Below are 72089 nucleotides of genomic sequence, written 5' to 3' on the forward strand. Positions count from 1 at the left end.
TCTGTTAAAGTTATTTTGGAAATTAAAGAAAGTTATATATCAAAGAAAATTATTGTCTTCTCCTTCCTCAACTCCTTCAATCTTAGTCCCATGATTATAATTCAAACAATTTCATAAAATTCATTTTAAGAAACATTTATTAAACAATTGTTACTTGGAGCTTGAATAAATATAAATATAGTACTTCATTTAAGTATATTTTTTAAATAAAGTCTGCATCTGATAAAAATAATATCAATTTGAATAGGCTAAACAAAAAAACAAGTTAAAGTGGGAAAAAAGGAATCCTATAGGCTAGGATTCCTAGATATAGCAAGTTTCAATAATAAAAACCCATGTAGTCTAAAGCCACATGGATAGAAAAGGATAATACCCTTTAGAATCCTCCTTCTCATATTCTCCAGGCTAGATTATTTCTCTTCCTGCAGACCAAACTTTTTTGAATGGGAGACAGCACTGCTTTGACACTGGTAAGATTTGTCTTTACAGTTTCAGTGCTATCAGGGAAGGAATTGATTGACTTATGTATGATCAGGTATCTGTAAAATTTAAGTCAAGGGAAGTTAAATCAAGAAAAATAGCATCGCTCCTACAGTGAAACTATGGCTAACAGTTGAAAGGAACAATTCCTCTGAATCACAAAGTGATGTTTTCATGATGAGTTGAAAGTTTAACAGTCCAAATAAAAATGCATTGTAAATATGGTCTTATATTTGAAAAATTTGCAAATTCAATTAAATCAACAATTGGGGATGACTTCCTTGTAAAGAGCTTTAAATTCCAGATATAATTGTTAATACATATTTTCAAGGTACTAGTCTCATTCTTTGCATCATATCAACACAAGTAGCAGATGTGTTCTTGAGCTATGTGACATAATAAATTGACCTTTTAGATGCTTTTGGAAGTTTCAAAAATAATAATTTTATAAAAATAACAATAATAATCAAAATAGATATCATGGGGGATAAAAAAAATCTGCCAGTCCAAAAATATGTCTTTGTATAAAGGTGGATTTAATGGGAAGGGATCTGAAAGCTGAATAAGGGTTGTTTTTGAAAAAGACATTTATTTGTAAGATTCCCTTTGTAAGGGTGTCTCTTTCATTACAAGGAAGAACAAATCTTTTTATCTTGAGAAAGTGTGTACCTTAAATTTGTGTACCTTTACTTGCTGTGCTTTTCCTGGCAAACTTGTTAACTAATCTCGCATTTATACCCACGAAGTTCTCTCTTGGCTGAGTTATTCAAGATGGTACCTAAGCCACATGTGTGAGTTATTCAGTCATGCTGGGTCTCTCCTCTTAATACAAGGGTTATGTATGTTATCATTAAACTTCTTATGAAGTTTCCCCTTATCATTCTGATATTTGATTATTTGTCAACCAAGAAGAATCCAGAAGTATAGGGAATATTTTAATTTAAACCTTGACACTATCATTTACAACTGCTTTTTAGTTTGAATCCAAGTGTATCACTTACTAGCTGTGTAACCTGGGAGTAGATGAACATCTCTTATCCCTATGTTTCTTATTTATAAAATAAATGTAAGTCTAGTGTCTCCTGAATAGTCAATATGGGGAAATTAAACAGAATAACAGAGTTATTAGGCTAAAATATAATGTGTGTGCTTTATATACTCAGAATAAATGTAGCTCTAGTGACTATGATGTAGATGCTGATGATCTAATATACACACACATATATGTCTCCTTAATTTTTTTATTTTCTTTTTAGCACAAATTGAAAAAAAATTAAAATATCTTTAGGATTTTTTTTTTCCTTTTAATTTGTGTAACTTAGTGTATGCCTGAGTGTATCCAAGTGTTCATAAAGCTATCACTAGTTGTTTGGGATTGGTCTTCCCCAGAGGTTCATATACGCATTTCTCAAGGTGTCCAGAGTAGGCTTCTTGTCTCCGATACTAATAGTGATTGACTCCCTAATGGGCTTATTATAATTTCCACTAATTGTGAATCAATAGGAAGCATTTCATGTGTATCTAAAACAAATGGACAGGTGCAAAAAATTATAATACAAGGCCCATGTCTTCAGAAAGATATTCCCCAAACATCAAAATTTGAGAACATTGTGTTAAACCATCTAGCTCAGAATATAACTACACAAAGAAAGAATTTGAGTATAGAGAAATTACTTAAATTTAAATTAAATAAAGTTGAACACTTTATCATTGGTTAGGTGAGAACTCACTATGTAGAAAGAAGAAAATAATATATTTAAAATAGTCTAAGTGAGAGTGAATATACATGAGGGTTTCAGGGAAGAATCAGCAAGGAAACTATAATTAGTTTCACTCAAACTTAAGCAATGGGAGTGAACTGACATATTGTGGGAAATCAACAAAGGTTGTTGAAAAACATTAGGTATATAAAGTGTTAAAATCAGCAGAAAAGTTTTTAATCAATCTTAGGTAATGGTAGAAACAGATTTCTTAATACAATTGCTGAAATTGATATATTAGTATTGAGTACTAATATGATTGCTAAGAATCTAAACATAAATCGGTGAAAAAAGCTATTTAGGTCTGAAAATATAAACCAAGGTCTGATATAAAAGAAGGTATTATGTTGCCATTCTGTATATTCTTATCAACCATTATCCTGCTAATATATTGTAATTAAAAAGTGAGATTGAATTGATCCCTGTGTGTTATTCACACAAATCTTTGTAATACAAAGATTTCTCCTGCCAAATGTGACTGACCTTTATTTCCAGAACGATTTATTCCCCAAGGTTTGGTATTCATTTCTGTTTGTCATCCTGATTAACAACATAGATGAAACTCTGAAAACGTGTTGTATAATTTGCTATTACAAAAATAGAAATTCCCAATCTGCTTCACGAAAATACCATGGTGCATTTTAATTTTCTAAACCAAACATTTTATACAAGGACTAGCGATTTCAATTGTGAAAGTCCAGACTTCATCTTTTGAATATGTGAACAGATATAAGGAAATCCAGGATGCAAGGACATTAGAAATATGAATAAATAAAATGGAGAAATCTATGTAGAATTTAAAGTTAGAGATTTCATAAATTGGGTGACTTGATAAAATCATCTTATCCTAAATATGTAAGCTAAACTTTACATATTTACCTATCTTCTTTAATAGATACTAAAACTGAGACATACTAGTTCTTTTTTTTTTAAAGATTTATTTACTTAGGCAAGAACCTGGGTACAGGCCAGATGCACGGGAGGGTGAGCGGATTCACCAGAGCAGAGCCGGGAAGAGGCAGACAGGTGAAATACACTGCTGAGGAGAGCAGCGGGCAAGACAGGAGAGGTCTGCTGCGCCAAGTGGGATTCTCGCGCCACCGGCCGGGATCGAACTGGAGCTGCAGAGGCTGCGGACAGCTTCACAGCACTCCGCTCAAACACCTGCCCCACCAGGGGAGGCCCTGAGACATACTGGTTCTAATGATTTGCTTCTTTTATTTGTAAATGTGAAGACCACATGCTTGATTCAATTATTCATTCAATAAACATTCATATTTACCTTAAAACTCCAGCAGTATATTATAAGGCATTGAAGTTAAATATCTAAATAAGACATGTGCTTGGCATTACTTAAACTTTAGTAGGTAATATGAACCAGCAAAGATACAATCATTATATAATGGTCACATCTAATTTAGGTATAAACCAAGATATTAGGACACTGAAGAGGGACACCAGGGGGCCTCCCTGGTGGTACAAGGGGTTAAGCACAGCTCTATGAAACTATCCACAGCCCCTGCAGCACCAAGTTCGATTCCCAGCCAGCACAGGGAGGTGACCCATATGGCACAGCAGATGTCTCCTGTCTCGCCCACTGCTCCCCTCAGCAGCATATTTCAGTCAGTCTGCCTGGTCTGCTCCCCATTCTGTCTCTGGTGAATCTTCTCATTCCCCCACATCTCTGACCTGTACCGCAGTTTGTGTATGCATAAATAAATAAATAAATCTTAGAAGAAATAAAGAAGTTCATGATACCCTGAGCTAATAGGGAAGAAAGTTTTATTTCAGTTATACTATATATTATTTTAAAAGCTATTTGTTACCCATTGTAAACATCCTCTGGAGGCTTCAAAAAATTGAATCAAGCAGTATTACTACTTCCATTAAAAAGTAGCATCTAATTTGTTGATAAAGTTAAGGCTCAAGGTGGAGTAGAGAATAACATGTGTACTTATTTATTAGATGAATAGAAACTAAAATAAAATTGTTACCGACTTTTGCCTTCCAAATAATTATGTACAAAGACTAACCTTGTAAACAATTTTACCACTTATGCTTATCGACGAACTGAACCAAAAGTAGTGAGAAACTCTCTGGATCAGATGTTTCTATTTAGCATCTCTTTTAAGAGCTACTGTTCATGTACTCAGTTCAGATGTGCCAATCACAAGTACATCTGTCCTATTTTATGTTGAAGTCAATGAGAAAAAATCTCAAAATATAAAGAAGAGCTGGGAAGCTGAACACAGCAATTTTTGTTCCTTACTTTTATTAGCTTGACCTTATAATGTAGGTTTACTAAAATAATTATCGTTTGTTAATTATGTACAAGTGAGTTATTATGGATCTATTTATTTAAGTTTAAGGGGTGAATAGCTTTTTTTATAATTACTTAGTCTTAAAACATATGTTTTAAATAAGGGCATCTAACATAGCATGTCTTATGATAGTGTTGTTTTTAACTGCAGTCATTAACTAAATAGCAATTATGAGAAACATATTCAATGAATTAAAATCATTGCTTCCCTATGCCTATCAACAATGGTGGTTTAAGCTCATGTAACATTTTCTTTTTGGAAAACAGTAGGGTGTATTCATACTACCTTTCCTATTCTATTACATCTCTAATAAATCTCATTTCAGACAATCTTTCCCACCACAAATCAAAATTGAATAAATGGGCAAACCTGAGGGGATGTCATTTGGAGACAGACAAACCCATTGCCTGAAACTAGACCTTGGTCCTGTTTATAGCAGACATGTCAATTCTATTTCATGACATTTCTAATTGTTTTCATTACCACAAGAGTCCAAACTCTGCAAGGGCAGAGTCTAACATTTGATTTTTTGTGTATTTTTTTTTTCTCACAGAGCTTAGAACCATGCTTCAGAGAGTAATCACTCATTTTACATTCGTTGAAATGTTGCATGGATGACCCTAATACCATACCTATCACTTAGACACCTCATCCTAGATAACCATTTGTGGGAAATATGGCCAGGACATGACAGACAGTCATCATTGTCAGACTGGCCCCAGCTAAATAAGTAAAGCTGGGAAGAAGATAGGATGATTGAAATGGGTGTACCTTTTTGAAAAGGTACAATAAAGCAGGACTCCTGCTAATTACTGTCTCTTTCTATCTGTGTGCATATCTACATGCATGACAATATCTATTCTCATTATATTCAAATAACCGTAACATAAAATTGTATGTATGATCAAACCAAAAATAAGAAAAGTTGTCATTTGCCAAAGGACACAAAGCATGTCAGATTACAAAACAAAGTTTATCAGATTAAGATTTTAATATTTAGAGAAAAATAAAAGGAATTTTTTGTTTTTTTTCTTTATTTTTTATTTAAATAAAAAAGGATATTTTTGGAACTTATAGACAATAATTTGAAAAAGACTGCAGCGGTTTAAAGTAGAATAAGGTACATAAGTTGTATACTTTAAGTTATGATTTGAAACTGCGTTGTTAAATAAATAGTGCAGGATAAAGGCAAGAGAAGTCTGGTGAGCAGAATTCTACATGGCCCCATAACCTTTGTTTCTTGTTATTATTTATGTGCTTACCTCGTTACATGTCTACCTTTCCACTAGTAACTAAAGCTACTAATAAATTCTCGTTAAAGTAGGGACATTGACTGGGTAAGTTTAATCTATTTACATGAGCCCCTTGAAAGCAAAGTTTTCTCTGCAATTTGCCACAAAAGGGCAAGTCAGTAGATACACAAAGTATGAGGAGGATTCAACATCTTTTTGCTGGTTTGAAGATAAAGAGATACATGTGAGAAGTAATGCGGATGAGTTTCTAGAAGCTAAGAGTTACCTATAATTGACAGGGACTAACAAAACCAACAACTTTAAGGAATTGATTTCTACCCAATGCATGAATGAGATTTGAAAGCGCCTTCTTCCCCAATCCTGCAGAGAAGAATCTACTTTGACCAGCACCGTACTTTCCATCTTTTATTAGTATCAGTAGAAAAAAAGGTAACCCTGACTCTCAACACTGCATTAATAAATCAATATTGTTTTCAGCCATACTTTTATGGTTATTAGTGACAGCAGCAATAAAAAAGAAATCAGAAAACAAAATGCAAAGACAATTACAGGCAATTAATGTGATCATAGTCAAATGTGATAATAGTTTGAAAATGAAATATGGCAGTGGCACTAAAAAGTGGAAATGGTTGGGATATATTCTGGAAATAAAAATAAAAATAAATTATTGATGAATTGGGTAAATGGGATGAAGAAAAGAATCAAGGAAAACTCAATGGGGGTTTGTTAACTGAATAAATTGGGAATAGTGTATTTTGCATTGTTTAGTGCAATTTAAGATGTCTGTTACTATTAAGTAGCAATATGAAGCAATTAACCAAATCCTTTACTCTGTAACCCAGTGATGATGTCTGGTTAGAGCTCTAAATTTATTGTGATCAATTTATAAAGAATATTTAAAATTCTGGAATGAATGTTACTTACTAAGGGAAATAAAGAGAAAAGGAATTGGCAAGTCCTAGGCCTGTTTCATCCAATATTCCAATATCTTAAGGTTTGGTGGAGAAAGCAGAATCATTAGTTTTCATGAGTATAGACAGGAAGTTTTAAGAAAGGCAAATAAGATAAAATGTAGTGCCATGTAATTGGACAGCAAAGAATGTTTCAAGATGTAGACAGTTGTAAATGAGAACAGAAGATTAATTATCCATCCTATCTGGATGTAAAGACATTTAAGAACAATTTCAATAGAGTGATAGGTATTGAAGATAATTTGAAGTAGGGTTTAGGTTGAATAATTGCAGACTACTTGGTAAGAGTATACTTAGGCAATTTGGGAAGGGCGGTATATATTAGTAAATGAGACTTAGGAGAGTTTTTGGGATGTCAATTTCCTATGCTGAAACTGACAATATTTTTGAGCCATTATTTTTAAAATTATCTGGAATATGAAGCTTCCCTATGTAACTATAGGGAGCATTGGAATAAACAGTTATAGGTATGAAGTTCTCTATTGCTATTTATCCTGTGCAAATCACTGGGTTTATCTGAGTTTCAGTTTACTCAAATATAGAGAATAACACCAAATTCAAAATGTTGTTCTGGAATTAAAGAGATTATTGCAAAGCACAGCATGCAGACACTCAATGAAGTGAACGTTTCATGTAGGTGTGCAACAATACCATTTCATCAAAAAATCAAATCAATAGAATTCTTAGTGTAGCTAAAGGTATTTTTTCTTGTATAAAATATCAGGGAAAAGTATTAACAATTAAAAACTTGTTTCTGACATTGAAATCATATGCCCTCTTAGAATAATGCATACAAATTCAGACGGGACTTAAGGTAGATAAATTTCCTAACTTATTTCAAAATTCTGAGAAAGAATTTTTTAAATTTTAAAAATGTGCACATTTTAAAGGCAATGTGAGAATGACAAAGGACAACATAGGAATGACAGGTGATCATGAAGAAATTTTCTTTAGCACTAGAAACATTGGTTTAGCTACATATTCTCCTCCACATGTATTGCCTTTGACAAAATTTACAAATGAAAATGTTTCAGAGTATTTAGGAACACTGAGAAATGGTTAATACACTGTAGAAGAAACATATCTTCTGAAAGAGCAGAACCATGGTAAGACATAAATATGTTTCATTGAATCTTAAAAAGAAACTTCTAATAGCCTAGAAATTATATTTCAATATCTACAGATAAAGCACTTACAGAGTGCATTAAAATTTTAATTTAACCTCTACCCAGGACCTTTGAATATCCTTTTATTCAGAAGTAGGTTGGGGGATAAATAAAGAGGAAAATTTGTGACATTAATTTTGAATTAGAAGACAGACACACAGTTTCTTTCCTGAATCTCACCACCATGTTTATCTATATACATCCATTTAGCTTGTACTGATTTGCCACTGTACAAACCCCATATGAAATGGTCCTGATTTCACAATTCTGAGCAAGAAATTTCATTAAATACTTCCACTGTACTGACAGACCAAATAGGAAACCATCTTCTAAATGTATCAAGTGAGATTTGAAATTGAATACATTATTTATAGCTAACTTAAAAGAAAATTCAACAATATTTCTTTTAAAAACTGGTCTTGGGCTTCCCCTTGGGCTGCCAGCAGCCTCTGCAGTGCCTGTTCGTTCCCCGGCCGCTGGCGAGGGTCCCACAAAAAAAAAAAAAAAAAAGAAAAGAAAAGAAAAACTGGTCTTAATATACTTATTTGAAACATATAACATTTGTCCTCCAACACTGTATAATATCCCTGCTTCTTATATGATATAAATGAACATTTAAAATATAATGGATTCCTCAGAAATCTAGATTTCAATATAAAGTTAATGGGTACATGTAACTTTCAAGCCAAGTGCCAGAGACCTTGAGGTTTCTGTTGAAACTTGACCCTCCTCACAGTGCAATGTTGATTGAGTAGCTAAATTTTAAATGTGACAAGAAATAAAAGTTTCAAAAATTGAAAGATCTACATAATATTACACTTGTATATATAGAACTATCCCAGTCTTCATTTCAGAAGCTCATTGTCAAACCCTTCTTGAATTTCTTAGCTCAGAGAGAATACTTGAAGTAGTAGGAAAAAAGTAAGTCAAAAATCTTTAGACAGACCAAAATCTGTTTCCAAGTGATAATTGGGAAAACTGAAAAATGGAAAGAAAACTAAATAAATATTCTAGTTTTTGAAATCTCTATAAAATTTATGAAACAAGGAATTTTTCTATCAACCCCTCTGATTATTTGAAATTAAAACCACCCCAATCTGTGAAATTCAACCTGACCACAGTCCTAGCACCTAAATTGTTCATCAAAATGAGGCCAGACAACTGGATGAACAGGCAATCACTCTCAAGTCCATTTGGGTTTACTTTAAAATGAATGTGTATCCAGTAGTTCATTCCTTCTAAGTTCTACGATAATATAGAGAGAATTTTCACTTGGTTTTATCATTAGAGAAAATTACTTATGTCTCAGTTTAAATCTCATTACCTTATAAAAAAAATACCCAAGGACCAAAGGAAAGAATTACATGTATTCATTCAACAAACCATTATCAATCAAATATTTGCCATGTTCCCAACTCAGTGCTACTAGTTGAGAGACACAAAGGAGGAAAAGATTGTTTATAGCAATCATTGTTTTCCCTATCAGTTTATAAAAATATAAATTTTAAGATTATTTATTTCTATATTCCCCAGCATGAAGAGTAGCTATTAAATGGCATAAATGCTTATGGTTTTCCTTTCTGTACAGATGCCTTTAACTGTGGCAACATACATTTGAAGAGGTGTGAACCTATATCCCTAAACCACATATGATTTTGTAAAACAGTAGTACCTCAATTAAAAAAATATTATTTAAAATAGGAACTAATCTCTTCAAAGTTTTACATTGCTATCATGTCCATAGATCTTGGACCCCCCCCCATAACACAGGCTATGAAAAAATATGAAATAATATATGGAAGGTTTTTTTTTCTCATACTTTATAAATCTATAAGATATTCAGAGACAAGTGGCATTTATAAATGGAAACCATTTATAAACTTACACTTATTTTGTCCCTTTATTTACATTTTTAAGATTTTTCAGAAGAAGCTAGAACTAATGCGTGCCATACTCACATATGAGTAAATGTAAATGGCTTTATTATAAAAAGAAAGCAGATGCTTTCACTATTTCTTAAATATGTTCTTAGTGTTTGTGGTATTAGGTTTGTTTTTGAGGACTATATTCTTCTTAAAGAATTGCAGCTTTTAAAAATACCATTTCTTTAATGTCTAAGAGAACTGGATAAACTGAGAAATCCTAAGAGAAATGCATTATCATCATTTTAAAATCAATTTTAAGTGTAAGGCTACCCAAAGTTAGAGATGCTACAATGTGGATTAGCAATCACAATCCCACTCTGCAGATATAGTATAATACCAAACTTATATTTTATGAATTAGAATATTGAGAAAATTTTACGTCTTGCATCAAATTTTCAAAACAAAAAAAATAAAGACAGACAGATTTTTCATATGCCCACATGCAACTCTACCAGATTTTAATATTTTGCTACAATGTATTCATGTTTTTAATGACAGAATATTAGGTATTAAACAAGTCTATTCAATGCTACTCTAAAACCTATGGTTATACCTATGTAAGTTTGGAATTCATCAAATATGTATGTTCATATATTTTCTTTTTTTTTTTTTTAAAGATTTATTTATTTATTTATTTATACAAGAACTGGGTACAGTCAGAAGCACGGGAGGGAGAGAGAATTCACCAGAGCCAGAGCGGGGAGCAGAGCAGGCAGAAGGACCGAAGTACACTGCTGAGGGGAGCAGCGGGTGGCAGGAGAGGTCTGCGGGCCATTTGGGACCCTCACCCGGTGACCAGGGATCGAACCGGCGCTGCAGAGGCTGCGGGCAGCTTTGCAACCAGCACTCAACCGCTGCGCCACCAGGGAGGCCCGAGGTGGATTTGTTTTAGTTTATCTGAATATGTCTGTTCATTCCTGCACATGCCCATGTATATGTTTACGCTATCGAACTTTATTTCTAAACATTTTATTTAAAATTTTTACATATGAGTTCCTCAGTGAAACTTGTATCAAATTCTTTGCTGTTCTTGTCTGGTTTTGTTATTGAGTTTATACTAGCCTCATAAACTTAAACTGAATAGCTTTACTTTTTATAAAATTTATTGTCTGAAATTGTATAAAATCAGGAACATCTGTTCCTTGAGGTAAAGTCATCTGAGTTGAGTGTGTCTATTATAAGTAAAAAAGCTTATGATTATAGAATCATTTTCACTCACATTCTTTTTAGTTATATTCAGCTTTGTGGTTATTATCATTATAGCTTTTTGATTTTTTTAATAAAATATTCTATTAATTTAATAATATTTTCATAATCATTGACAGAAAATTATCAAAACAATATCCTGATTTGTTAGAAACTCTACTGTATCTAAATTTATATCCCCCTTTTTTTCTAATCTATCTGCAGCTATCCCTTTCTGATTGGTCCCTGCTTTAATGAATATACTGATATTTTCTTTCCAATATTCTTGTATTTCATTATTTTTTATCCTAGTCATCATTATTTCCAGGTGTCTACTATAAAGTTAAAATACTTGGCTTCTCTTTATTTTGTTATTTCATAGTTTTAAAAAAATTCACCTAACGTTATGAATTTTCCATTAACTAGTAAAATAGCTGGTTTTCACAAATTTTGACGTATTACACTTGTTTTGTAATCATTTATATATATTTGCAATTGTCATTGTAGTTTACCAACATCAAGACCTTTAGTATACTCTATGTCTCGAAACATTGCTTGCTGTTCTTACTTTTTTTTAATGTCACTGCATTGAAGCATAATTATAAGAATTATTGATATATTGATTTTTTTTTCAGTGAAAATAAATTAACATCATGTTTTTGGTAAAATGTTCTCCATTTTGGAGAGCAGGGTCCTATATAAATAGTCACTAATCTTAAACATGTGACAGTTTCTATTAAAATTTTCTTCATATCACAGTGAATACTTTGCCTGATTGTCATCAATTTCTGCTGGGTATGTACTAAAAAAAGTTACCTGTATACATCTGTATAGGTGTGACCTATACATCTAAATCATATCCAGTGTTATAAAACGTTACCTCAAAAAAAATTATACAATATCTAAAATAAATAGTCTCAGTTAAAAAAAATCTTCCTTTAAATTAAGGATTCATTAGTTGCATCTTGAGGCTTTTTGCCTCATGCTTCATATATTTAAGGCTGCTGTATAAAGTGATTATATATTCATGACTTATGCATCTCTTTAAAGAGATTTGTGGGGTTTTACTTTTAATATTATATAGTGCCAAGTGTCAGGCAGATTAATCTCTCACCATAAATTACAATTTATCTGATATTAATATAGGTTTGTTTGTTATTTGTGGGTCTGCTAGATTTAAGTGGCCTGTTTGGCCACCATTTTGTTAAGTGAAGTCTGCCTTCCAATACAAGGTCAGATCAAAATGGACAAGCAGTTATATGACCCAAAGAATGTAATATGCCAGACCTTACAAGGCTCCTTTCCATTTAAGCAAGAGCAGGACTCTTGGTCACCCTGGGATAATGGACATACAACATGAGGTATGATCTGCATTCCCCGAGGGCCATTGACTGATGTGCACCCGTTTGTCCCAGAGACTTGTTAGTGGAACGCCTTGTTAATAAGATTTGAAGCATAGCTGGGGACCTGGGGGGTGGTTTCAATTACAATACTTGGTCATCAAGCAGATAAAAAATATCTGGTTAGCAGACTCCCGTCCACCCGGAAGCTCTAGATTTCATAAGCACATTTCAGTTTGACCCAACTCTTTTTCTTTGTCCTCCTACCCCAAGTAATTGATGCTGTATGATTATTCTATCAATAAAAAGTCCAGCATCTTGATTGTTAAGCAGCATCCTGCATTGTGTAGCCTGCTCCACGACTCCTGTTTCTTTATCAGTGTGGTGTTACTGACACAACAGTTATTTTTTTTAACCAATATTTGTATGGTAATCCTCTGTTCCTACCTCTCTTATCTTTATATATTGTGTTTTATGTGTGCCTCATGCATAGAATCTGGTGATTTTCTATTGCTGGAATTGTTTTAATCCAATCTGACAATATTTTAGTATGAAACTATAATCTTTTATATTTCAGGTGATTTTATGCATAATGTATAATACATACAGATAACATGCATATACTATTATACATCATTTTACTTTGTATATATTCCATTTTATTCGCTTTCTCTCTCCACCTACCTGACTTTAAAATATGTTGTATTGTATTTTTGATAGTCTTAATAGCTTCTCTTTGTCAATGATAATTTCTAAATTTACTGTACAATATAAGGCTGTAAACTTTCAAATTTACTAGAAAATTCATGGCTGTGAATCTGTCTTTACCCTTTTTCTTTCTCAGACTTTTCATCTATGAATGGCTGTCTTTAATTTTGCATATATTCAGCTCTTTTCTGTACAAATACTGTAACTATGTTTAATCTTAATTGAAAAAGCCAGGTCTTTTTGTTATCTAAAAAATGTCTATCATTCTGAATTTTGGAGTGATAACATCAATTCCTTTCCTGAAATTCAGTGTTTTTCTCTTCATTGTATTCAGACTAGCTTATTCCATTGACTATGTTATTTCTCTGTACTTGAATATATTATGTATATTAGTATGGGTTTAAGTTTATCATTTTTTATTAACAGAGTGAATTTATGTTCTAGGCATTGATCCCATAGGCTGATTTGTTCATATTAGATTCACTTATAAAATTGGAAATTTGGTTTCAAATTGTGCTACTGATTGTATTGCAGGCCCTGTGATGTGGGTATTGGGATACTTGGATCAAGTTTTTGTCATCAGACTGAACATTTATTTTTTCTTCCTGTTCTCTAAGATCTCAATTGACTGAAAACAGAAACCCAATTAGCACACGCTTGGGTGTATGACCTAAAGCTTTATGTCTTTTGCTAACTCATAGCATTTTGTACAATCAATTTTTTTTCTACTACCCACACTGAGTTCCCCTGTACTTCTTTAAGAGTCCAATGGACCCTTCACCTTTATTCTAATGCTTTAGTTTGAATTTCTAATGCATGGACCTATGGATATTATTGTTGAGATTTACTTTGATCTTTCTCATTGCAGTGTGTTTGGAACTGAATGGCATGTGGATATAAGAACTGAATTCCAGAGCTGCTCTAGATAGTTGACTACCAAAGACTCTTTATTATTTGCTTTTTCATTATGATCTTTTTTCAATCCTTTATCTATTGTTTGTTATCATTGGATATTTTTCTTATTCTGTTTGTACAACAGAGCATTCTTTCTCTGGCTATAGAAACTATATAAAATGCCACCCATTATATATCCTACTTTTGTTTATAATTCTTACTTTCCTTCTTCCTCAGCTCTTGGCTCTATGATTGAATGTTTAATTTAGTTACAATGCAATGTATCTGTACACTTCTACAATTTATATCACATAATATATATGTACTATCCAAGGTCTTATATAATTTAACTGTGCAAAACAATTTTGGAATGTAGTTTACATGAAATATGTTATACACAATAAAGTTATCTTGTTTTGTATGCAGGCCAGGATTTTTTTTCTTTGATTAATGTTTCTCCCTATGAACTTTAGCTCATCTAGGCTCATAAATACTTGTGCTCATAAAAATTGTTTTTTCTTATCTTTCAATATATTTCCACATTTGTTTATACAAAATTTTAACCCATTGAGAATGATATATGTCTCCCAAAGTTTTTGGTTTTGCTGCTATTGATTTTGGAGAGTAATTTTTATTTTTAAATAAAGTTAACTTTTACCTTTTCAAAAGAGAAAAAACTATGAAATGAACAAATATCTTCATACAACATTCTCTGAGTGAGATTTGTAATACTCATTGACATTTAAAAACTGTGAAAAGTCTAATATTATGTTTAGGGCTTCATCAATATCTTCTGAAACCTTTTAGAAATGTCATCTCCCACTGATGTCACATCTCACTAACAATCTTTCAAAAACATCCAGGTGTGGATGTTTTTAACCAAATCTACGAATATCAAAATAAACAAGTGCTGTATGTTTTTCTTGGGGCATTTACCTTATAAATCTTTAGGTTTCTGATTTTCAGAGCTGCGTCTGTATACTATTGCCATCTAGCATACATTTGTGTCTTCTACAAGATTTTTTTTCTTTTAATTTAAATTTTAAAGGTCAAAATATAAAAGTCAAGTGTGTATGATTATCTTTATCCATCTACATTTTAAATAATTATTTGAAAAATAAGCATTCATGATAGTTAATTATTACATATTATTTTGTTAAGTTCTATACTTAATTGCTAAAATCCAGTTTTTTTAAAGATTTATTAATGCATACATGCATAGGGGTAAAGGCCAGAGGTGTACTGGGTGAGAGGATTCACCAGAGACAGAGTGGGGAACAGAGCAGGAAGACTGACTGAAATATACTGCTGCGGGGAGCAGTGGGTGAGACAGGAGAGGTCCGCTGTGCCATCACCTTCTTTGATAAGCTTATTTTTAGGTATTTAATTGTTTTGATGTAAAAATAAATGGAATTATTTTCTTGATTTCTTTTTCTTCTACTTTGTTGTTTTCTTATAGGAACACAACAGATTCATATATATTGATTTTGCAGACTGTCGCTTTATTGTACTGATTTATATTTCTAACAGTTTTGCTTGTTTTTTTTTTTTTTTTGGTGGGGTGTTTAGGGTTTTCTATGTACATTATCACATCATCTGCAATTATCTAGCATATATTAAGTATACATCCCCCTCTGTAAATGCTATCTTTTTCACTAGAAAACTCCACACATGTCATTATTACCTTATCAGAGTCTGTCCATTGTCATTCCATCACCATTGCCAATGTCACCATCAACCATCTTAATCTATTTTAATGTTATGACATTTATTATTATTATTATAAGAAATTTAACATTTTTAACATTTTAACATTTAACTTTTTTGTGGAGATGGATTTGTTTTTATTTTTATTTATTTATATTTATTTTATTTATACATTTTTACATCGTTTTTCATATTTGCACAATGTATGCATTTTCATCTTTGTTATAGTCCCCATACAATTCCCACCCCCCCCTTGTTTTGATCCTACTCCCTCCCCCGCCGGCCCCCCTTTTTGTGTCTCATGGATGGAGCTGGAAGGGATCATGCTCAGCGAAATAAGCCAGAAAGAAAAAGAAAAATACCCGATGGTCTCACTCATCGCTATAATTTTGAAAACCTAAATAAGGGACCAAGAACAAAACTAATTCTAATAAAGTAAAAATCAAAATCAACATGTATTCTTTCCTTAATATGTTTATTGTGCATGTTCCCCCGTACATATAAAGTTATGAAAACACAGACATTTACTAGTTTGGGTCACACAATCATTTTTAACATAATGCTTCTTATATGATGGCACTCTAAATATTTAAAGAGAATAGAGGCTATGTCCATGAAAATTGTTGTTTTCTACTGGTTAGTTCTTTTGTCCACCCTGCGATTTTGCTTAAGACTCACCAACTCTCTATCCCCCTAACAACTCTTCTATAAAATGAGAGAAGATAAATAATACTTATGCTACTTATTTCCAGGGTTATTGTGAGAATATGATGAGATAATTTGGGAAAAGTGCTTTGAGAATTGTAAAACATTATAGACATATAAAATACTATTGTCCGGGTTTGCTATCAACTTGCTACATGTCTTGCAGAAATTCCCAGGATCCTCATTTATACAATTTGGGGAATATAAATGCCATAGAGCTCCCTGACTCTTGAAGGGCTATAAATACAACCATTATTATTAAATCTTAGTTTTCTATATCTGGCTAGTTTTATATTAAAAGCTAGTGTGTTAACAATTAGACTTAGTAATGACAGGAAAATATGAGAAAACTGGGGGTTATGGAGAAACGGCTGTGAATTTTTACATTTGATCAGTAGAACATTTATTCACCACATAGGTATTGGTAATATATCTAGCATGCAAGTTTATAAAACCAAGTGTATGATGTATTTAACAAGCAAGCTCCCTTAGGAGGGAAGTAAATTTATTATTGTTATTTAGATATAATATACTTACCAATATCTAACAAAGTTTAAGATATTACCAATATCTAAATATAATGAAGGCATTTATAGACATGCCGAGTTACATTTAAGAAGTACTTCTTGGAATATACAATGATAATCCTCTTACATTTAATTTGAAAAGACATAATCAGTTATATTTTATACCATTCTAGCTACTCATACTTTTGTAATCCTTACATAGCAGCATTATTTAACTAGGAAAATACATTTCAAATGACTATTGGTCACAATAACAGTGGACATATCATATATAATGTTTATTATCTTAATACGAATCACTTATTTGACAATTTCAATCTTAATATCACTTAAAGACACACTTTTTTTAAAAGGTTCATATCTTTGCAATAAAATTTTATTAAGGTAACATTGGTTTATCACATTGTGTAAATTTCAGACATACAACGTTATGATTTAAACTCTGTTTATACTATTAAGGTCACCACACAAGTCTAGCTTCAATCTACCACCACCCAATTAACCACTTTTACTCATTTTACCTACTACCTTTCTCTCTGGTAACCATCAATCTGTTCTCTATATCTAAAAAAAAAAAGTTTTAGTTTTAGTTTTTTGTTATCATTCCTTTTATTAAGGGGCAGCTATTGAGAACATTAATTTTTCACAAATAAATATGACTTTAATTGTTTTAAAATATGTTGGAAGCCTATAAATGATTCCAAATTCATATTTTTTTTTCTTTTAAGTGTGTCTTACAAAGCTTCTCTTTCAATTGGTTTGTAATATAGTTTTTGAATGTGAGCAGAAATTGTTTTGTTTTCTCTCCTTTCTATTGTCATGAATACCTTATATCAAGATAATGGGGGCCTCCATGGTGGCTCAAGGGGTTAAGCATAGCACTGTGAAGTTATGTGCATGAGTTCAAGCCCTGGCTGGCCAGGGAGCTACCCACATGGTGCAACAGACCGTTCCTGTCTTGCCTGCTGCTCCACTCAGCAGTGCATTTCAGTCAGTCTGGCTGTTCTGTTCCCTATTCTGTCTCTTGTGAATCCTATCATCACCACCACCCCTACCTCTGGCCTGTACCCCAGCTCTTTAAAAAAAAGATAATGGTAGTTTAATGTATGGCAGAATCAAGTTGATTAGATTAAACATTTCCTTCCCAAGAGGGTCTTCTCAATTTCCTACCAAAATAAATTTACCTCCTAGTTCTCTATATTATATCTCCCTTTTTAACTGGACACATTCAGAAGAAAAATTCAGAAAAGGTATCAAATAGGAGATTCATTTCCATATCATTTAAACCATTATCCAAAATTATGTTTAATGAACTTTTGAAAAATATGAAGGCTGTGCCCCAAACTTTGAATGCTTTGTTTCCACTGGTCCACTAGGTGTAAAATGGTATTTAAAACCAACTTTATTATATCTCTGTATTTTTATTACAGAAGACTTAAGTAAATAATGTATGAGAAAGGAAATGTCTGACATCTGAAATGAAAGACTAATACACATTTAGTTAGTACCTTCTTGCTGAGAGAGTTCACAAGTTTAAATGAAAAAAAAAATGAGTAAGAAACTATCCATTCAATGTATCAGTCATAGAAATGGACCTAAAATTGTGATAAAATCTGATGAACACATCATTTATTATGTACAAAGTTGTCTGGGACAAACTAGGAGAAAGGAATTATTTTGCGTAGCCAAATTATGGAAGAATTCAAAGAAGATATGATATTTGAGTTGATAAGAGATTGTTGATAAAATATTTTTTTATAAATGACAGAGGGTGTGAGGATGACACCAAGGATGTGGGTGAAAACATCTCATCAATCATACAATTTTCATGAAAGTTCCAGAAAACCAGATTCTGGATGCAGAATCTTAGTCATATCAACAGTGCTTTTGAATATCAGATTATTACACACCTGAAATCCATCAAAACTATTTCCTCCAGAATTCTCATGTTTCAGAGGATAGACACTCAAGACTACATCTAGAGAACTGACATGAGGAATTATGAAAATAAAGAGCCTTCAAAGTTAATACAATATCTTAGCATTCTTCTCACATTTTCACCCATGGGGAGTGGCACATACACTATTAGTCACATAATCTAGCACATGAGTCTCTACACTGATGACCTCTTCACCGTCTCTGTCTTTGAACTGTAGTTTAACACACTTTTTACTACTCAGAGTACAGGACTCTCTCAATGCATCGTAACAGAGCTTTCTGTTTACAACAATTTAGTGATACAAAATATATGTAAGCAGAGTTATTAAATGGCAGTTAACAAACATACACACAATCATGGTGTGTGTGTTTCTGTGTGCCTAGTGTCATGCATGTTTAGCCATGTCTTGAAAACATCAATTTCAGGTCATTTTTAGAAAGAAAGGCAATAGGTTGAAACATTTCCAAATGAGAAAACGTGTGTATTTTATAGCAGGTTAGCAGATTTCACAGCATGCTAGGTGATTAACAGCATGTGACATAATGATGTAAGTGTCATGAATGTGTTTACCTTCTGTAATGTCAATATTCTATATTGCTGTGCCTGAACAAGGAAACTAAGTTTACAGAGGACATTTGGTCTCTGCCCATTCTAATTTTTAATTAGCTTTTGCTATTTGTCACATTTTTTGAAAAATAATAGTGGTTTTCTATGAGTATATAGGTGTATTTAATGAAGAAATTATAGAAAAATACATGATCCTTATATAAAATACTTCCAATTTAGATAAATTAGGGGAACTGGCATTATTATGTTCATTGTCTCATTTCTTTTTTTTCTCTTGATCATTTCTGAGAAATTTCTTCTACTTTGCTTTTTCTTTTTATGCTTCTCATTTAAAATAATATTCCTCCTTTGTCCCTTTTGATCTTCAGTTTCAGTGTTCAAATCTTTAATGATAGATGACCAAAGGTATATATTCAAAGACTAAGTTTGCTCTGATTGGGGAGTTGTGAAAAGGATATAAAATAACTACATTTATTTTATGACCATAATTCTGCTTATGGGGCACAGTCAATGTGTGCCTTGTTTTGATGCTTCTCTATTTTTTTCAGTTTTAATGGGAAATAATTATTAATAGCATGTATCATTGTATAAGTTTAAGGTGTCTAGTACAATGGTGTGATTTAAAGATATTGTGAAATGATTAATGTAATATGTTCATCAAGCACACATCTTCTCATGAATATACAAGATAATGTGTTGTGTATCTTTTATCTTTTGTGTCTTAAAATTAAGAAGCAGATCAAATTCTTTTCTTATTTTTTTTAAAGTACTACTGGCTTTGTGTTTTTTTAAGATTTATTTATTTGTTTGTTTGTTTATTTGTGCTTTTTTTAAAGATTTATTTATTTATTTGTTTGTTTGCTTATTTATTTATTTATTTATACGCACACTGGGTACAGTCAGAAGTGCGGGAGGGTGAGATAATTGACCAGAGCCAGAGCGGGGAGCAGAGCAGGCAGAAGGACCGAAGTACACTGCTGAGGGGAGCAGCGGGAGGAAGGAGAGGTCTGCGCGCCATGCAGGACCCTCCGCCAGTGGCCGGGGAGCAGCCAGGAATCGAACCGGCGCTGCAGAGGCTGCGGGCAGCTTCGCAACCCAACGCTCAACCTCTGAGCCACCGGGGAGGCCCAAATTCTTTTCTTATTTTTAGCTGACTGCCAGTTAATCATAAACATGTGTTTGTTTCCCTCTATTATCTCATAATTCCTGGGAATTGAATCTTCCATAATGAATATAGTCTGGCTAGTGATTCTTCCAAATTATCACCACCATTTTTTTTTTTTTTTCTCAAAATGGAACTAAAGAACCTTCCAGTACAAAAAGAGTTCTATCTTTGTGCTTGAACAACCTTTGGATTCCAAAAGACTCACCCCCACGGGAACCAGTCAATCATAGAAGTGGGACTATTGTCAGTGATGCCAAGTTAACCTATAATGTGTCCTTTTTTATTTCTTTTAGTCTGAGAATGATTCAATCTAGTAGTGTAACTGTGAAAACTTATTTTCTTCTTAATCTTCTCAACATTTTAGTTTCTGTGCAAAACATCAGACTGATGATGATTAACTGTAAAGCATTCCTTGCAAGGTGTGGGGAGGGAAGGACTCACATATTACAACAAACACAAACATATCAGGGACTCAGAAAATAGAAAATAAATTGAATTCAGCAAACACCATCCATTGTGCAGCAAAACATTTTGCCAACATTACTGTGGAATTCTTTTGCAAACAGTTTTGTCAAGTATCTATAAAATATAAAATCTCAAAGTACCACAGCGCTTCAACTATTATATAAAGAGTTGTAAAATATTCATAATTCACAATAAAATAAAATAAGGGTTTATATATAAGAATCCATATACTTGTCATTTTTATAAATATATATTTTGTATATTTCCTGTGTTTGCAATCTATTATGAAATTGTCCATTTATAGAATGTTAGCATGTATTTTCCATATGGAAAACAATTCACCTTCCACCTATAATAAACTGAACTCACTGGTTTTAAGATGTAAGTAAATTATAATCTCTCAGAGAACATTTCATTTTAAAATATTGTGATAAGAACAGATATTTGCAATAATTTGGACTTTTCTCCCATAATAATTCACATTTGAGTTTGAGGGAATTATTGAGGAATATTTAGTCATATAAGCTTTATTTTATAAAAACCTGATTTTGTTTTTATTTTTATGCTTTAAATATTTGCTAAAATGCATTACATAGTTCATAGATTTCACATAGCCTCTGCCGAGGGATAATTCGCTCACATTTCTATCATTAACTGCTGTGGAAAGTCTAGGTCTTTGGCTGCCTTTAGAAGAGTTTATGAGTGTTTTATGATGTTTCCTGGTTATACTGTATTTTTACAACTGTTGCAAATAGACACAAATGTCATAAATTACTGAAAAAAGTTATCCTCTATCCCTCTGAGTTTAATGAGGAACAGTTACAGAAAAGGGAAGTTTGCAATTGCCACTAAAGTTAGCCTGATGGATTCCACATGTAGAATAAATTCAGATCTCAGAGTGAGATTTGTTCAACTCCTAGTGCACTCTTTATTTGCTTCTCATCTCTGACACTCTTTTAAGTGCATCTTTAATTCTGGATAAATTGACTATTTTTTTAAAGAATACAGCTATTGTTACAAGTAAAGATTCCATAGTAGTTGTCTTTCCAGATACATACATGTTTCCTCCAAATCAAATCATTGATGCAATATATCTAAATATTCTCCTTAACTAAATTCTTTCAAATTTATTAGCACTTTGAGTACTGTGGTTGGACAATGTGTAAACTTAATTTGCAGTCTGAAAATTTACATTTATCATCATACATGTATCACTGTAATCACTTATCTTTTATTAATAGATAATATTTATTTAGTGTTAAATATATGTTTGATGATGACACTAAGAATTATGAATCTGAAAAAGTGAAATGTGGAAACTAAAATATAGTCAACACTTTTAAGTAGTAATAAAGGTTAATTCTACATACCTGACCTGTAACATTGGCTTGGAGAAAATCAGTCTAGCAAGAAAAGATCCCCTTTAAAAATAAAGCAATTGAACTTCACACATTATCAAAGTTGAATCTAAATAATTAAAAATGAGTTTAAGAACTATATCCAAGAAGACTACTTTTAAGTGTCTATATATTTAACAATTAAAGTTACATGCAACATTGGAGAACTATTCATGACTTATACCCTGTGCCAGAATATACAAAAAAAATGGACAACCTAGAGATAATGTGAGAAAGGCAAAGGAGCAAGAAATCACCAAACTTCCCAGTATTAAAGAGGTTTAACCAATTGAACACTTTTTAGTTCCTTACTAAATCTGGTACAAAGTAGGGAAACGGGTAATAATTGATTTTTTTTTTCCTTTTCTTTTGAAATTATCCAGAATAGGAAAAAAAAAAAAAAATGAAGTGAGGACGGGAATAGAGTTTTGTGCTTAACTCATTGCACTTAAGAAATTGAACATTAGGGCCTCCCCAGTGATGCAGCAGGTTGAACGCAGTGCTGTGAAGCTGTTCGCAGTCTCTGCAGGACAGGTTCTATTCCCGGCTGGCCAGGGAGAAACCCACATGGGGGGGCAGACCGCTCCTGTCTCACCCGCTGCTCCCTTCAACAGTTTATTTCAGTCCAGCTGCCTGATCTGCTCCCTACTCTGTTTCTGGTGAACCCTCTCATCCCCGCACCTCTGGCCTATGCCCCAGCTCGTGTATAAAAATAAATAACTCTTAAAAAAAAAAAAAAGAAATTGAACATTAACTAAAAGTGATGTGAACACAGATATTTTGTGTAATGTCTTAGTTGAATTATTTATTTATTTATTTATTTATTTATTTATTTATTTATTTATTTATTTATTTATTTATTTATACAAGCACTGGGTACAGTCAGAAGCGCGGGAGGGCGAGAGAATTCACCAGAGCCAGAGCGGGGAGCAGAGCAGGCAGAAGGACCGAAGTACACTGCTGAGGGGAGCAGCGGACGGCAGGAGAGGTCTGCGCGCCATGTGGGACCCTCCTCCGGAGGCCGGGGAGCAGCCGGGGATCGAACCGGCGCTGCAGAGGCTGCGGGCAGCTTCGCAGCCCAGCGCTCAACCGCTGCGCCCCCGGGGAGGCCCTTATTTGAATTATTTCATGAAACTGGGTATAACCCAATAAGATAGATCATATTATTATACCAGTTTTTTTAAATTCTAAAACTGAATGTAACATTATGTTAAACTCTGGATGGAGGTCACTAAAGTGACAGATACTAAAGTGATGGAACCAACTTGAAGCAATGCAGTCTGACCCCAGCATCAAGATTTTTAACAAACTTTATATAATAACACATAAGGCATATAAAATATGTATGTAAATAAGTACAGGTTGTATATGAATTCAAGTTCACTATAAACATAAACGTTCTCTCTCTCTCTCTCTCTATCCCACTCTCCCTCCATTTTATTCATTATGGGCCTAGGCTCAACAGGAACAGTTACTGTGTTGCAAGGATTTTGAATTCTTTGACAAAACTACACATTAAATTTATCCTAGGATTAAAATGCTCTTAAAGAAAGTCAATAGCAAAAATTCAATAACAGAAAATCTTTCAAAAGGGATTTTTTTTTCCCTTACAGTGAATACTACCATTATTTTGATGAAGTTACTCAATTAAACTTTTGGATTAAATTAATTGTCTTGCTTTATAAAGTCATATATAACTATAAATTAGAGATTTATATAAAATAGATTTAGAGAGATAACCATGGAAACGTATCATGAGTCTTAAACAGCATGAAGCTTTGAAGTATGTCATCCTAATATTAACTCAAAGAATTTGGTTTAAATTATTTGTAATTACTAAAAAAATTTAAAAGATATAGTCCCAGGAATTCCTTTCTTTCTACTTATTGAGGTTTTTTTTTTAAAATTATGTACCCTTATATTGCTCAACAAATAAAAACAAATGTATAAAACTTTTGCACCAACATTTCTTTTTGCAACCTTGCTATAATATAAAATAATCTAATAGAAAATTTAGAACTTTTTAAAGAATGCAAATGAGACATTATACATCACTGAAATTAGTCTGTGCTTTCATTTGTTCAAGGGAAACCAAAAAGATGCCTAGAGGTAAATGCAGTTTATGTCTTCTTTGCTCTTATCATAATTGTGTTTTTGTTCTATTACTGCATGTACTAATACTCCATTATCAAACTACTGTATATTTGATTCTTGCCTATGGCCATGCAGTGGTCCAACTAATAGAAGATGGAGCAGCATCAGGACTACATTAAGAAAGGAATGTTTTATTTAAGGACTCGGCTGGTAACTTACTACCATATTTCCCTTTACAATTTGCTCACTCTAATTGTTAAAACATTTCCTGCTATTTCAGAAGAGCAGAGACCACAAAAGCCCACAGATGAAGCAACACCAAGTTTACACTGAAAGAACAAATTTGTTTTGTGACCTATACATAAAAGCATTTTAAACACGTGTATGATTCCATCCCTCCGCCCCTATTGTTCAGAATTAACATCAGAAAGAGATGTTTATGTTTGGTGCTCTTTAAGCACCAAAATGAGTAATGAATGAAGCAGCAGCATTTGGAAACCTTCTGAGTGAGAGTCGGTGAGACAGAACAGAGACAAATGAAACTAGGGTGCTTATGCAGAATGCGGTGCAATCTGGAAAACTGATCCAAAAATGGATTTGAGATTACTGAACTGTTTTTCCTGATTTATAGTTTTAGACTAAAGAGCAAATGTTGTGTCACTGCTAAATAGTATGCACTTATAGGATTATCACTGCTAACTAGTAAGAATGATATTTTAAATTAGATGATTAAAAAGGAATTGTAAAACATTGGCAAATAATGAAAGGCATATAATAATTAATAAGGATTTTCCATTAGATTACTTAAAATTAATCATTTTCCCAATATTATCAAGTTTCTAAAGGAGGTTTAAGACATGTTATTCTTTGTTTCTGGCAATAATTGGTATGTGAGACAAATAGGTAAATTATCCAATTACTCTATGAATTCTGTTCACAAAACCCAGTGTGACTGGTGAAAAATTCAAATAAATCCATACACAGGCCAAATGAACTCATTTTAATAGAAAAAGTAGATCTAGAAGCCAGAGTGTGAACAGAATACCTTCATTTAAGCAGGTGAATTGGCATCACGGTAAAAAAGGAAAACTTTGGTATGTTTCTTTTCTTTCTTTCTTTTTTTTTCATCCAATATCAGCAAAGCATCAACTATTTCTCAAGGATTTCAGTTTCATCTGGGTCTTAATCTCAACCATCATGATTGTTTAAATTAATATCTCCTTCAGCATCACAGACACCAGGATGCCTGCAAGAAAGACAGTTTCATTGGCAGTGTTCATGCCACTAAGTCAAGATCACTGGAGGACAAAACTAGAAAACTGTCTTTTTTTTTTTTTTTTTTTTTACATTTTCCTAGCTAATGGTTATGAGCTCTAAAATGGGCATATTATGGGTTTTAACACATTCTGCCTAAATAAATAAACCTGCCCAAATAACCCTGCAACATGTGACTTTGTTTTCCTTTTTTTAAAGTTTTTTTTTTTTTAATTTATTTATTTTATTTATGCGTACAAGAACCAGGGTACAGGGCCTCCCCAGTGGCGCAGTGATTTAGCGCTGGGTTGCAAAGCTGCCCGCAGCCTCTGCAGCGCCGATTTGATCCCCGGCTGCTCCCCAGCCACTGGAGGAGGGTCCCACATGGCGCGCAGACCTCTCCTGCCGCCCGCTGCTCCCCTCAGCAGTGTACTTTGGTCCTTCTGCCTGCTCTGCTCCCCGCTCTGGTTCTGATGAATTCTCTCACCTTCCTGTGCTTCTGACTGTACCCAGTGCATGTATATACAAAACAAACAAACAAACAAATAAATAAATAAAACACGCCTCTATTAAAAAAAAAAAAAAAAAAAGAGAACCAGGGTACAGGCTAGATGTGTGGGAGAGTGAAAGGATTCACCAGAGACAGTGTGGGGAACAGAACAGGCAGACTGACTGAAATACACTGCTGAGGGGAGCAGCGGGCAAGACAGGAGAGGTGTGCCATGCCACTTGGGTATCTCCCTGCCTACTGGGATAGAACCTGAGCTTCAGAGGCTGCACAGCTTCACAGTGCTGCACTCAACGGCCTGTGCCACCAGGGAGGCCCCGTTTTCCTTTTTTACCGTGATGCCAATTCACCTGCTTAAATGAAGGTATTCTGTTCACACTCTGGCTTCCAGATCTACTCATGCATTAAAATCTACTGGGAATCCAGCCACAGAGTTTTTTATTTTTGTTTTCTGTAAATAGAAATTTTCCATCACCCCAGAACATTTCTTTATTCCTCTTTCCAATCAATCCTTTTCTGCCAGAGGCATCCACCATAAGTTTTGCTCGTTCCCTAACTTTATTAAAATGCAATTTCATTCCACACTTTCATTTAGACAATGGGAGAGGAAAACCATTTTTTGACCTTGCCAAGATTTTGTTGTGTTTCAAAATCAGGTCAACACCTACCATGGGAACTTTTAAAATAAAAATTACCCAGCATATAGTCTCTCTTAATTGGCATCATTTCCCTGTATATTTAAGGACTAATATCTTTTTTGATAAATTGACTAAGAGTCTAAATCTTACCTACCACTGACTTGGAAGTAATCAGACTGTGATATAATTAAGAAAGTGCTTATTTGAGGATAGGGTCACACACATGCACAAGCATGGAGCAGTCCCATTGTATGTTCTATCAAGGCAGAGCATGTGGAGTTTTAAAGCACCAAGAAGTGGTTCTAAGTTTACACCATTCTTTGGAAATTTTTGGTAAATTGATAGTCATCTTCAGGCAGGAAGCTACCTACAGTGTGGGCATTTTACAATAATCAGTCAAGGGTATTCTGTTTATTTCTAAACATCCATAAGGAGAGAACAACATATTGCTGTTTATTGATTATCATCCATTGGAAGAAATCAGTGTGTGGGAGTTCCTTCCTATACACTGAAGGAGTTCAGTCAAGTTTCACCTAGAAACCTCATCAGAAAACAGGGAATCTGTTTGACCCAAAATAACTTCAACATCACTTAAAAATGCTTTGTAAAAGAGGAAAAGACCTCACCTGAAATTTATCTAATTCAAAACTTGTATTCAAATATAAAGTGCAGTAAGAATGATCTTCTGACCGATATGGATTCTTTATTTTTTATTTTTTTAAAATTTATTTTATTTATACAAGAACCAGGGTACAGGCCAGATGCATGGGAGGGTGAGAGGATCCACCAGAGACAGAGTGGGCAGCAGAACAGGCAGACTGACAAAATACACTGCTGAGGGGATCAGTGGGCGAGACAGGAGAGGTCTGCTCGCCATGTGGGTTGCTTAGAGGCCGGCAGGGATCGAACCGGCACTGCAGAGGCTGTGGACAGCTTCACAGCACTGCGCTCAACCGCCTGCGCCACCAGGGAGACCCCCAGTATGTATTCTTAAGGAAAGTGTTATCCTTTCACTATCTACTCAGGTGAAAATTGTGCAGACTTCAAAGTCCTTAGAATTCCTAGGCATATGCTAAATTCAATGGACCCTTTATTTCCTTCTATCCCTCATGTTATATTTTCCAAGTACTAAAGGGAAAGAAATAAATATATATTCCCTGCTTAACTGTCCAGTGTTACTGCCAGCTCTTTATCTTTTGCTCACTAGTCTCTAGTTTCAGTATTTTTCATTCACTTGAACAACCTTAACCTTTCCTGTCTCAGAGTCTTAACACATGCAACTTGAGGCAAATCTCTGACTTGAGATTTCCTGTTTCTGCTTTCTGAAAAGCTTTAACATCTCATTCTGCCCTTATCTGTATACACATCATCTCCTCAGAGATTTCTCTTCTTACCATTCTTACCTTTGTTTTTATTCTCTCAGGTTACCATGGTGATTTAACTCATTAATACATACTAACACTTGCTTCATTAGATTGTAAACTTAATAAGGCTAATAATGACACCAGACATCATAAATACTCATCTGGATATCCAGAGTCCAATATTTTCACTGAATTATTAATGTCTCAAAGAAATGAAGGTTTTGATATTCTAAATTTTTTAAAAAGTGACACTTTTTTTAAAAATTTTTACATGTAGGTCACAAATGAAAACTTGATTGCCCTGAAATCAAAACCCCACGTCATTCTCTATGAGTCATTTCCCCCTTGATTCAAAGTCATTGCATCTCTGTGGAAAAGGGAACTCTTCTTGAAGCATTCTGTATTTATTAACTATATTGTCACATAAATGTTGCTCTCCTGAGTAGTATTTACACATGACATGCTATCAGGAGTCAAAGAAAATACATTTTTAATTTCTCTCTTCAAACTGAGAACCTCCTCCTTGAGCAAGATTGACTTATCCAAGCAGGCAGAGGCCTCTTTCTATTTAAATGTGTTCTCCATACTCCTCAGTACTTCATTTCACCCAACTCACTGGATCTGACGAGCAGAGAAAAAGAGACTCATGCTTTCAAGAAAACTGGCATAGGAAGCTACACAGTGCTGGATTAAATTCAAGTTCATAATGTTTTTCAGACTTCACTGTAACAGAACACAAGGTCCATATACTGGTCATCTTTATATTTTGCCAACTTGCCTGTGTCTGAGACCTGCACACCAAGGGGAATCAGGAAGCAAAAAGAGTACAATGTTTCTTGTGAGTATTGCTCATTTACAGTCCTAGAATGAGAGAAGGTAATGAAGCACTCTGGTGCACAAAATTCAAAACAGGAGATGAATCCAATGTCTATAAAAGGCAGTTTTGGATAATTCCTCATATATTAGTAGAGAAACATACACTGACCATTTTAATCAATGAGAAGACTGTTCTTTCAATGACTATGAGTATTACAGTCAATGGCGGTGTGACTTCTGCTATTTTAGTCATAAAATACCTGTGTGAACTCCAGATGTTGCCTATGAGGTTCATTGTTAATGGGGCAAGAGAGGATTCATTCCATGCCCATTTTCTACTTTAGTGCCGAAATGTGAGCTCGTCCATGGTCTAGATCCCACCCACATGCCAACATGCACCTGCAAAAGTCTTCAATTTGGGGGCTTTTAAATTATAAACAGACACTGATTCAGACTTACATATTAAAAATTCCATAGCAGGGAAAATATACTGCAAAAACTCAGAGTTCTAATTCCTTAATGAATTATGTACGTGATACAAGATATACAGCCATAACTTGATTTCCCGTTCCAAATATGGGAAAGCATAATGCCATGTGGAGCAAGTACATTTCAGGGTAGTGTTTCAGTTGCATTTGAGTAAAGCAAAATGCTATCAAGATTTGTTTTAATTGAGGAAAATGGGAATTTCAAACCATTTATAAAGTATCACTGACACCATTTAAGCTCAATAGGAAAATGAAGTCTACTTTCCACACGTTAACTCTATGGTCTTTTGAGACATATTGTATGTGGATAGATTGCCGTAGACCAGGACCTGTTTTCTGCAAGGGTTTTCTTCTCATTTATAGATGCTTGGCCCATGCAAACTCCAAGTTTCATTTTAGACTCTCAGTGAACCAGAAACCCAAAGTTAAAGTCTTCTGTACTTACTAGTTTTCTTACATTTTTCACCTGTAGTCATAAATCTTTTCTTTATATCCTTTGGGAAGGAGTGAGTTCTCCTGGAAATTTGGGCCAAGTTCACCTGACACTTCTCATGAGCCCCATTTAGGGTTTACATAGAAAAAAAAAGTCAAATCAAAATAATTTTTACCAGTTTTGGATTTCATTTAAAAAAACACACAGAAACATGTGCAATATCCCAAGTCACTTATTTTAATAGTAATCTGGAAGACAAAAATGGCATCAATTTAGAATGACAGGACTAACCTGAGAAACAAATGCACATAAGACTCAAATCAATCTCCCAAGCCTTAAGTTATCTTTGAAAATGAAGCCAAAGGAAGTTTTATGGTGAAAGTTAAAAGTATGTGAGAACGCTTAATAGTCAGTTATGTCATTATTATTCATGTTGATATAAATGTATTTAAACCTAATATTTTCAGTCTATATAAGCACAAAGTAGCTAATGTTATGCATACTGGCTGGTCTTATCAAAGACTGACTATGCCTTTTGACGACAAGATATATGCCTTTTGACAAGTGAAATACATAGGCCTGGGACTTGGTCATGAAGCTTCCAGTAGAGGGCCCCAGAGGCAAGCTTGTCTAAAACATGCTCATCTGAAAGTACCTCCGGTGCCATTGTTCTCACTTTAAGTCCCCTATGACTTCTATTTATTGCAAGCTCATAGTAGTCTTGATAGATAAAATGCAAAAAGAATTGGAAATTCATAGCTCTTTTTACTATCTAAATTGGAAGAAGTCAGCATCGCCTTGGGGAGGAAGTTTTGCTTAGTAACCAGCCAGGGAAGTGTGAGAAATTTCTAGAATGCTGATCTATTTCTTGATCTGTTCTATTTCTTGATCTGATTAGTAGTCATGTAGTTGTATTCTCCTTAGATGATTAATTGATATGTAACTTAGTTGTATCTGATCTTATATGTCTGTCATGTACAAAAACATGTTTACTAAGAAAATATCATAGTGTAGTATTTAAGATACTCAGAAAAGGGGCACAGAACAACAAGCAAAGTTAAGTCTGAAATTCTGCTCAAGTCCAGGTGTGGAGGGCCAGTGTAGCTCATGAATTAGAATATCATGGAGTAAGAAGTGAAAAGTAGCCTGAGAAAATAAAGAAACCAATTGAAGCATATGCACTGCATAAATCTAGTGAATGGAAAAAGGCAAAATGGTAACCTCCTTTGGATAGACTTCCCACTAAAAATTCCAGGGGACAAGAAGAGAAAATAGAAACTTAAAGCTTTCCTTTGCATTAGAGAATTTGCTATAGAGAGACTGAATTTATCATATTTCAAATAACGCCAATATACAGGTGCCCTACTTAACTAATATGAGAACTGCATCTGAACTTACAATTCCACCTGAGAGCAACAAAATTTTAGACAAGATTATTATAATTGGCCAAAGAAAACAAAAACAACCTTTAAAACAATCAACTAATAATTCACTCACAGCATACATGGGTTAAGAGCATAAAAACAAATAAATGTACAGCCATTCTGTTAATGAAACATTAGACATAGGGAAAAAATCAGTTGCCTAGAAATGAACAATGATTAGACAAGTCATCTTCTCATTGTAAACAACACTTGGCAGGAAATAAATATCATCCTTTCAAAGCGTTTATCAAAAGTCACTCACAGAAGAAAACACTACAAAGCTGTAGGTAACTTTTTTTTTTAATTGTACACTTAATAAGAGATATTTTTTTCTATCTGGAAAAACATTGCCAAAAAGATAATAAAGGCTAACTTAAGGAAGAACTCACTCAATCTTAAGAAAAGAAATGCAGGGTGTCTCTGGTGGTGCAAGGTGTTAAGTCTCATCACCATGAAGCTATTCCCAGCCACTGCAGCATGAGTTCGATCCTCGCCAAGGAGGTAACACATATGGCACAGCAGACCTCTCCTGTCTCACCTGCTGCTCCCCTCAGCAGTTTATTTCAATAGATCCACCTGTTCTGCTCCCCACTCTGTCTCTGGTGAATCCTTTTACCCCCTACACCTTTGACCTACACCCCAGCTCTTGTATGCATAAATAAATAAAATAAATCTTAAAAGAAAAGAAATGCAGAGCAAAAATTAAATTGGCGTCCCAACACTGGTAAAATAATTATCTCTTTTAATGAAACATTCATTAAGCATAAAATAGAAACTAGAATCATAGCTAATTTCAATTTAATAAAAAGGCTGAAATTATGTTTCCAGAGGCCATTAGTAAAATAAATTGACAGACCAATTTTCATAAATAGCTAAATTGCATAATAATCTTAGTCTGAGAGAACAGGTAGACTGAATAACACTAAACTTTATTGGAAAAAAATTGCATCCCTTCAATCTACAAATATTTATTGCCAAATATAGGAATTTGCTTGGAAAATTGGGGAAATGTAAGATGGTATAAAGTGGAGGCTGATTTTTTTTTTTTTTAATATCTGACTGCTCAGAGCCTTTTAACCTGGCCCCTCTTTCTTCCCTCTGTCTCACATCTGGGCAAGCTGATGGGAAAATCCATGCCCCCCCACCCTTGCCCCTTTGGTGGCAGCAGGAGATTCAAACTACACAAGATGCTGTCTGCAGAAATCATTCCGCTGGCCCCATGCCTCATGGTAATAAAAATCCAAAGTCACTGTCTTTTTCTTTCCCTTTTAAGAACTTTTCAAACTCCTCTGGGTGGACCCTCTCATTCCAAGAAATCTCCTTCTGTGAGTAACAAAGTCATTCAGAATATCTCTGTATGTGTAACACCATTAATGCTTATATTTGAACCAAATTTTGAGCAGTCATAGCAGACAGTGATAAGCCTTTGGAATGTTCGAGAAGCTATAGACTATTTCTGATTCATTATTAAAAAAAAAATACTTATTTGTCCATGCAAAATAAATTGAAGAGAAGCAGAAAATAGCGCAGGAAAACTATTGCAGATTATTGCAATAGTCTGAACAAAATTCTCCTTCCTTTTTCTCCACTCTAGGGATTCCTAAATTAAATTCCTAAACGTAATCCCTAAATTAAGAATGCCTGTGTATGCTAGAAAAATAAGAGGCTGTTCAAGGTCAGAAATCTCTAATTTCTCATGATCTCTAATTTCTTCAAGTCTTACTGAGTATAATAGTCATCGAGGTAAACTTGAAATGTATTGGGTAGAGATATTGGAAAAATTAGTGTAAGATGATAGTGGCTTGGACTCAACTGAGGAGAAGGTTTTTTTGGTTTTTTGTTTGTTTGTTTTTTTGTGGGACCCTCGCCAGTGGCTGGGTGTAGGGTAAAGAAAATGTCAGGCTTTTCTGCCCTTCCGCCATCAGGATAGATGATGGATCCTTGTCCTGAATGCATGCCTGATGGCGGGCACCTGGAGTAGGGTGTGGGCATAGGTAGATAGGATTCAGCTGAGCTAAGACTGTGCTTTTAAGGGCGGCGTCACCGGGACACCAGGAGAAGCTGAGAAAGAAGCCCAGAAAGCAGCAGCAGAAGCGAAGAGAAGCCGAGATCACCAGAGAGCCCAGATAGAGTGAGGATTTGCTGGGGGCTGGGAGGTCTGCCAGCCTCCCGGCCCCCCAGCACTCCTGCCTGCCATATGCCTGGTGAACCCCAATAAAAGACCTGCAAAAAACCGCTGAGGACTCTGACTCCTCCTTTACCCGGTCTGCATGGGATCAGGAAACCTGCACTGTGTCCATTCCTGACTTTACACTGGGGAACGAACGAACCGGCGCTGCACAGGCTGCGGGCAGCCTCACAGCCCAGCTCTCAACCACTGTGCCACCAGGGGAGGCCTGAGGAGAAATTTTAAGGGTAGAGCTACTGAGTTTGTTTATATGTTGGAAGTGAAAGTATGTAATCAATATAATTCAAAGTTTTGGGCACTAGCAAACAAAAAGATGGAATTATTATTTACTGAGGTAAGAAGAATATGTGGAACAGATGGTTTAATTGGCCAGAAATGATATTTTGTCTTTTTAGTATAGGTGTCTTTACCCAAAGTGCACTAATAAACAGTACAGAAGGAATCAGAATTTCTAGCTTTATTTTATTAGGATTGTTCTTTAAAAGTTAGAATTACATGGTAATGTATAATTTAATCTATTTTTGTGTGTCTGGTAGAAAAAGTAAATCAACATATTATCTATTATATGGCCAATTAAAAGTGAAATAATATATGAATTACTATCTCTTTAAATTGTGAAATTTATGTGACATACATTATGTTTAGAAGGAGCATTGATTAATCTTCTTAAGAAAATAGTAATGCCACAAACAAAATTATTTTATTGATTAGTATATTCTAAGTGTAATGCCTAGCACACTGTAGACAATCACTACATTTTTCAAGTAATTGCTGCAGACATATTAGTCCACATTTAGACTTAAGCATACTGTGTTTCAAAATATTTTTTACCTAAGTTAATTTTTACCTATCTGGATTTTATTTTCAATTTTGTTGAGATAATTATAGATTCACATACTACTTTAAATAATAACATAGAGATCCTTCACTCAGTTTAGCCAGATGTTAATATTTTGCATTACTGTAGTATAATATCACAAGCAGGAAATTAGCATTGATACAATCTGCTGGTCTTATTAAATTTTAAAAGTTTTATATGCCTCAACTTTGTGTGTGTGTGTGTGTGTGTGTGTGTGTATATGTGTGGGTGGGGAGGGTTAAGGGGGTAGTTCAGGTGATAGTAATTGAGTCTTATGAGATTTTGTCACATCTGTTGATTCATGTGACCACCATAGTCAAAACACAGAATAATTTCATCATGAGAGGTCTTATTGGTGTTTTTAGACAGAGCTGCCACTCCACCAGCCCCTGTACAGCCACTGGTAAGCATTCTATTTTTACCTCTTTGTAATTCTATCATTCCATATGAAAGGAATCATTTATTAGGTAATGTGTCTTAGGACTAGCTTTTTACTCTGATAATTATTTCATTGAGACCTGTTCCAGTTGTTTGTTTATATATGTCTCTCTCAATTATCTATCATTTATCATCTATTTATCATCTTTCTACTCTATTTGTACATATTTCTGGGTAGTATTCCATATTATGGATGTACCACAGTTAATTTAACCATTCACTTAATATTTGTGATTTTTGACTATTTCAAATAAAGCTGCTATGAATACTCCTGTAATTTTTTTTTTACTTTTGCATGTGTGAATGCAAGTTCTATTTCTGTGGAATAAATGTTTCTTTCATTTCTCTAGTCTTATTTTCCAACAGTTTACTTGAATGCATTTTAGGATTCCATTTGATTTAGTTAATCATGTTTTTGAGTACAGCATTTAGTAGCTTTTTAATGCTGTTGCAGATATTACCATGTAATTTGCTATACTTTCCAAAATTTTTTCTTTGTATTCAGTTTCACAAGTTTTAATTAATGTTTGTTGGTGTAGATTTCTTTGGTTTTATTCTACTTGAGGTTTGTTCAGCTCACTTATTACATTCTGCTGGTGTTGACACTTCATCACTCTGTAGTCAATATAGAAGGCTTATTTTCACATAGGTTCTTTTGTTTCCAAACTTCTTAAATATAATTACCTTAAATAATTTCTACACATACATTGGACAAACTATGATATTAAAATTATATAACTTTGGTTTTAAATATCAACAATGATTTAAGAAATTCATTAAAATAACTGTCAGATAATTCTAACATCTGATTGATCTGATTTTGGTGTCTGTTGATATTTTATTTTCTCAATTATAATCATGATTTTCCTGGTTCATGGTAAGATGAATGTATAGTGTCATTACTCAGAGAGTCTTCCACAAACCAGTAGCATGAACATCATCCACAGATATTTTAGAAATATAAATATTTAAGTTATATTGGATTCTTTGAATTAAAATCTTTATTTTTTTAATACATCAAATAATTCATATTATATTTATGTTTAAGAAACAATAGTCTGCAGTAAATGAAGTAGGGACTGGAAGTACAGCAAATGCAGTACTCTAATTAATAGAAGATTGAAGAAGCAGTCAGAAGGCTCAAGGAAATAGAATTGAGCCCCTGGGAGGAAACTAAGAATAGTCCCTTTGCTAATGCAGTGAGATGGATATGTAAGGAGACACTGGCATCTTTGAAGAGCTTTGTGAGGATACTCTTCTTCAGGGAGAGGTACAGTGTAGAGGACATGTCCATTGAATGGGCTCCATAATTTTGAATGGGAGATCAGTGACTCTGGAATGGCAGATTTCAGGTGGCAGCACTCTAGGGACCAAGACAAGGGTGATTAAAATGATCATAATAAATCCCAGAAGCCAGACAAAGATAAATAACTGTAACCTAAAGGGATCTCTGTGGATGATCAATAAATCCTGTTTTTTTTTTTTTTTTTTTGAGGAGTGAGAGAGATAGACAACTAGAGTTGTTACTTGACTCAAAATAGCAAGAGAAAAATGAATAGTAAGTAGTGAGAATAATGAATAAAGGATAGTGAGTAGCAAACTGGCATCAGTGATTATGATGAAAAACAACAACCCGGAAATAATATGGTTTTTATATGTAGGTTACCTGCCTCAGAGCCCATTGACCTAGCAGGACACTGAGTTGTTGGTACAAAATCTGTGATGTATTGGGTGATAGTAAACTATCCACTTTGAATACTGTATGGCATGGTGTGTGAATTGGCACTGATATCAAGGGACTGACATTGTCATCATGGTTTTCCAGATAGAAAGAGAATTGATTTAAGGTACAGGTAATAAGTGGACTCTGACCCTATTTCACTACACAGTGTGCCTTGTGTTATCATGGACTCACCCTGTGGCTGTTTCCTAGGATCTACGTGTATAACTGGTATAGAGATGGCTTGAAGAAATAGCACATTGCCTCTCTTGAAATGTGGATGAAATGTTTTTGGCAGAAAGTTTCAAATAACCTCTTTAGTGACCTGTAAGTGATCACTCCAACCTCTTGGCAAGACAGCAAAGCAGAAACTTTACTCTCTCTCAGGGAGAATTATGAAATTAACAGCACCATCTGATTTTTTTAAATATGGAGGTATAGACCTCCATCATATTCCCACTCAAACTCCAAAAGCATGTGTCTTTTGGGGGTGGTGGTGAGATGAATTCACAACACTTTTCAATGTGTAACTGGAAAACATAGAGGTGTTAAAATCCGTGGAGCTACCCTTAATCAATGGCCAATGAAGTTGACCAATAAATGTTTCTCTTGCTTTTAACTCATGGGAGGAGAATTTTCTAAAAGAATATCATATGAGTTTTTGGAAAGGTCACATAAAATAAACATTAATATTCCATGCACGTGGTTTCAACAAAAAAACATATGCAGACTGAGGTAAAGAGAGAATTTATTCAAAAAGACTTTAGTAAAGGGGTAGTAAGGGTCAGGGGGTAGAGGAGTATTGTTTCCAGCAATAACCATCTTTACATTATCTCAGCATTCTTTATCATCCCCTTTCACTTCCCTAATGCATTTTAATGAACAACTTACCTTAAATTATCTCTGTTGAGACACACTGTATAACTCCCATTTTTTTCTAACTGAACTTTTACTCATACAATAAACATAAATTATCTGACAGTGTGGCCATAGTCACATCAGGGGTTCCCAAACCCCAGTTACATTCCTTTCCTAACAAGCTTCACACATGGCTGCTACGGATCTTCTAGAAATGCACTTCTGTCCACACGACTTAATAATTGAACTGATCTCAGTGGATCATCAAAGCCATGTCAATTTCTCTTTGCCTCCTTTTTAGAGCCTTCTAATTTAGGCTCCATGTTTTATTTTTCTGTGAAGGGCCAAATAAAGATTTGATGCTTTAAGACTATATGTGCTCAGTCTCAAATATATATCTGCCTCTATAACAAGAAAGCAACCATGGACAGTAGTAAAGGAAGGGGTGCAATTGCATTCCAATAAATATCAAAGCTGGTGGCTGGCCGGATTTGGTGAAGGTATTGTAGTTTTCTGATCCCTGCTCTAACAAATGTTCAAAAGAATATATAGTTCCTTGAACATGCTCTCCCAATTCTGGCTTCTGGTTTTATTTGCATATCTTGTCTCTAATAAAATATTTTTATGGCTTATTTAGCTGTTGAACTTCTAGTCATCCTGCACAAAATCATCAAAGACCCACTTGAAATATTACCTGTGAAGTGAGGCCCTGTTACTGTGCATCTTATCAGGGAGCCTTCATACATATGTCCTTTATTCTCCTCCTTTACCTTGTAATCACCTCTTTCTGAATGGAATCGTAATTTATTGACCCTCTGCATGTAACTTCCCTGCATAGGAATATCAGTTCCTTGAGGGAAGTTAGTTCTTATATTAAAAGATCAGCTCTGATCATGTTTCTTGAAACTGTTTTGTTTGACGCAGGATTGAATGTGTGAATGTATGAATGACATATGTGATATGTGTCATGTCTTTCTGGAAGCTTGATCTTCCCAGTTTACATTTCTGGAGTAAAGGACGCTTCCACTTGAGATTCAAGCAACAAAAGATAAATTAAAAGAAAAATACTTACCAAAATGTGAAGCTGCAGGGTGTCTCATTAAAAGAGACAACCAAATTTACAACTGAGATTTTAAAAGAAGAAATAAATAATGGAGACCATCTGAAAACAATTCCTTATTTTAGACAGATTTGCTCTTTCAAAGTAAATAGTTGATTAAAAAAAAGACTCAAACCAATTCAGACCATATGGTAACATATTATCGTCATCCCATTAAGATCCCAACTTCAAGGCTATCATCTTTAAAAGAAAAAGCTGTTAATAGGATTTTTACCATTTTTATAGCTGCTTCTGCCTGCATCCTCATCACAGCCAGCGAAAGACACTCAACCTCACTGCTACGGTGCAAATAGTTTTCTGTGAGTCTATTCACTCACTGAATTTGTGACAGTGAATAGGGAACAGTGTCAGAAGTAATTAAAAAATGATCTAAAACTAGAACTCAAATCACCTTATAGCAGGAGCGTGTTTTATAATTCCAGATCTTGCATTTTCTTCAGTGATGAAATATCTGATATTTTCTTTTAGTCATTCCTCCACCAGCTGTATCAGCCTCAATATCACGCTGGTGCTTTCACAAAATTAGGTCAAAGCTGTCACTAGCTAAGAAATCCTGAGGAAAAAGTAAAAGTTATCAAGGGAAAACTATGAAAGTAATGAAAATCCTGTCAAAATATTCAGGTTTGTAGCAGGTAGTCGTTCTTATGAAAACAGATTCCAGGTCTGAAAAAAAGTTAAACCCTGAATGACTAGTCTGAACATTGCATAGTGAACCAAAAAGCCACAGATGTTTCCAGGTTTATGTCTGAAAATCTGGAAAGATGAATGATTTATATATTTTCATTTTTATGATGGTGAGAGTGAAGTGAATTGTTCTGTAAGTAACAAGTCATGAGACGTTGGAACATATGTTGAAAAGCTCAGTGACTTGGATGCTGAAATTGGTGCTCTGCTCTGTCTTCACAACTAAACATATTTTATTTCCAGTTCATAGATTTCTGCTCTTTTAATATAATTTTTATTATTTTATGAAGAAAATGGAGAGGTGACAGTTAACTTTTACTACTTTAAATACTGAGAAGAAATTTAGGATTTGTTTTTAGTTGACAAGTAATATATATGATGTATGATAAATACAATTTAAAAATATGCTTTCAGAAAATTTATATAAATTTTTTTTTCAGGAAAGATAAATGCAATAAAAAATTCTCTGTATTTTCCCAGTTTCTGCATACATGTTCAACAATCTTTGAAAGATATATCCTTATGCATATACACCTGATCTATCCAGATCTAGTTTATGATCTATTTATTACACAGCACATTACTAACCAATGACAAATACTGAAATTTATAATTAAAATGTGTATACCATTCCTTTGATTATCTTTCAAAAGGTGTTTTTGTTAATGAATACGTTTACCTAATCGTAGAATTACTGTCCTACTCCTCGTCCTGTCTCTTTCCTACATACTCAGGGTGCCAGAAAATGCTTATCTGCTAAGATCCTACAGCACGATTCTTTCCAACAATCTGAGAAAGGAACCCTTCTAAAGCAGCCTTGATATGAGGGATAATCACAACATTCAGTTTAATATTTATAGAAGAACATATATGAGCAAATACACCCTAATTATTCAGTGTGGTTAGTTTCACAGAAATCTATTGCTCTCCGTCGCAGATCTGCTCAGATCTGCTGCAGCAGGAATCTGTTCAAATGCTATCTTCAGTCTCTCTGCACTATCTACTTTTCTTAATTTTAGTCAGAATTTCCTAAATTGCCACTTGCATTAGTCAGAGTCCAGTTAAGAGCTATAAATCACAGCAGTTATTTTAAGAGAATTAATAAGAAATTTGCTAACTAGTTATAAAATTGCTAACTAATAGCTCAAAAAATAAAATTAAAGCACTTAGATATTATAGAAGTGGTAATTTCAGAAAGCAGTTTACTGCCTGCACCTAAAATATCAAGTGTTCATAAATGGGAAATTATAAATGATTTTCAGCTCAACTTGTAATGGCTATGCACTCTCTGTAAGGCAGTTCATGCAGAGATCTCTGAATCTCTGACACATACATCCTCACAGACACATAAATAATAAATATATATGATGATCTGATGTCATTTTATATATATGAAGTATGTGTTATGCTTTTCTAGAAGCTTGTTCTACCTGGTTTGCATTCTAAATCCAATTTTACATTTAATTATGTCTATATATTAATTATATATAAAATATATTTATAATTTGTCTATTCTTTTCCTAATAAATACAGTAAAAACATTAACTTATTTTATTACATTCTAGAAATGGGAGCCTCCAATAACACTTTTTACTTAATACACAATACACAATGCCATTTCATATATGTGGGATAAATCAGTTGTGATTATTTTAACACTGCTGGTAGTACTTACCACATTAATGCACACTTTTAGGCAATTTTGAATACTTCTACATAGTTCTGTGTATATGGAACTAAGGTTGTTTTTTTTTCCTTAAATATATTTTCTCAAACAAGTATTGGTAGAATAGTTTTGTCCCTGTATGAAATTATAGATGTAGGTAGATACAGAAGAACCAATTGATGATGGATAGGTGATATATATCTAACTAGATATATGGGACTATAGATGGCTGATAAATCTTTAGCATTATTTTCATCAACTAACAATTATAGTAAAAAATGCATATGTTTGTTGTATTCCCACAAAGACGATGGGAACTGTGAATCAGGTTCCAAACATTAGATATGAATTGAAAGCAAAAATTTTATATGGCATAATATTATGTGATATTAAAATATTTCCACATATAGAAAAACCCATTAAAATCCATGATCTTGGCTCAAGAATATCAAACATGGGAATTGTATGGGGAATATAACCAAGATGAAAATGGATACATTGTGCAAAAATGAAAAATGATGAAAAAATATATAAAATTAAATTAAATTTTAAAATATTATTGATTCATATCAATGCTATTTTTTATTTGTTTGTTTTACTCTGAAAACATTCTATCCTACTTCCCCTGTAAGAAGGATGAAACATCCTTCTGGATATTTACATGATAAACTACGGAAATAATGTGTGGATGGTTATGGTGACAATCTAGGCAGAAGCTGATCAACTAGAAAATCCAGAATGCTTCAGGCACTATAGCAAAGTCCACTTGAGATATCTAAATGTCACTGTGGATATCACAAAGAAATGGAATCTGGATGACAAGGTTGGGGGAAGCAGCACGGATTGATTAATGAACATATCTTCGGACATGCTAAGGATATTTGCCTTCATTCTATAAAAAAATAGGATATGTAAAGTTGATCAGACTAGAGAAAGTTTGATTTTAAAATTGTTGCATTTCAGATGCCTTTGAGATATCCAAACAGAATATAGACTTGTCAGTTAGATAAATTGTTCTGGAGACAAGAAAAGAAGTATCAAATGGAATACTCACAAAGAATTCATATAAATGTATATGAACAAAATGTAATATTATACAGTTTTATATCAATATAAAACAGCATCAAACTTGATTTTTTTTTAATAGAGGCATGTTTATTTATTTATGTGTTTGTTTGTTTGTTTGTTTGTTTTGTTTATACAAGCACTGGGTACAGTCAGAAGCACGGGAAGGTGAGAGAATTCACCAGAGCCAGAGCGGGGAGCAGAGCAGGCAGAAGGACCGAAGTACACTGCTGAGGGGAGCAGCGGGCGGCAGGAGAGGTCTGTGCGCCATGTGGGACCCTCCTCCTGTGGCCGGGGAGCAGCCGGGGATCAAACCGGCGCCGCAGAGGCTGTGGGCAGCTTCGCAACCCAGCGCTCAACCGCTGCGCCACTGGGGAGGCCCCAAACTTGATTTTTAAATCACCATCTGTTTCCTCTCTTAGACTGATTGTTTTTCTGCAGGTACATCCATTTTAGTTTGTTGTTATTTTTAATATTACCTTGAATAAATGACACATCATGGACAGTCAACAGGTGATTATTGAACAAAAGAAGCAAAATACGGATTAATGAATTATCACAAAAAAAATTTCTACTAGGAAAATCCCAAATTTTGAGTCTGATTCAATTAATTTCAAATGTTACCTCCAATATGAAGAAACTATAACTTGAAATTATGGATAACAGAAATAAAAACTATTAAATTGGTTAAAAAGGATATGTTTACCTAAATTGGGAAATTCTTCTTCATGTATGAAATAATTCTTAAGGAAGGCAATTCATAGATGGTACTGGGTCAAAATTATTCAAAAGAGGAGCAAGTTTGGCAGGTAAAGAGAAGCAGTTACTATGAATCTCAACACCATCATAGTCAGATGCAGTGATGACAGGTTTAAAAATGCCCAGTGCTATCCTGCCCTCGTCTCTCTAATCTGTTCCTCTTCTAGTGGTTAACCAGCCCAGTTGACCAAGAATACACAGGACCAACATCAAGAACCTGACTTTGCATTCATGGAAGTGATAAGTAAAGAAGGTCAATAATTCTCCATCAAGGGGCCTCCCTGGTGGTGCAAGGGATTGAGATGCAGCACTATGAAGCAATCTGCAGTCACTGCAGCACAAGTTCAATCTCTGGCAAGCGGGGTGACCCACATGGCACAGCAGACCTCTCCCCACTCACCCACCGCTCCCCTTAGCAGTGTATTTCAGTCAATCTGCCTGTTCTGCTCCCCGCTCTGTCTCTGGTGAATCCTTTCACCTCCACACCTCTGACCTGTACTCCAGTTCTTGTGTGCATAGATAAATAAATCTTTAAAAAAAAAAAGTTCCCCATCAAGCATTGGTTTTCCTTTTTTATTTTGGAGACTGAGAGAGCCTGGAATTTCTGATCAACTTGTTTGTATCTCCTTTTGTCCATCCGTGTCTCCTAAAGACTCACTTTTACTGATTTTTTCAGGATTGTGCAAGATCTAATTTGCTCACTAAGTCCTTTCTTGATAACACTCATTGTGATATGAGTATATTGACTCATACTTAGTGGTCATTACAAAAATATCTGATGAATACTAGATGGTGATTTCACTGGAAGAGATAGTTAACTAAGTGATAGGGGAAATATATCTCCCACATATTAAGTGGTCCCTTTCTAAGAAAAAAAAATTAAGTCATAAACAGTGAGGGTAACTTGCTAACTGATAAATCCTTATGATACTTAAAATTCATAGCAATTCTTTATTTAAATTTGTAAAAGAAAGATATAGAAGTAGAGTATTCTGGGAAACCCAAGAACTGGACCATATTGAGCTTTATTTTCCTTGCTAAACAAAAGAAAAACATTTCTAGACAAGTTTCCAGAAATCATTATGCCAGTAACTTGTGGTTAAATATGTGGAATTATAGATACTTCAACTCAAAATTAAGCCTTGAAAAAGAGAACTATTTAGGTGTTACATTTGTGCAGAAGGATTTAAAGTAAAACCTGTTCTACTCAAACTTGCAATGAAAAATTTAATACGAATCACTATGAATTATAGTCTTTCCTCAATAAGCCATGATGTTCAACCATGGAAAGGGCAAAAAAAAAAATGAGAGATGGATCCCAAGATTTATTGTGTAGGTAAGAAACAATTCAATGTTATAAGACACAAGAAAATTAATATTTTAAGCTGAATCATTGTGGCAAATTATTTATATGTCAATTGTTGATACTGCTCTCATTATTTATCAAGGTGCTTAATAAATCTTCATGGAAGCATAAATATGCTCTCTTCAATTAAAGATAGCCTTTTATGGATTGCTAATTTCTACTCCTATTCCAGAGTCTCTACTAATGTTATTTCTAATTATTTTGTTCAGAAAGTTAAATGAACTATAGTGTGATCATAAAGTAAAATATTACCTTTAACAATTATCTAATTAAGTGACTTGGAACTTCAGTTAAACATATTCAATAAATAAATGCCTCACTGTGGTTGTTTAGGATAAAAGAACAGAAAAAAAATGCATCTGTTAATTGAAACTTTAACTTAAAATTTAGGACAATTGGTATTGTCTCCTAGGGACATCCATAATTTCTGATCACTAGCACTCAATAAAATGTAAATGCAAATTACTTTTTCTAAGGATATTAGGGGGAAATTTTTGTTAACTACATTATTTGCATTGGTCCTCAGATGTTACATCTTTTAAATTTAAAAGTCTATGGTATGTGGGAGTTTCTTAGAGTGTTTTGGGATTCTAATAAAGAAGAGAGGAAGGGAGAGAGGGAACTTGAGGTCAGCCTTGCAATTTTTTTTTTCAAAGTAAGGAATATACTTATGACATGTGTAAAATTATCTTAAATTTTTTCTATCTCTCAGAATTAAAGGATATCATTTGTGTCATTCCTTCATCAGTAAATTGGGAACATTCTCTCTACTTTTAAAAATTTAGTATTGAATGAAGATTGATATCTTAAAGCTGTGCTTACTGTTTTGTGTATTATATATGCCAATAACAGAAAGGGTGAAGTAAGTGGAGAATGCCAGATTCTAGCCAGGAAATTAAAATTAAAAAGAAAAAAAGCACCCGCACATAGACTCTTAAATCAGCCCTGTCAGGAATGTCACAAATCCACTCTTTTCTTCTCATGATTTTGATTTGCAGATGAACTCTGACTTGCATTGGTGTCATAAGGTTTCACTTAATAAGGAAAGCAATGAAGTTGGAGCACAAATCAAAAAGTGAGGTCTGGTTTTATAAACTTGAACATGAACAAATGAGAAAAGTTCTGGCCTCTCTTTCCTTAAATTAATCATGTAATTACATTTCTCTCTGATAATTCACATTTAACCTCTGATAATTTTTAATCTCCATTTTTTAAAATATAGCATAAATATCTTCTAATCAAGATTAGAAAAAAAACATGTATGTCTCTAGAATCCTATAATAAAGTTGAACATAATCTCTTAATAAAAATTTCAAAATCATTGGAATTGACATATGCAACATTGGGATTTATAATAACAAATACATGTATGGTCATCATCAGACTTTTTTCCCCCCAAAGCTTTGAAAACCCTTGGACTTTCTGAAATGATGAAATCAACACAGGCAACTCTTATTAGGCTAATAAAGTAAGTTTTGGACATAACCTAAGGAAGGAAAAGAATCAACCATGTGGTTAGAAGGTTAGAATTCTTTTATGTTTAATTTTTTATTGAAGTACTTTGGATTAGAATACTCTATATGACTTAGATATAGGATCATGGATGCTTCTTTAGATGTGTGGTGCCACACCCATGGTCAGGGCACCCATAATCCTCCATGTTCTTTGAGCCACTCTAGCAAATTTATTGAACCTGAGAAGTAGGCTTCTGGAAACTTGTTCTATAGTTAGTTTGTCAGAAGCCAAAATGTCAAATGAATTTGGGATTGGTATTTGAAGGAAACTGGCTTTTGGACTGGGCCCTTGTCTTGTGTGAGCTAATATTATCTCCAGGTAGGTAGTGCCAAAAATGGGTTAAATTTATGGTACCCAGCTGGGATTGGGGCATTCCTCACTGATGAGAAACCCTGTTCCTAGGGTGCAACTGGGCAAAAGCCCTTAACCTACTTTAGTGTTATTTTCCAAACTAACGCACTTATCAAATTAGATTTAGGTATAGATACTCAGATGGTAGAGAGAGATAGATGGTCAACACAATTACACATAACCTGTAAGTATTTTTGAGGGATTTAAAATTCTTAGAACTTACAGTGTTCTCACAAGACCTTTCCAGAAACTTCAAATAGTGACTGTAGTTTATGACAATGGTGAAAAACATCGCATTTCACATAAAATTCCCTGCCAAGAGCATTCAATTCACAAAAAACCCCACCCAGTTATCTCACATTTAATAACTAGAAACCAGTTTTGAAATGTTTCATATGAGGTAGTTTCTATACTCTTTCATTTTTTCCTTAATCTTTCCTTCGCTGTTTTCATGCCCATCTTTCTGTTCCCTTCACTGCCATACGCTATTTCCCCATACATTCTCTCTCTTTTTTTTTTTAAAGATTTATTTATTTATTATTTAGACAAGCACTGGGTACAGTCAGAAGCGCGGGAAGGTGAGAGAATTCACCAGAGCCAGAGCAGGGAGCAGAGCAGGCAGAAGGACCCAAGTACACTGCTGAGGGGAGCAGCGGGCGGCAGGAGAGGTCTGCGCGCCATGTGGGACCCTCCTCTGGTGGCCGGGGAGCAGCCTGGGATCGAACCGGCTCTGCAGAGACTGCGGGCAGCTTCGCAACCCAGTGCTCAACCGCTGTGCCACCGGGAGGCCCCTCCCCATACATTCTTAACATTTTTATTGTTTTAAAAGTACTAATCTGGTTTCTTTTCCCCCATCCCCCCAGGCTACATATCTGGCTTTAAAAAGAATCACAATACAGTGTTTACAAGACAGCAAATGCTGTTTTAGAAGCAATCCAGTTTACATAAGGATTTTTTTTTTTTATTATTCTGCTACCTCAATATTCCTTCATATTTTTCTCCTTATTTTACTGGGAAAAAAAAATTGAGGAAGTGTGAGCGCATAGACTAAATACTTCTTTTTGAAAAATTCTCTCATCCAAATTTGAAAAAGTGTATCCTATATTAGATTGTCAAGAAACCCATGCTCAAAATGCTGTTTTTGAAAATGCAGTTTCATACATTGTATTAAAAAGAACTTCTGTTTTTAGTCTATAAAATAATGAAAAGTTCTATCATTTTAGTTAAAGAAGTATTTACTCAACACTAATATTTGCAAAGAACTCTGGGAAAGATTTGTGATAGATGTGGAAGATCTACATTTGATGTAGATGTTTGATGTTTCAGCAAAGCAGAATATACAAAAAGAACAGTCCTTCACACCAAGGCATTAAAATACAAAGAAGTGAGGAAGCAAAAAAAAAGTAATAAATTATAACATATGTAACATTACCATAGCAATGGAACAATTGTTGTAAAGTCATACATAATTATAGGCAAAATAATTCCCCAGAAATGATTGTTGCAGAAATTCAAAAAAGAGCAAGAACCTTGGTCTGAGGACATCAGAGAAGTTTCTGAGAATATGTAGGACTTGAGCTGGGTAACAAAAATTAGGTCAGATTTGCACAAATGTTAAATGTTCAGAAAGAACATAGATTAATCATAATAAAATTTTTCACTAGCAACTTTTACTTGAAATAGAATTAAAAGGGTTGATTTATGGATAAAGAAGAGATTGTAGTTTTAGAAATAAATACTAACTGAAGCAAAATTTAGATTGAAACACTATCCTAGCGTGGACAATTATATGCATTATTCCTGTGATTTCTATATATCTATTTTAATGCAATTAATTAATAGCTAATGCTTTTCCATTATTAAAGAATTAATATTAGAAAAAGATAAGAAAAATTAAAATAAAAATCTGGATAGAAAAGAATAAAAACCTTACATGGTGGCAGATGTTATGACTATATTACAACCCTCAGTAGGCTAATGTAAAATTAAATTAACTTAAATGAAAATTCCGCAAGCACTCAATTCATAATTCACATAAAATAATCGACTCATGTATCAGTAATTACCAATTAAAATTAAAAAAAAAAATTCCAATAGGAACAACAGCATAAAGCTACAGAAATACACAAAACAAAACTGAAAGTTCTTGGCAAAAATCTCATAGAAGACATTGAAGGATACAAAATAAATGAAAAGATATACCAAATTAATTAAATATGGTGAAGACTGAGGCTGAGTAGTGAAGGCTCAGTGGTAAATCTGCCATTTCTAAAGAAATTAGTCTATAAATTTGACACAATTGTAATAATTTTTTTCTTGTAATTTGACAAGACATTTTTCTAATTCATGTGAAATCACCAAGTGCTAGAAATAATGTTGTAGAAAAAATAATCTAAGGTATAGGGCTTGTGTTAGTAGACAGCGAGACAAGCTATCGACATTTAATTGCAGCACTGTATTCCTGCCACTTACAAGACAAATGGAGTAATAATGGATTCTAGATTAGAGCTGCAAATAGTTATACAGGTGTGCATCATGATAGATGACAGCGGTACCATTGCAAATGCGCGTAGATTAATGGATTCTTTTATAACAAAAATATTTAAAGACCACAAGTGGAAGATTCCAACATAGAACAGTTAAGTTTTTTTCTAGAAAAACACAACACAACAAAGGGAAAACACAAACACACACATGTATACAGTGCATCTTTGAGAAAATTAGAAGATACAAAAATGTAGAGTGCTGAAAGCGAGGCCTATAGGAGAGGAAATGGATGAGGAACAAACTCAGAATTCAGAAAGAGATGGCCAAGGAGAATTCTCTAAGGGTCCAGAAAAAGGAGTTCAGTCTGATGAACTGAAGCAGAACACACAACTTTGATGTTCATTACAATGAAATCATGTGCTCAGACCGGCATCAGGAATGTCCTAGGGTGATTGCTATTTCAAGAAACAGCAAGAACAGTTGATTTTGCAAAGTTGCCCCAAGATATGCTCTCCATCAGCAATTGTCAGCCGGTTTCATAACCCACAGATGTGCCAAGCACTGTTGGAGCAAGTTACATGTTTCTTGTTACAAGAGCAAGAACATTGAATAGCGCCAATTATTTCTCTTAAATGAAAATGGATACAAGATGATGTCTAGCTGCATTACTCTCGCTGGATACTGAATACAACTTTGGCTGGTGCATTGTGTGTGGGTTTTCTCAACCTCGCGTGTGAGAGTAGAACAAATGGACTGAAAACCATTCATTGCCCAGGGTCGGCTCTCCTGTTACGTTGAACTTATTAAAATCAGATGCCCTACTAGTCAGACACATGCATTCTGACAAAGCGCCACACGCATATGTACGGCAATATCTTCGCAGACTCCATCCCTTTTCCTGCAAGACCCTGCCGCGGAGGACACTGGGAAACTCCTCTCCACGTGCCTTATGCTCTGCTGTCCTCTGGGCAGAAGCTGGACAAGAAAGGCAGATGTGTGTGCCCCAAGCATATTTCAAAAACATTCATAGGACCAAAAATCAAAAGTTACTGAAGAAAGATTTTTTTCCTCACTTTTTTTTTTTTTTTTTTAATTTCCATGTCCATGGTCTCATGCCTTTCCCTTGGGAGAAGTGAGGCAGTTGAAGAAAATCTACACCTTCAAAGAATCATTTCTACAAAATACTTCTCTGTCAACACCTTAATTCCAGCAGGGACTGTTCCTACTCCTCAAACCAGCACCAGAGTTTGTAAAACAAACCCAATTGCAGGATACTTAGGGCTACACACCTGAAAGGAAACCTTTGTCTTTTCTCAGATCCTCAAAAAAAAAAAAAAATCAGGAATTCAGGACTGTTTTTATTACATCTCCCAGAGTCCCTTTGATTGGTTTATAGCTCACTCTTTTTCCATTGCCCCATAAAGGGCTGCAGAGAAGACTGAGTGGTGAAGACTGGTGGAAACATTAATCTTTAATGCCCATTCGGAGTGGTTGCTTTATCTGACAAAAATGTTTCCTTTTGGGGAAGAGGTTGTTTGCCTATTTCCAGATTTTCTTCTTATCTTTGATCAGGAAGGTCTACTGCATGACAGGATATTCTCTATCTGAGTGGAACTTTGTTTGCTTGTTTCTTTCTTGGCAAGTGTTCTTGTGTTATGATTTGTTGCTGTATGAGGAAATTTTAATTTTCTAGTGGGGTTCATTAGGATTCAAAAGTGATGTCACAGGTTGTCATGTTTTTCTTATAAAACTTAAATTTCACTTATTCTTTTAAAATTTAATTTTTAAAGATTTATTTTTATTTATTTATGCATACAAGAACTGGGGTGTAGGCCAGAGGCACAGGGCAGGGGAATAAGGATTCACCAGAGACAGAGAGGAGAGCAGAAAAAGCAATATACTGAAATGCACTGCTGAGGGGAGCAGGGAGCAGGACAGGAAATGCAGTCTGTGGCCTGGGATTGAAGCCATGCCACAGTGGCTGGCGATAGCTTGATAGTACTGACGTTAACCTCTGTGCCACCAGGGAGGCCCTCTAAAAGCTTTATTGAAGTAACATTGCATTATGACATACATTTAGGTGTATGTTATTATAAATAAATTTCTTTGTCTACCATAGTTTGAGAATGATTTTCCTGATAAAATGTGACTTTATTGCATTTATATATGTATACATACGTATATGTATTCATAGCCACATTTTTTTGTGTAAGTATATAAATGCAAGTATTTTTAGATGATGCTCCAAATTTGGATTCACCATATCTACTTGTAAAATTTAGGCTCTGTCATTCACCAGCTAAGGGATTTTATGACAGAAATTCACCTTCCAGTGTCTCTTTTCTGGTCTACAAAATGTGAAAATATGAAAAGTCATACCTTACTCAGTGGGTGTGTTTGTAGATAAAGATCTTAGCACATTGCTAGGGACATAGTTGCTGATTAGTTAATGGCAGCTCTTTCATTACATTCTGCCTTCAGTTAGTTAATAAATATGAATATATATTAGTGGTCAATTTCAGCATGGTATTAATGTTACTTTGACTATATTCTACCTATTTCAGAAATGCAGTATGTAATGGTTTCCACTCATCAGATTGTGTGTTTAATTACATGACCCATCATTTAACCATCACAAGTGTCATAAATATCAGCACATTTATACAAAAGTATTTATTAAATCATAGTTCACTTGTGCTGAGCTTGTTGACTTTGGAAGAGAAAATGTAAGTGGCTTGGGATGTTTACATTATTGATATTTGCTAATATAAATCTTAAGTTTACTAAAATAAGAGTTTCCTTTTACAAAGTTATTTGGATTTTGCAAACTGTATTCCATGTAAAGCATATAAAAGTATGTAAATCATATAAAAACAAAATGTGTCCTGATCTTTAAATTAATTACTTTTGATAGGACTGTATTGCAAGAAATGGTTACATAGAGTTGACTTTTCTCTAAAAAGTAGACTATAGGGTAATTATGTTAGATAAATATGCCAGCTCATGTAGATTAAATATGTGACTAATGAGGTGAATGTATAGATTTAATTGCATTAAAGGGCAATCAGCTTTGCTTTGTTCCATGGAAACAGACTATATTTGCAACATAGCTAGTTTCATCACAAAGGAATGGAAATAATACCAAGAAATAGCAAGACATTGAAGCATTTAGCTGTAAAATCATCATGACAATATTGTATTTTGTCTTATATTTTATCTGTGTATTCATAAAATACCTCCCTTTTAATGTTGTTCCATTAATACATAAGAGCTCCTTATTACACATTATACAGGATGTGAACAACTCTGCTCACATATGCTCCAATTTTGAGTTCTACATCTTAGAGTCTTCTCTTCCATTTGTCCTATTATAACACCTCAAACTCATCCCTGAATATGTCATATCACCCTGGGCTTTATCCTTTCCTGACCTTCATGTCTTATTGCTCTTCTTCCCCCTCACAGCTCAGAGGTTTCATTTTTCATAGTCTTTATTTTTTAAAGCATATCCAATACTAATAATTAGAATTAGTGGAAAATATAAATGCAATGTTATCGTAGATTTTAAATACCATTATGTAAGTTAAAGTAACTTGCTCTTCAGAATAACCCAATGCATTTGGTGGTATGTTTAGATTGAGTCAATTTCATGGATTAAATTAGTAGACTGCAAAGTTGGTCATTGATTTTGTCATAGTGAGAGCTAATAACAGGATCTTCAGGGTTCCATGATTCTATTTCTGTGTCTTCTCCAAATGTCACACTTGACCACTAAGTGGTTGTATAAGTGCTGGGGCTTCTAAGGGCTTACAAGGTGTAAAAACTGTACATCCTGTCTGTCAAATTCACTATGCCTATGTGACTTCCCTTGGAAATACTAGTAAAGAAGATCCTCAATTTGAACTTCCAACAGATTGTCTTGAAAACTTCAGATTTCCCAAGTGAGAAAAGATCACTTTTTATTATTATTATTTTATTGTGGTAACATCATTTTACATTAATGTATATGATTTATTGTATCATGACATTTTGGCATACATCACCATACCCTACCTACAACCAGGTGGTCCATTGTGTCCCCTCCCTGCTAAGATTTACTCATTTCCCCTCCCCCTCTGGTAGTCTCAATTCTACAGCAAGATTTTTTTTAATGATTTATTTTTTTTTACTCATACAAGAGCTGGGGTATAGACCAGAGTTGGGGGTGGTGATGAAAGGATTCACCAGAGACAGAGTACAGAGCCAAACAAGCAAATCTATTGAAATACACTGGTGAGGGGAGCAGGTGAGACAGGAGAGGTCTGCTGTGCCATGTGGATCAGCTCCCTTGCCAGGGATCAAACTAGTACTGTGGTGGCTATGGATAGCTTCATAGTGCTGAGACTTAACACCTTGCACCACCAGGGAGACCCTTCTACAGCAAGATTTGTAGGGTTTGTTCTTGGTTTGGTTTTATCTCACCTTTTGTTTTGTTCCTCTGTATTCCACATACAAGTAGCACCATCTGGTATTTGTCTTTCCCTTTCTGATTTATTTCATTTAGCACAATCCCCTTCTGTTCCATCCATGTTGAGATTCCATATATGTGTGTGTGTATTTACACACACACGTACACTCCATGTCTTCCTAATCCAATCATCTGTCTTCAGGTACTTAGGTTATTTCCATAGCTTGACTACTATAAAATGTGCTGTAATTGACATAGGAGTGCATATTCTTGACCTATTGCTAGCTGGTTTATTCTGTTTTCAAACATGTCCATGTGTGCCAAGTAATTGTTTACTTATCCAACTCTTCTCCTACAATAGATTCTTATGGATTCTAAATTTTGTATGATTTTATTTCTGCTATAGACATTTTACTGAATTCTGAAGTTTATCTTCAATTAAATTGTACCTGTTCAGGAAACATCATACTTAGAGATTTTTTTAATGATTCTTTTATATAAACACTTTATAATATGTTTCAGTATTGCTTTGGGAAAAGAAAGTAAGATCAATCTGGTAAGTGGCAACTCTCCTGTAGTGGATAAAAATGTAAGTCATAACAAAATTTAAGAAGGTGAAATTTTTGTATTCATTCTAAGTTTAGTTTGTAAAGAAGGTGTTACAAAATTAAAGAGGTGAATTTGAGTTCCACGAACATCAATTTTAGGAATGACAACATACTCCAATTGCAGGAAAAATGTAAATTTTTTTGGACAAATAACTGTGCTTGTATGTGCATATGAGAGAGTGAGAGAGAGAGAGATAATATGATTGTAACACAGTATTATCAAGTAAATAGCCACGGTGTATACATAGGAAATAAATATTTAGAGAAAAGTAAGAAAAACTACCCTGACAATTGTATTCAATTAATTTCACATTTAAAAATTATTTCAATTAATAACCACATTCCTGTTCCCTAAAAACAAAATCAATCATGTTAAGTTTCTATGGGGTGGAGGGAATAAACACAAATAAAATAACTTCTATCACAAATTGTGGAAAATGCTGAAGACAAAACAAAAGGCCTCTCTGGTGGCCTAGGGGTTAAATCTCAGCCCTTTCACTGCTACTGCCTAAGTTCAATCCCCTCAGAGAGCTGACCCACATATGGCGCAGGAGACCTTTCCTTATCTCTACCACTGCTCCCCTCCGCAGCGTATTTCAGTAAGTCCATCTGTTCTGCTCCTCACTTTGTCTCTGATGAATCCTCTCACCCCTGTGTACCTCTTGCCTATACCCCAGTTCTTCTACGCAAAAATAATTAAAATCTTCAAAAAAAAAAAAAGCAAATAAGTTAAATTTTGAAGTCAATTCTGTTGTATCAAAATTCTATCAAAATAGAATGTATCAATTCTATTAAATATAAACTATCATTTCTCAAACTATAATTCATTTGAAACATCATCTTCAGTTTTGATAAATTTACAGATATGGGCAAAGCAAGGCAGGGTTTCCCAGCTCACAAACATTCTCTCTACAGTACAAACAAAGAGTTGTATGTGTGGTGGAACATGTGCTATGGCACATACTCTGGAGGGTATGATACTGCACCTCTAAATAATATACAACATTGTAAACTAATGTTACCTCAATGCAAAACACCAAAAGTTGTGTGAGTTATTGCCTTTTTATTACATTTAGTTTTCGTGTAATATATCATTTTTGTGCTATTGACTAATAAAAATAAACTAATGACACACATGACTTCTATCATATTTTAGTATACTAACACAAAATTTTAAACATTAATTAAAATCAATGAGATGCCTTAGTATGCATTTTTTCTACCTGCCATTGAGACTACTTTTAACTAACCAGAAATGATTTAAAGTTCTTAATTTGGAAAATCGATTTTGGTGTAGATATCTTCATTCCCTTTTCTTTCAGTGACCCATTAACCCAAATCTTGCCTTCCAGAAAGCTGCATTCTAAGAAAATACGATCAATTAATTAATATGATCAAGTGACATCCAATGTAACTGACTTTATAGTATGTTTTCCTATTCCCCATTATTCTTATTTAAGAAACATAGAGGAGATAACAGCATATTGAATTTATTTGGTTAAATGTTTCTGAAGATATTCATAATAATGAAAATTAAAATCAAATAACTCTTTAACCGTATGGCTATAGCCTAGTAAAACTCTCTTGACAGCTTTAACAATAAAATAATTAAGGTAATGAGAACAATAAAAATGCAGAAATAAAATAAAGAAGAAATTTGTCAAGTAGAAATATAAAGGAATATACAAAAGTTTGTCCAAAGAGTCTCTCTCCCTGGAATAATGTCTGTTTTTTTTTTTTATAATTGGAGTTTCAATTTAATTCAATAAATATTTGAATATCTTTTATTTGCCAAAACAGAGGTTCAATTTCATAGGGAATATAAAGAGTAAGGAACTCTATTACTGTCATTACCGAATAAAAAATGAATATGTTATGACTATAACATTTACCTACAAACAATAACTAGGCAGATATATAGTTAGGGAAGTATTAAAGTTTTTTAATTGAAAATAACTAAATATTTATGCAGACAAGGCCAATATAGCATGCTATACAGTGGAATTAATCAGAATTCTTTGGCTGGTTAGGAAGCTAGTATGGAATGGTTGACTTTTTACAACTGAGCATAAATAACTCAATATATACATATTTCAAAATGTTATACTAGAATTAGAAATGTCATATTAAAAAAATAGAATATACTAGAAGTTTTGTCAAAAAATATGTCCATTCCTATTACTCAATAATCAAAAAAGATAAACACATGCAATTTGCAGCAACATGGATGGAGCTGGAAGGGATCATGCTCAGCGAAGTAAGCCAGAAAGAAAAAGAAAAATACCAGATGGTCTCACTCATAGCAGGAATCTAGAAAACCTAAATAAGGGATCAGGAAAAAGAATAACTATAAGAAAGAAAAAAATCAAAATCAACAAACAATTATGAACCAGAGGCACACTATGGGGGGAGGTAGGGAAAGGTGGGTTTGGGGTCAAAATAAGGGGGTTGCAATTGTATGGGGAATGTAAAAATAAAATTTAAAAAAAATGTCCATTCCTTTATGAACATTTCACTAAGTATATAGGATTAAAAATTGTAGCAGACTAGAAGCTAGAGTTGATAAATATGAATTTCTAAAGCAGTATGAAAAATAGGAACATGGAATAGAAAAAAAAATCATGATAGAGAAGATCTTTTTCATAGATACTATCAAGAGGAAGAGACCCTTGCACATATCAGTTTAAAAACAAAACAAACAAAACAAAACAAACATCTCACACTTATTTATTCAAAATATAGCTTTTAATCCCTAGCTAGCCTTGAGCAGAATCTATTCCTTACTACGACTTTCATTCTAGCAAATTGGGTTCACCCAATTAACCAGTTAATCTGCTACTCCCTTTTTCTTAAACATCAACATCTATATCAACATTGCTATTTTTTATGATTCTAAACTCTTTCAAATATATATCTTCTTTTCTAGCCAATCCCTGTTCCTATCCTAGTCCAAGAAGTTAGAATATTTTGTCATTCTTGCTGTACCAGATATTCAATGCTCTATCCAAGTTCTAAAATGTAATCTCACAAAAACCATAATTAGATGTTTAAATCCTGAATCATTTCACTCTACTATTGCTTGTTTAAAACTTCAAATAGCTTATCCAATTTCTTACCATAGCCAACAGGATCAATCTCAACTCTTCAAAATAATTTCTCTGACCTCCTGTACCTCTCACACCTTCTGGTTCACTAATAACCCTCTATACCCATATACAGGACAGACTTTTCATTTCAGTGTACCAAGTTATTTCCCATTTATAGATTTCACACATTTTTCCCTCTGTGTGTAATTCTCTTACCTAAGCTCTTCAAAAAGTTAGCTCAATCATACAAGGTTTTGTTACATTATACTAGGTGAGCTCATTTTTTTGAAATTATGTGAATTAAAAGAAAATTGTATTTGGATTTGCCAGCCAAAACCTATGCTGTAGGCATTTATAAGTTTTTTTTTCCATAATTAAACATTGGGTCGTATGTTAGGCAATTAGACACTTGCTTCTGAGGCATGAAGAATTTAAAAATTATAAGGATGGGTCTGTCTTAGCTTCTCATAGGTATACAGAACCAACATTCATATATAGATAGATGATAGATACTCTAATAACACACACTTATAGATTGATATTTCTATATTAATGCTAACATGGGATCACACTCCAGTGTAGTTTATATGTTTCTATAAAATGCAAAAGAGTTTAGTAGTACTCCTTTGTTTAACATCTAAGAATGGTAAAATTATCTGATAAAATTTTCTGAGAAACTTATCAGTATCTCCACACATCAATCTGTTTGTTCAAGGGTGTTTGTTTATTATCATGATTTAAAAAATAAATTTTTCTTTAAGATGAGACTGAGAAGTTTAGTATAAATGTGGTTTCTAAGTGAACCTGATAAACTTTTGTGTATTTGACATCTACCATAAGACAACTGCTACATGACCATGTAATTTAAACCTTGACAACAAGTGTAGAATTATTTTAAATATCATTCACTGCATAGAATGGATACATAGAAACAATAATTTACATGATTATGTAAAACATATCATAGTTGATTTGCAAAATAGCTCTGATAATGAAACTCTTAGTTCATGTTATATAATATTAAACGACATAATTTTTCTCTGTGAACGTATTACAATAGATTGAAATTTTGATCATCCAATAATGCCTCTTTAAAAACCTCAAAGTTTAGGGCCTCCCTGGTGGCACAAGGGGTTGAGATGTAGCCTATGGGGCTGTCCGCAGCCACTGCAGCACGAGTTCGATCCCTGACCGGCTGGGGAGCATCCCACATAGCGCAGCAGACCTCTCCTGGTTCGCCCGCTGCTCCCCTCAGCAGTGTTTTTCGGTTATCTACCTGTTCTGTTCCCCGCTCTGTCTCTGGTGAGTCTTCTTACCCCCCAGACCTCTGACCTGTACCCCAGTTCTTATATGCATAAATAGATGAATATTTAAAAAAAATAAAACCCCCAAAGTTTGACTACTCAAGCCTGGTCTTTTTGAAGCACAAGAGTGTGTTAACTTCCTAAATGATGAAACAAAAAGAAATTTCATGAACTTTGAAGATCATTAGCAATAAATGTCAATTCTTTAAATGGAGACCAGTATTTTTCCACTCACTAAAACAAACAAACAACAAAAAAAAAAATAGAGCACTAATAATGCATAGCCTTTAGGGAACTTTCTGAAAGTTGATTACAAAAAAGTTAAAATGTTTTCAAACTTCATTATTTTTTCTAATCTCTCTCATTTTGTATTCACTCCTATTCCCACCACTGCAAGCTCCCTCTTGACCCAAGAATTTCCCTCATCCATAGAGACAATTACCTGTTTGACATTAGCATATGTTAGTTTTTCCCACTCTTGATCCTCATAATATTGATACCATGGGATATACAGTTTTTGGGTCCAATCTCTTTCACTTAATATCATGTTTTAATATTCTTTCTTGTTACATGTAGTGGATGCATAATGATGAAACTATTATGACATAAGAGTGAACATGTTGTTACTTTTGTGTTTTTTTAATTTATTCTTGATGTTTTATCATTAATAGTTTAAATATATATAAAATTTGAAATAATTGTTCAGTGAGGATACATAGTTCCATTACTTAATTTCTGTAACGATCATTTTGTCATGTTTATTTTATTTCCTATTTCATCTCTCTAGTCACCTATCCATGTATCTTATTAAGTTTCACCTTATTCCAATGTATCTCAATACTCATTATTTACTGGAATTCAGTGCTTGCTTACATTTCTTTTTCTAACTTAAGTTTCACAGATCATGACATGCACACAATTAATGCATACAAAATTAATATATTGCTAGTAAATACCTCAATTTGGTTATCCATTTTTCTATTGTGAATAATTGGGTTGTTTCTAGTTTAGGATTAGGTGTAAGTAAATCAAGATAATGATTACCACACAAATCGTATGTGGGTGTCTCTATTAATTTATCTTGAATGTGTACCTGGAATTAAAAACACCACTTTAGAATATATATATATGTTAATGTTTATCTTAACCACCCTGGTGGCCAGCCTAAGGGTTAAGGTTCAGCGCTACCACTGCTACCTCCAGGGATCTGACCCACACAGTGCAACAGACCTCTCCTGTCTCACCCGCTGCTCCCCTTAGCAGTGTGTTTCAGTACATCTGCCTGTTCTGCTCCCCATTCTGTCTCTGGTGATTCCTTGATCCTTTACACCTCTGGTTTACTCCCCAATTCTTCTATGCAAACTTAAATAAATAAAATCTTTAAAAAATAAAATAAAATGGGCCTCCCCGGTGGCGCACCGTTTGCGCGCTGGGCTGCGAAGCTGCCCACAGTGTCTGCAGCGCAAGTTCGATCCCCGGCTGCCGGCGAGGGTCCCACATGGCGCGAAGATCTCTCCTGTGGCCTGCTGCTCCCCTCAGCAGTGTACTTCGGTCCTTCTGCCTGTTCTGCTTCCCGCTCTGGCTCTGGGGAATCCTCTCACCCTCCCACGCTTCTGACTATATCCAGTGCTTATATAAATAAATAAATAAAAATCTTAAAAAAATTTAAAAAATTAAATGTATTAGCAGATTGTGTGAGTCCACTTAATTAGGTCTTTCCATCTCTCTTTAGGAATAAGTGGATGTATAAACACACATCACATATCCACCAACACACATGCAGATACAGGTTTTGCAATGCAAGACTTTCAAAATGAATGCTGCAATCCATCACAATGTCCCTTCTTTCCCAGAATTCAGCGTCATTCCCACTTTCTGCAAAACGGTCAATTTTATTCAGACCCCCTGATGCCCTGTGGTATACCCACATGGCATGTTTTTCCCTAGAGTAGAGCCCTGCTTTTTGAAAACCAAACTACTCTATTTGATATTTGTACTTTTCTTAGAAGTCTGATGCTTTGATCTTTCATCATTTAAGCATATCGATTTTTCTAATGATTTCCTGTCATCTCCTATCTCAATTTCTAAACCACCCTTTCCTCCCTTATGACTTTCATTCTTGCAGTGATTAATATGTCCATTTTTCAAGATGGAGAGAAAAGATCTCTTCTTGGTAGGCTTGCTTTTTTTTTTTTTTCAGCTTTGAGTGTATTATTACCGGGTGTGTTTGAATTCTTTACTTTTAAGGAAAATGATCGACTCCCAAAATGATTTGAGGGGACCTTGACAAATAAATATAAAATGTGAAATAGTAATTAAAGGTAAAAACAGAATTAAGCAATAAAAAATATACATGAGGAATAAGTGTTATCGGCAGTCTGGATCTTAATTTGCTAACCAATGTCTCCTGGAAATTAAAGCAGGATTGGGAAGCATACAGGAAAGCTTAACTAAGGATCAACAGAAAGTTGTCTATTCATTTATCTACAAAGACAGCCTTGTTCAATGTACAAGTATTTGCTGTGCAGATATTTGTTATTATTGGATGAAATGTCAGTTCCATGCTTGAGATCCTATACAGGAGGATGATATTCTTACATAGTAGCCAATGGTTTTCATTCAGATTTGATTCCTTGCCCTAAAGAAAACTGTCTCACATGTGGGCAATGGAAAGGTTATATAGAAAGCTAATAGTCAACGACATTTACCTTGAAAAAAAATTAACTTGGAGATATTCCTGAAATCTATAAGCTACTGAAATACTCATTATCTTAAGAACTCCAGTGCAGGTCACCGTCTTTTTAGGCTAAGAGCATCTTGACATACCTACTGAGAAGTTTAGCTGCCATAATCATCCCCAGAGCAATTAAAACTGTTGACATTTTGAGAGGGGGTGTTTAGGAATGCTACTTACTAAATAATACCTTAAGATAAAATTTTACTCAGGCATAATTTCATGAGCTGCTAGAAAATCAACAAATGGATTCATCTAGATCTTAAAACTACCCCCAGTCATAATTAATACCTCTATACATAAAAATAGGGTGCATAAAACATCTTTGTATGTCTTGCAAATGTTAAACTTCATGGCAAAAATATCAAGAATGAAATAAACTAGATAGCTTCCAAATTTCAGACACAATCATTACTAATAGATCCAGCAAAGATAATATACCTAAATAAAACAAGTATTTCAGCTAGTTATAGAACAATGAGGAGACAGTCACTTTTACAACACTTTGGGAACATAAATATAGCTAAAGAATTTTAAATAAATTAATATTTGAAAGAAAAAAGCCAAAATTTTAACAAAAGTATACAATACAATGTAGCATATACAGTTTCCTCATGTTTCCTCATTATAGGACTCATGTAGAGTCCAATAAAATGTTAGTTCTTTCTTTTCCACCCTTTACTTTTATTTTTTTTTCCTAAGATTGATTTATTTATTCATACAAGAACCAGGGTACAGGCCAGATGCGTGGGAGGGTGAGAGGATTCACCAGAGCCAGAGTGGGGAACAGAACAGGCAGACTGACGAAATACACTGCTGAGGGGAGCAGCGGGCGATACAGAAGAGGTCTGTGGCGCCATGTGAGACCTTCCCCAGCCCGCCGGGATCGAACCGGCGCTGCAGAGGCTGCGGACAGCTTCACAGAGCGGAACTCAACCACCTGCGCCACCAGGGGAGGTCCCACCTTTTACTTTTAATTCATTCAGGAAGTTTGGACATAGATACTTTTTCTCAAAATCTTGCAAATGTAAAACTTCTCCACAAATTCTTTATATGTACTATACATCTCAAATAGTCCCATTCTAAATCTATATGTTAAATGAGACCTTTTCTTCACTGGCTATTTCCTACATTCCCTTAGGTAACGCAGCCAGTGAAAGTCTGAACAGAGACAACATCCTGTGCACATTTAGCTCTTTGCCTTAAGGTGATCTGATTTAAAACTCAGTTTGTAGGAAATTATATCACCTTAAAAAAGAAGCAAATACAGAATAAAGAAAACAATTCTATATTCATGGCTAGTTACCTATAAAGGAATTTTTTACTAATGAATTCCTTCAACTGAAAAATTAGGAATGTAGGGTAACTTAGTTGGGAACAGCATTTCTAAATAGTCAAAAGTGATTTCCTGATGGCAATTTAATATGAATGTTTATAAGAAAGAGATTTCAAAATTATGTTCCTAGAAATTGAATTCAGGTTGTGATAAAATTCTGAAATAAATTAACCTAATTACTCCTTGAGAAAGTCCTGAATTATAAATATTAGTTTTGTAAAAATGGGTAGAAAAAAATTCATATGTATTGTTTATATGCCTGAACATTATATTTTAACATATTCTCAAATTAATAGTATGTCTCAGAAGAGTTTATTTAAAACTAATCTTCTTAAAAGTATTAACTCATAATTGTATAAATATGAACTTTAAAAATAGTTATTACAATAAAATCAGGGGTAAAAAAATAACAGGTGATTAATAACTAAAATGGTTACTGTTACATTTTTTAACAAGATATTTTAAAATCAGTGACACCACTGTAATTGGAGATATAATATAATGTCAACTTTCTTAGTCTATTTCTGTACATAAATTTCACTGCCTGTGGTTGCTAATTATTGAGTCATGAAATAAAGAAATCAAACTGTGATTCTGAACACATCAATCTTCCTACTCTCTTTTCTGTAATTAGCTGGGAACTTTCATGTTGTTGCCTGATTTATCCAAGTGTTTCTTAAGGTTCCATTTTACTTACTCTGAGAATATTGTATCAAAAACTCAACTGCATTGCAGTTCAAAAGAGAAAAAAACAGAGCAGGAAAAATTACCACATTTTCAAGATATATGGATATAGCTGTAGATATATAGCTAATTGCAAAATACAGTGTATTTGCATCATTGCAAAATACAGTGCATATGAAATTAATCTTACAATTTATTGCCTTTTCCTTGCATTTGATATTCTTTTTTATCTTATCAACTTAAACTGATTTAACTGTAGTTTTATTCACTCTGACATTTAAGAAATAATTTTCAGAAACTCAGTGCACATTGAATATACAGCTGCACTATTGTAACTAAGATGCATATTGATATTTCTAAATCTCCACAGATTTGCTCTTGTTAAAGATTGCTGTAAACACCTTATAATCAATGCAAATAAAGCCATCATGTTTTAAATACAACTTTGGTTTTACAATTGTTAATCTGTGTCAGTTCTATAATGCATACACACAGAAATGTACTTGTAGTTATATTAGAATATGAATAAAGAAACAAGTATATGTGTATATACATGTTAACTTATGTATCTACCTTTAGAAGTGTATTTTAAAAATAACTAACGATGGGACCTCCCTGGTGGCTCAGGGGGGTTAAGCACAGAGCTGTGAAGCTGTCCACAGCCTCTGCAGCATGAGTTCAATCCCCAGTTGGCCAGGGAGCAACCTACATGGCATAGCAAACCTCTCCTGTCTCGCTGGCTGCTCCCCTCAGCAGTGTATTTCAGTCTCTCTGCCCATTCTGCTCCTGGCTCTGTCTCTGGTGAATCCTCTCACCTCCCGCACATCTGGCCTGTACCCTAGCTCTTGCATGAATAAATAAATCTTAAAAAAAAAACAAAACCCTATGTAAGCCTTTGTATATGAACTCACAAGAATAAAACACTATGAGACATTAACATACAAGGTGAGGCAGCAAAAAGATAGTGACAAAGCTGTTATATATAACAATAATGCCATTACTACTACTATTACTACTACTACTACTACTTCTACTGCTACTAAAAACAATAATTAGTTATCAGTAAAATATTTATTGATTTAAATTTATTGATATCAATAACATAAATAGTACCCACTCAATAGACATAAAATTTCAGTTATCATATTATATGGTTAGTCATGTATTGCATCAGTTTTTAAACAATCACTCATTTAGAGGTTAAAAAAATGTCTCTTTGAACTGAAAAAGTAAATAACTGGTCATATTGTGACATATTTAATACACTCAAAATATTCTTAAATCGCAGAATTTTCTGAATGAATGAACAAATCAATTAACAAAACAATTGTTTTCCATACAGATGGCATACTTCTTAAAGCAAAATTAAATTCTCTTCAAAATTAAATATATTAACATAGATATCCAGCATTAATTAATATTATCTGCACAAAGCTAGTTTCTAGCTCATTATTCTTAACATGACACAGGGTCATAAATTCTTGACTTGATAATTATATTAGTGCCACACCTCTAATGAACTACCTTCATCCTCTCAAATTTAATATACAGTATTTAACATGTTATTTTCCCAGTGAAGTAATACTCAAAATTTGGTAATAAATACAGAAAAAAATATAGATTACTATTCATATAAACAGCTGAACTACAACCTGATATTATCCCCCCAATCAACATCCTAGTTCCTGCTATTGGTGTATCATTTAATTGTGTATAAAATGCCACACATTTATTCAGAAAATAAATACCTTAAGGAATAATAACAATATTTTAATCACATATATGTTCTCTCTCTGTATAGACACATATGTGCGTGTATATATATGTAATATATACAAATGTATGTGTATATATATATATATCTAGAGAGAGAGAGAGAGAGAGAGAAAGAGACTACAGTTCTACCTTTCATTCTGTTTTTTGGAAAATTGATTTGATATCTTAGGTAATTAAGACATGTTACAGTTAATTAATCCCTATATATGTACCATTATATATACATAGACACATTTAATATTCAAAGTGAAAATTTCATTATACAAATTAAAAAATAAAAAAGTATTTGGAAGTATTTAATCGAGAAATTTCTAAAATTATTGGAAAATATTGACTATTAAAAGATAAAATTTTGGGACTCTAAACACTAATGACTAGTTGATTCAACACCTGAGCAATATTTATTTGTATTTATTTTTCTAAATTAAAGAAGGGTGACAGAAAAATAGAGTTGATATTTACAAATCCTTAAAATAAGGTCATGTTTACTGAGATTTGTTAGTTATATTTACGTGATGTACTATAGAATGATACAGTCTTTAAAATTTCAAACTCTACAGCTATTTTAAAACCATAGTAGTTTCCCTTCTCTTCTGGCCATCATCTGACATTGTCCCTAAGAAATGTCAAATGGATTAAAGTTAGTTTTCATTTTTCATTGAAAGGTTTTATTCTTTTGAGGCTGAGTACTAGAACAGTTTAGTCTTCACAGTAGAAAAATAGGGATATCTCCACACTGAAAAGAAAATGAAAAATAATTCATTTCAAAAGATCCTGATTTTTTATTTTGCCTAGTGAATATAATCATTGACAAGGTTAAAAAAAAAACCTATTTTCATCTTTAAAAAGATAACTAAAATAATGTCCATTTATATCAAGGACATTTTGCGTGATTCAAGTACATAGCATCAAAGGACCTTGAGTGAAATGTTTATGTTAATAGAAGAAATCCAAAGAAAATTAATCATGGAGGGCCTCCCCCGTGGTGCAGCGGTTGAGCACTGGGTTGCAAAGCTGCCCACAGCCTCTGCAGCGCCAATTTGATCCCCGGCCTCTGGGCTAGGGCCCCACATGGTGTGTAGACCTCTCCTGCCTCCTGCTGCTCCCTTCAGCAGTGTATTTCGTCAGTCTGTCTGTTCTGCTCCCTGCTCTGGCTCTGGTGAATTCTCTCACCCTCCTGTGCTTCTGACTGTACCCAGTGCTTGTATAAAGAAATAAATAAATCTTAAAAAAAAAAAAAGAAAATTAATCATGGACTAAATCATTGAACAAAATGATTCCAGAGATAAACTGCATTAGTTAATTGAAAATCCAATAGAATATATTCACAAGCGTGTGCATTATATATTGGATGGGTTTGTACATATACTCACTTTTATTTGAAATGTTTATTAAAACTAGAAATACAAAATATTGGTAAACCTAGTTTATAATACCACTGATGTGATATTATAAAGACAGTGATAGTAATTCTTCAGACAGAAACAGATGAGAATGGTCTGTGTTCTACTTTTGTGAAATATAGCCTTGGATGAACTATTCATTATTCATTATCATTCTTTCTTTTTGTGTGTTTTATGACCTCAACTTTGTGAATCCCCAGAAATTTTATTATTGACATAAGTATTGTGTTACTAATCTTTTCTGTTCTGTTTTCCTACCCTTAGTTGGTACTCATTCTATTAAACCTTTTTTAACCAAAATTTTTACCCTATGAATTCTGTCTTACCTATAAACAACACATTTTATCTGAAAATGAATTCCAGCCCAAATGATCTTTTTTTCTCTGATATCTGTAACTTGCTGCAATTTCCTACTATGAATCTGTAGGATGTTTTTTTTATATTCTTACTCTTATTTATAAAATTTGCTTCCAACTGTGGGATCATTTGCAAATTTTTATATACTATTCCTGACTTTAATTCTAGTTAAATGAGTGAAGTTCTTTTATTTTTTTTTAAATGTAATACAGTGTTTAGTTGGGCAGGAATAACACAGTGTATAGAACAATTATATTGGAAAAAATCCAAAATAGTTCACTCATTAAAAATAAATGTGTATATTTGTTCATTTAATCTTCATAGGAAGTCTATGAGATATATATGATTTTTATCTTTTTTTTTCTGATGAGACAACTGAGTCTCAGAGAGGTTGCATAGCTTGCTTAGGAACACACAGTTAGAAAGTAGAAGAGCTGGGTTGTGATTCCAAAAATGCAGAGATAATGTTCTTCAGCAATATGCAATATATATCTTCTCCATTAAATAATTAATATTAAAAGAATTGCCGCTAAGAAAAATTTGCTACTCATGAGCACTTATTTATGTCAGCTTAGCATTATTTTATGAAAATTATTCCTTTGTTATTGTGTGTGTTTATCAGAATATATAGCAGTGCTCTCTTCTGTCTTTCCGTCCCCCGCAGTCAGCTGCAATCTGAAAATATTACCCAATAGAAGAGGTTTTTGGGGTCTCCCCTCGTGGCACAGCGGTTGAGCGCTGGGCTGCAAAGCTGCCCACAGCCTCTGCAGCGCTGGTTCAATCCCCGGCCACTGACGAGTGTCCCACATGGTGCGCAGACCTCTCCTGCCGTCTGCTGCTTCCATCAGCGGTGTGTTTCGTCGGTCTGCCTGTTCTGTTCCCCGCTCTGGCTCTGGTGAATTCTCTCACCCTCCTGCACTTCTGACTGTACCCAGTGCTTGTATAAATAAATTAAATATTTTTTTAAAAGATGTTTTTGTATGTGTGAGAGACCATATACATGCAATTTTTATTACATTATATTATTATAATTGTAATATTTTATTTTTAGTTATTATTGACAGTTTATTATTATGCTTTATATATATATATATTAAACTCTGGCATAGGTATCTACATACAGGGAAAATAATATATATATATATATATACACACATATATACAACATATTCCCTCTGATAAGGGGGAACTATGGTAAAAAAAATTAATACAATAACATGCATTTTTTTTTTCACATTTGAAATGTTCAGGAGTCCAGCTAAAATGTATCTGGATCCTCTGCACTAGGTTTCACAGAGCTGCACTGAATATGTTAGCTGTGTCACATATTCCTCTGGGTGCTCAAGTTGGGACTTAACTGCTCCGAGTTTCCAGAGGTTATTAGAAAAATGCATAATCTTGCAATGATCTCACGGAGCTCTTCACAGTTTTGCTAGCTGCCAACTCCTCTGTGCTGCTCTCTGTCCTTTGTCATGCATCCTCTGCAGAGGTAGCTGGCAACATGGATGTTGATTTTTAAAAAAAAAAAAAATATTTATTTATCCAAGAGCAAGGTACAGGCCAGAGATGCCGGAGGATGAGAGAATTCACCAGAGACAGAGCGGGTAGCAGAACAGGCAGATGGACTGAAGACACTGCTGAGGGGACCGCGGGTGAGGCAGGAGAGGTCTGCGTGTCATGTGGGACATTTGCCGGTGGTCGGGGATCAAACCGGTGCTGCAGAGGCTGCAGGCAGCTTCACAGCGCGTGCTCAACCCGCTGCGCTACCGGGGAGGCCCGGATGTTGGCTTTTTCAAGACCAAAAAGCAGAGTTTCTGTACACATGCTAAGACAGAATTTTAGAGCATATAAAATAACCATGAGGTGACACAGAAGCACTTTTGATACCTTTTGGGTAGATCAACTCACTGGACTTACCTCAACTGCCTCACACAACTTCCTAAAAATGGAATGTGAGAAATCATTGTGGAAGTCTGCTTATGATCTCCCCACTACACTATTGTGATCATCTAAAATGCCAAATAATTAAGTACACTGGCTAGAATTCAGGTGAAGAATTTTCACTATAGTAAGCCCCTGCTTGAAAACTTTGGGATTTGAGCAACTAGCTATACCTTTAAGACATTCTGCAGAACACTTTTTGAATTTAGTGTGTATCATAGGTATCAGATTGATTGCATTCTCCCAGCCAACCAATTTCCCCTGAGCTTTAAGGACCCACCTTCCAGTTCATTCAATGAGAAGGACATTTCCTCCTGGAGCTCTGTTCCTGTCAGTCTTCCAACTGACTGAACCAAAGAGGAATAACAATCACTTCCTAAAGAATTGGAAATAAGAAGCTCTAAGCAGGATATATTTCAACCATGGTTATTTTATTGATGGTTGCTTGGTGATCAACTAGCATACAATTGGTCATGCTAGTCAGACCGTACTCAGACTATCATCTCATTGAGATTTTAGTGAACAACACCCAGTATATCAACCATGACTTGAAAAAAAGTCCTTCTTGATTTTGCTCCCTGTTTACTAGTATCACAATGCTGCTTAAATTATTTTTCATGCCATGCACTTATACTATGCCACAAACTATGATCGCTTTAGATCAAACTTTCTTATAGAGATAAAGACATTTACTACTTATAATAGTTTTAGAAACTCTAGGATTAAGGGGGTTGAAAGTATTAGCTACCAATTGAAAATACCAAAGTATTCACTACCATTTGAAAATGAGGTAACAAATTATATTTTATGTGGAAAATCCCATAAAAAAAGAATAATAAGAGATTCTACATTTAAGTAAGTTATATTTCTTTCACAAGGAAATGAGGACAGGTACATAAGAGTATTGAATTCCAGGCAGATAAAAAATACTAATGTGCTTATGCTCTGCTCATACATTTAATACTTAATATTTAATTTAAGACAGCTCCAGGCAAAAGTTCTGCTTTAAAGATTGGAAAGGCCATTTTGTGGACCAAAAATATCCAGTGGAAAAACTGGCTTTGTGTATTCATCTGTTTGCTCACAATGTGGCAGAATATTTAAAAAACAAAATGATATTTCAAATGTGTGATAGACACCACTTGATAATGACTCCTATGGAGATAGATTTTCTTTTACAGGATGCTTAGGTTCTAAAATTTACTAATTGGTTCAGATTCTGAGAGCTTCAATATATAGTTTCAAGATTCCTTGATAGTAAAGGGTGGGGGGAGAAATTCCAGCTCTGTGTGTTCTGTTTCATAGAGTTCCTGTATTATCTCATTAGTACAGAAAATACAAAGACATTAATTTACTTTCTACTTAAAAATTATCGGAAGCCCCAGAACTTAAGGTTAGACCCAGATTTTATGACTCTTATTGCACTATAATTCAGAGAAAATGCAAATTATAATGGTCATCACCCAACACATTTCAAGAACTACCTTTTGATATTATGTAAGGACATGTGGCATTGTAACATTACTAGACATTCTGGAATCTTACACACTTCAGTTAAAATCATGATTTAATTATTTATTAGTTTTGACAAACAGGGATTGTGACTTGACATTTTTGTGTCTTAAATGCCTCCTATGCTAAATGAATAATAGGACATCTATAACATCACATTGATGCATTTAATGAAATAGGCTATATTTATACAACTCATTTGAACAGTCTGATTAAAAAAAAAAGTTGCTCAAAAAACCATTCCAATGCATGAGTTATTAGCTCTTATTCATTGTAATTCACCATAATATTGAAAATATACTTCTATAACATTGTGGTTAGATTATAAACTTCATTATATCAGTTCTATTTATCAGAAAGTTCCCCTTGTAAATGTTAATGCACTTAGTTGGAAAACAATACGACAAGTCAGTAGTATTCTCATTTATTTTCCAAAGTCTGTTCTTGCTATTAGATTGATATGATAGCATACAAAAAAGAAAAAATATAATTGTTTCATTGTCATATTTTGAGAAGTATTTTGAGCATGCTCTTTTTGTATTTATTGCATAAATTAGCACTCTAAATGACTTTTTGTACCAAAGTAACCTAAATATGCTTTTTTTCCTTAACCTGCTTAAGTAAAGAAATTTGAATAAAGAGACTGGATTTCTTTCTAAATTCTAACAATAAAACATTGAAGAGTATATCTACTTTGGAACAGAATTTCCTGAATGTCACTGGATGATGAAACATCAGCCCATTAATAGTACAGGAAAACCCTGAAAATTCATATTGTACATTTAAGATAAAACATTCATTTCAAACGATTTTACTTGATGTGAGCAGTGTCCTAAAGTGGTGGGACAGTTTCACTGGAAAATGGCTTATAAATAAAAATGATTACGCTGTTTTATTTACTGTTGTTTTGAGAGGTTTTTTTTAAACCATATAAGAGCACCTATTACCCTATCTCACTAATGCTGAATGCACTTTTTAACAGTATTTCATTAGTTCTGAGTCCTTTTGTGAAATATGTATAATGGCTTCCATTATCTTCATGCAGACCATAAAATGTCTGTGTATTCTAACAGTGGGAAGTAGTTATACTCTATTCTTTTGAATTAACAACACTTTCCTTAACATTGATTCAATTTGCCTATGTTAGATATGTTTTATTATTTAACTTCTAGAAACAATGCACAATTGGAAGAAGTCAGAGAGCAAATCTGAGTGACCTGGAATGACAATCACTGTTCATTTCACTCATCCACATTGCCTCCTGATCTTGAGTAAGGTGAAAACGATATGAGGTTTTCTATTCTTCACTTGACATTAATTTACTAAGTATTTATAATGTACAGGTTATACAGAAGACATTATATTTTGAATGTCATGGATATAGTAATTAATAAGATACAGTCTCAGCAATAAAGTAGGTTAAACCCTCCGGGGACAAATAGATAAGTGAACAGGCAATTTTAAAACAAGACATAAAAGTAATAGAAAGTGTTACAAAGTTTCAATAGTAAAAGGAGAATTTCCTTTGTTGTGGATTGAGTGTTTTAGATAAGTTTGTTTTTTTCTCTTTTTAAAGGAAGTATCATTGATTAGAACAATGCTAAGCAAGTTTGATTTTGACCAGAAAAGAAACAGAGGATGTAGGGAAACTAAACATTAAATTACTAGTGAATAAAGGAAAAAAGCAAAGGAAAATGTGAGTGCTCTTGAGGGAAAGGGTTGCAATCCTGGTAGCACCAGTACACAGTTTATAAAAGGAACATTTGAGAGAAAAGGCTCTAAAATCTAGTTGAACCCATGGACTCTTGGTTTTTAAATACTCAGTTGAGAAGTTGTTAAAGAATAAGAATTTTTTTTTCAAGATTTATTTATTTATGCATACAAGAACAGGGGTGTAGGTCAGAGGTGCAGGGGATGAGAGGATTCACCAGGAACAGAGTGTGGGGGGGCGGTGGTGAGCAGAACAGGCGAATCTACTGAGAGACACTGCTGAGGGGAGCAGTGGGTGAGTCAGGAAAGGTCTGCTGTGCCATGTGGGTCAGCTCCCTGGCCGGGCATCGAACTCATGCTGCGGTGGCTGGCAATAGCTTGATAGTGCTGAGATTTTAACCCCTGTGCCACTAAGGAGGCCCCCAAAGAATGGGAAAACATTGAAAAGCACTGAGCAAAGATGCAACATAATCACTGGCTTATTTTTATATTCCTCCTGCACTTGATGGAAGGGCAGCAGAACAGTGGGTGAGATCTAGGTAGGATGCTACTGGTCCTTGGCAAAGACAACTGCAGCTGTTATCTTGGTCTCAGGTGATTTCAGGTCTCTCCTCCTGTCCC

This window comes from Talpa occidentalis, unplaced genomic scaffold (assembly GCF_014898055.3).
Source record: "Talpa occidentalis isolate TD23 unplaced genomic scaffold, MPIMG_talOcc4v2.1 talOcc4.11, whole genome shotgun sequence".
Lineage (NCBI taxonomy): Eukaryota > Metazoa > Chordata > Mammalia > Eulipotyphla > Talpidae > Talpa > Talpa occidentalis.